Below are 72089 nucleotides of genomic sequence, written 5' to 3'. Positions count from 1 at the left end.
GTTTTCAACTCGAACCCTCATTTGGTTTCAAGACGTTATTCAGGATTTACGTCTTGAACCCCCCTTTGTTATTTTTCTCTACCATGCATTAATTACATTGTTTTTTTGCAAACAAAGATTAATCCTGATGGGCGGGATAAAATCTGAAAATAGCCTCTTCTGTTTAGAAATCCATGTATGATTAGAAGGGACTTTTAAGGCACGTAATGTAGGCCAGGGTTCATGGTTATGAAAGAAAAGGATAAATAGGCTCAAACAAGTGTTTCAGGGTGTTGAACCAATGATCAATTCATTCTGATTCCTTCAATCTTGCTCAAAATGTTTTTCTTTCTTGATGCTCTATGATCTTCGAGTGAAGTGATTTAGTGATTCGGGAATGATTGTGCTTGATCAATCTCAGAGTTTGAAGCTTGATGTGCCATTTGTCTTTAGGGAATCTTTGCATGTGATTTTTGTCCCATTTTCTTTTTGATCTTTGCTCTTTCTTTTTTCTTTTGTTTTTTTCCTTTTTTGTTTTTTTTTCTTTTCTTTTTTCCTTTTTTGCTTCTTATTGAATCTTCGCACTTGGCATTTGGTTCACCTTTCGGTATCTCATCTAAATCAATGTATTCACTCATGCGAGCATGTTTTCTCTACCTTGCCCCCAGTGTGGAGGGTGATCCTTGGTTAGGGTTGAATCAGAAGAAAAATACTATAGGCTCAAAAGGGGACACAAGGGATATATATTTTCTCCTGTTATGAAGGGATAAAGAAAGAAAGCCGTTCATCATTTCATACATGGAAGTCTTCACAGAAGAGGTATCCTCAGGGGGATAGATTTTCAGGATTAATTCTATTCACATGAAAACAGTGCAATTAATGCATGATAGAATTATTTCGAATGAATTGTTTTTTCTGCTCCTTGCTCCCAACATGTCTCAATGTTCAGGCTCCCGGCGAGATGCCCCAAATTGTGTCTTGGAAGAATGCTCATGTTCAAATGAACAACTCAATGCCTTGGGTTTTAATGGTAAAAAAAAGGTTAAAGACAGTTGTGTGATCTTATTGACTCAAAGAAAGGTGTGGTTGTATCAAAAAGATAAAAGTAATGTTCAAGAATTTTAAAGGGAGGTAATGTCAAAAATTTGGTCTTTTTGGTAATGACCATGAGTTATTTTGGGTAAAGAATCAAGGTGTTTTATTCTAGGGTTTGAGACAGGGTAAGAAAGGTCTAATCTTGCCATATGTCAAACATCTATAATTCTTGAAGAATTAAAAGAATCCTTAATTCATTTAATATTAAAAGAACTAAAGATTAAAATTTGTTCAATTGCTCCACTTTAGAAAGTAACATGAATTCAATCCTTTAAAAGATGTGTTCAAACAAAACGGTCCTCTAAGTGCAAATGGTATATGCCATGCCCCCTTCTTCGGCAAGCGCCTTACAGTTTTCCAGAAGAATGTTTGGGAATCCTTATGTGGCAACAGCTTCAACATCGTAGCGCTTAGGAGATGGGTACTCTTTTCTCAGATCATCCTGGCAGGCTTAGTCCTACAATCAGCTGATCCAACTCCCCCTGTACTGATTTCAGTTTTTCTTTAATTGTTAAAATCTTGCTTCCATGTGGTGTAATGTGGTTAAGACCACTTCATCGAATCCTCCGTGATTTAATTTCATGTTTATGAAAATGCTTAAAAATGTAGATGAAGATGCAAAAAATGCAAGAATGCATGAAATGTTCGAGGCATTGATCCAAGAAATATGATTGTTATTATGAATAATCCTTATTGGGGACAAAAATGTTTTTATCTTTTAAGAGACAAAAATATCCTGACAGCTTCTGACATGTTGACTAGTCTTCTGCTTTCGTATTTCATCGATTGAATAACCTGTCGAATCGCTCCGGCCTCTCTGGATGAACAGTGAAAATGTTGAGTTGTTTTTTGTACTGGTCCAAGAAGTCTCGAATGATCGCATCTCGAGCATTTACTTTTGTTGAGCCTGTTCCCAACGAATTCGTCATTGGAGCCCTTATATGATAGGAACTATGTGAAGTTCATTAATCTGTTTCTTGAATTCGCCAGCAATGGTCTCCAATTTCAGCTATCATTTTGACATTGTTGTGTTCAAAGGGACTTCCGAGATACATAACCTTCATCTTTCCCCTGCAACCTCTGTCAGTCAGTTCTTCAAAGATAAGCTTTCATTGTGCTTGATGTAGACCTGGTTCATTCTGAGTTCTTTATAATGCAGCAGAGTGATATACTCTTCAATTGTGGGCACCACGTCTTTTGGATTGAATGTGACACATAGTCGCCTTGTAGACTATCCTCTGTATTTTTATCTCTTGTATTACAACACCTTTGTCCATGGATTCAGACTATTTGAGTTTTAACAAACACGTTTTAGTGGATCAATGACCTCTTTTGAATAATGCAAGTGATGAAAATAAATAAAATAGAAGAAAGATGAAAAGAGTTAGTGATGTAAAAAATAATAAAAAATGATCATAAAAATGAAAGTCTTACCCCACATGATATCTACCTCACATGCTTATTATTCCTACCCGAACATGATCTCTATCCCACAAGTTGATTTTGAACAAGTCCTAACCGCATAAATTTCTAGTTCACATGCTTTGAACAGAAAGTAAAGTAGGAAATAATTCCGGCATCCTAGGGTTTGGAATGAGGTTTTGGGGTGGACTCTAACTCCTTGTAGTCTCCCGGTTTAGGTTCTAAAAAAAAAGGTACCTGAGTTATCCTTTCCGGTGCCCCCTTGGGCTTACCAGACCCTTAGTCCTAAACCCATCACAGGCTTGTGTGGACTAAGTTAAACTCAGGAGGATACATTCCCTTATGCCCATACGGAGAATAAATTCACACGAATGCATAAGGTATATGAATCCCGAAGGTTACTTGCTAGGCCCATACGGAGAATAAATTCACACGAAGGCGTCGCTTTCACCCCCACTTAAATAGGGTTCGGGGCTCGGGTATAGAGCCAGAGATATAAACTTTTCAAAAATCTGAAATCATTGAACAAAATGTCAGTACAACTATTTATTTGAAAAGTGATCAAAGATAAATAATTGGAATCGAATAAATAAATCTAAATTTAAAATTATAATTTTCGCATAAAAATACAACCGAAAATTAATTTTGGCCTGACTCACTTACATGTCCCCAGCAGAGTCGCCAAGCTGTCAGAACCGTCTTTCGGGTGGCCCCGGAATTGGGCTTCGACTTAGAAAAAATGATTTGGAGTCGCCACCGATCATTTAAAAAAAAATTATTTAGGTTGATCGGACCCCATCTTACCTGATCTGCGTTTTACCAGAAATATGTCGGGTTCGGGAGTCGGTTACAGTCAAGGAAGGATTAGCACCCTTGAACTGCCCTTCCGGTACCAATTAATTTATCGATTGTCTTAATTGTGAAAAATTAAAAATTTAAATTTAAATTTAAAAATTCGATTTAAATCATTTACCTTTGATTAGTTGAAATTATTCCTAAAAAAGAAAGAAGAATGTTAGATTAAAAAAAATACTAAATTAACTAAAGAGGAAAAAATATAAATTAAGAGAAAAAATGTTAAAATATGTGTAAATTAAAAACGACAGGCTCCCAGGCAAGGTAAAAACTATTGTGCTTTTTTGCCATTATGACATAAGCTTTGGCAAGTGTCATTTTCAAATCAAGGTTAACCGACAGATGGTTCTTAACTTCCCTATGCTCTTGACACAACGCACACCAATGCATGCAACAATGAACCATGCAAGGATTGCACGGCGAGTTCTTGAGATGATATTTCTTCTGCAGTGATTGTCGGAACAAATTGTTGTAGATGTCGCACAACCACCAAGCGAAAACTAGGGTCTCATCAATGAGAAACTATGTTTTAGGGTTGATGTCGTGGAAGAACAAAGCTGATGCCGCGACCAGCATCCTACCCTCTACGCATATAGCGTGACAGAGGCATGCGTCGTTCTTTGGGATATCATCTCTCAAGGTTTCGATGTTTTTCTTGTGCTCCGGTCGGCCTTCGTTGTTGATTTGTGGCCGAAGCTATAAGTTCTTTGGTTTCACTCATCTTTGTCGTGTATTGGACATCGAAGATGTCGACCTCGGGAAGCAACACCTCGTAATAAGTGGCGTAATACCGGTTTTCTTCAATGAACACCGTGCGGCCATTGTGGTTCAGCAATTTCCAGAGAAGGGTTTTCAGAGTTAGCCCGAAAACAAGGAAGTTACAAGGCGAGGAGCATTTTCGGAGCACGTCGGAGATCGGCTTCATCTCGTAATATGGCATGTGGTAACTATCGTTGGATTTGGGAGCATAATGGAGGATGGTGTTTTAGGATCCAACTTCATTGTTGTCGTGAAGGATTTGAGGTAGTAAGGCACGGTTGAGGATGGTGTTTGGGAGCCACGACTGAGGGCCATTGGTCGGTAGATGGTGTTAAGAGCGGGCTATTGAGCAATGGTTTAGAAGTCTATGGATGTTGTTGGCTCATGGAGATATTAATTTGGGTTTACGGGAGAGTTTTCAGATAGTCAAGGGGCATGTCTACCGTGGTGAACTCCGAGGAGCGATGTTGGAGCTATGGACGAGCGACCATGGCCTCCGATTCCATCTTCATTTCTTTCCCTCAGTTTTAACCCTTTTTTCCCCTTCCTTTTGGCGCATAGAGCTGCATATAAAGTAGTTCAATGGTTCCTTCTGTTTCGGTGGACAACACGTCCATTAACGGCTCGGGAATCACGGAACCACGAAGGCCGGTAAGTGAGCAAAAGAAGGGGAAGTAGGGACAAAGTGCAGCCACCTGCACACGTGAAAAAAAATAGGCCTGCAAAATCATTAATATAATTAATAAAAATAATAATAATAATATAATAATAATAATAATATAATGTTTTCGTAGATCCGGACAAAAACGGGTGTCTACAAACATACATCATCTACTAAGGTTGACACCCCAGTAACATTAGGACTTTAATAGCCATTTTGGAATTTGTTTGGCATGTAATCAAATATAACAAAATATTTTGTATTATGCTTTTAACGAATCTATATTTATAATGTTAATTATGTAGAATTAAGTTTGCAACAAAATTTTTAAGGATTTTCACAATGAGTGTACCATATTTTCAGTAATGGACATTTTTATTCGTATACGTAACCATATATATAATATGGGTGTTACAACCGTTGCTTTCATACACTGACTCGAGAACATACTATTTCAAACACTAACTCAATGGCATAATGTAAATAGAGAGTCAAACCACAAAATACAACTCAAACAGTTTTGAGATCAGATTTTAACATATCTCAATCAACAGGTAACATCTAGCTCAGATGATCACTAATTTTTAACGAAAAATGACGAATTTGAAGCATATATACGAATAGTAAAATGGTCATTTTGTAACTTGTAATAGTCGGTGACTCATCAAAACAACACTCTATAGTTGAGGGATAATTTTATAACTTTTAATAGTTGATATACTAAACAATGTAACGTCCTATAGTCGTAAGACGATTTGTGTGCTTTATAAAAAAATTATCCAGTCATAATATCATTGTTAAGTTGGATTTACAATGTTCAAGTTATAGGGTAAGTCGTATTCGAGTGCACTAATATTTGACTCGACACATTTAATTAAAAATTTGTTTTTATATTTTGTATTGCGACCTTTTTAATTCGAATCTGAAATCAAATATGAATATTAATATTATTAAATAATGAGTCTAATCAAAATTTAAAGATGAATCTTTATTCAACTTAAATCAAAATTCGATTTCTAAATTTTCAGAAAATTTAGAACTTAAACAATTTATCATTGGGATATAGCTAGCTCCAATTACAACACTAACTCTACTCCTCAAAATCAAAATCAAAATCTAAAATGTGTTTCTGTTGTATATATTACGCTGGTCCTTGAATTTTATTTTTGTAGATATGAGAATATCAAAAGAAAATTGGGGTTGAATTCATCTAAAAATGTTTGACCATAGTGAATATATAATGTTATTTAAAACAAAAATTTTGTCAGAGATTCTTTTATACGAAAATTATTATTATTACATGGCTTTTCAAGTATAGGGGTGATAAAAAAGGATTATTTTCTTATATGCAACGTAACGACAGTGCAATTAATTCATCTAGAACAACGTTGTTTCATAATGAATACTTCGTTTAATAATGTCTTATTCAATGACGAATGATTATATATTTATAAAAAATATTTAATAAAAGATTATAGGTAAAATGATAAATACACAAATTCTCTGTCTTTAGTGACACGCTTTTAGCTTCTTGTCTTTGATTTGATTTCACTAGTTTTGGTATTTGCTCGATTCATCAAGAATCAAACCTCGACCCTAAATGATTGAACCGATTGCAAATTCTTATTGTTGGCCCGATTAATATAATTAAAAACAATAAATAAGGTCTTATGAATATCTAGTGTCGTAACGTTTTTTAACGAAATAAAATTTAACATCGAATTTTATGAAATGATGATAAGAGTTTTGAAATTGATTTGAATTTGGAGTCGACATCGATCTTTGAGTTACCTAGGTCGAATACCTGAAAATGTCTTTTAAACAATTATAAGAAAAATCATTTTAAAAACAAAATGGTTTGTGCATTACCATAAATTTATTTCTAAGGGCTCAAGAGTCGGCTACATGTGGGGAATGGTTAGTACCCCACAACGCCCAAAATTGATACATGGTCTCTTATACGTTGTCGTAGGGGAATTTGTAGATTCAAGTCGAAATTTAAAATACAATCCCTTTATTGAAAATTGATCAATTTTATTTCGAGTTGTTTGTCAGAACCTCATATTAAACATGAATCAAATATAAAAGAAATAAATTAAACAACATTATTTAAAAAAAATTATTTTTACCATTCTAATTTTTTATCGAAGCACACTCGATTATTTTTTCAAGTTCATTTTCATTTAAACGTCATATTGAATCGTACTACCTCGATAGGTTGCACTTTTATATCCCATTCTGCAAAACATATTCTTGAAGATTGATGCGAGTATTAAGTAAATCTAAGAATAAATGTTGTCAAATTTTAGGGGTATTTTAACATTTTAAATAAAATACTTAGCATGCGAGTCATATTAATGTCTTAATAAATACAAACGAAACATGTATATTAAATAAATAAAACTAATAAACTAAATTAGGACTAAACAGGAAATACAAGGACCTATAGGCAATAATTTCATTTTATTTTATGATAACAAAACTAGGAAAGTGATCAGAACTTAATAGAACTAGAGGGGTGACTTCGTATTAAAACCACTTTATTTTATATGATAATCAAGGCAGGACAGTGACTAGAATATAAAACCTAATACATTATGGTGGCTTAATAGGAATAAGGCATTTCCTAATATTTTCTTTCACAAAAAGACCAAAATGCAATACATCAATAATTTAAGACAAATCAAGAATTCAACTAAACATGTAGATGTTTGAATAGTGACGAAGATGTAAACGTATTAGAATTTAGAGCTCAAAATAGAAAAGAGTAAAAATATCCATTTGATAACTAGATTGAAAGATTACAAAACCCGAAAGACCCACGCAGGGGTTTACCCACACGTTAAAACGTTCCCCCCTAAACAACATCTTTAGGTCGAGTTATATAACCCTAAACTCATGACAAAAAATGACGCAAAACCCTCATTTGCAAACTTTTAATTTTTTGCTTGAAAGAGAAATTTATTATTTCTCTCTGTCGAAACGGTTTTCCGAAAAGGGAAGGGGTCTTGTTTCCAAATAATTTTAGTGACCGATTAAAGATAAAACGTGGTTCGAGGAGTCGCACCAATAATTGGTTAGGGTGTGATTGGGAACCCAAAAAGTATTTGTCATTTAAAAAAACATTCATTTTAATTAAAACAACAAATTTGCGATCTGCATTACTAAAATTTGAGTTTGGGGCTCGATTACGTGTGGGGAAGGATTAGCACCCCCACAATGCCCTAAATCGGTACCTAGTCGATTAATTAGTTGTCTTTGCAATGAAATTTACGAGTTCAAGTCTAATAAAATTTAAGATCCAGTACAAGTAATACTCTTTGAATTTTAGGACGAAGCACAATGATCTTTAATTATTTCCTATCGAGAAGAATCAAACTTTCATACCTTAAAGCAATCGATTCTTACTCCAATCGAAATAAAGAAATATTAAAAATTCCATTCTAAAGATCATTATTAATTCAAAATAACAACACAAAATAATTATAAGAGCGAAAATGATAATATATAATTATTTCCAATCGAGAATAAATGACCTATCATGCCTTAAAGCATTCATTTATTACTCCAATCGAAATAAAGAGATATCACTATTTCGTCTTTAAATTCAATATCAATTCGAGTGAAAACGATAATATCTAATGATTTCCAATCGATAATAAATGATCTCTCATATCTTAAAGCAGTAATTTATTGCCCCAATCGAAATGAAGAGATATCACTATTCCGTCTTAAAAATCAATATTGATTCGAGAGAAAACGACAATATCTAATTATTTCCAATCGATAATAAATGACCTCTTATGCATTAAAGCAGTTATTTATTACTCCAACTGAAATGAAAATATATTTCTATTCTCAATATCAATTCAAGTGTTATTATTTTGAAAACCCATGCAAAAATAAAGCAAATTTAAAGCATATATCAATCAAGTATAAATAATTATTTATTTTACCAAAATTTAATGAGAATAAGGATGTTCAATTATTTAAATACATTGACACGAGATCTTAGATTCGATCTAACATTCTTTTCTTAGTGAATTTAATTAAAAGAACATGATATTTTTCCAATCCTCGAATTTTAAAAAGGATTCGATTTAATTTGTGTCACTAAATGAGATATACTTTTATTTTAAAATTATCGAAAATAACTTTCTTATACATTAAGACAATCACTTTACGACAATATTAAAATGAACGAATATTACCCTTAGTTAATTTATTTCAATTTGAGTCAAAAGATGCTTATGAGGGTATCATGTAAAATTAATTAAGGAGTAAAATAAAGTAACATGCAAAAATTAAAATAAAATAAAATGAAAATAGGACTAAAATATAAACAATCAAACCATCATGTCAAAATTAAAATAAAATAAAGTACAAAGTAACTAAAATGAATGTTTTTAATATTGAATATTAAAATTACAAAAGATAAAAATAAATAAAACATGAGGACAAAATTAAAATAAACTAAAATTGCATAGCCAAATTAAAATAAATAAAAAATAGATTATGGCTCGAAATTTAAACATGCAGAAACTACAGGGGCTATTTCCTAATTATTCCCTTTTTATCCTAAAATATGTATTCGAATAAAAAAGGGTAAATTACTAAATCTATTTAGAAGTATTAAAAAAATTAGATCATCACTACACATGACTAAACTGTAAAACATGCTAAACATACAGGGATTAAACACAAATAACCCTAAAAATTTATAACATGTATAAAAGTGGGTAACATACAAAAACGATCCCTATAGGTGACTAACATGCAAAAACACACTAAAGTTATGGGGACTAAACATAAATTATACCAAATCTTTATAATATGCATAAGAAATGGGCAAATTACAAATCCGGTCCTACAAGTCACTATTTTGCAAAAACAAACGCAAGTTAGGGGACCTAAGCGCAATTCCCCCCTAACTTCTTATATATACAACTTAAACCTTTTTTCATTTTAAACGATTTTAAAAAAAAATTAAAACTCTCTCTTCTCTCTCTTCCTTTCTTCTACCGTCCCACTACCGGATGCCCTACTTAACCCCCGACCACTATGTGAAACTTACCCAAAATCCCCTAAATGATTGGATCTAGACCCCTAAGCCTAGATATAAGGCTAAAACTCCTTAAAAAAGACCCTAAACAAACCTAAAGATCCCCTCAACTGTTCCACTTTTCCACTTTCGAGCGCTGCGAAGACGAACGGTCCCCGACTTGACTCCCCTCACAGTAAAAGATCTAGCCCTTTACTATTTATTTTCAGTTACATGCAAGGTTTCGAAGGTTTGTTTTTTTTAGGTTTTTTGGACTTCGAAAATAAGAAAAATAATAACAAAATACCTTCAAAGTGTTTATGACTTTTTTTTTTTTACTTTTTATTGTTTTCGTCCAAACTCAAAACCAAGAGTTTTTCTCTTTCAATCCTTCGGGTTTTATAGCCCACATTTTGTTACATATTTTTTTCTTTTCTGATATGCAATGATGATAAAAGAAAATCATTGTGACGTTGCGTGTGTCTGTTGTTGCTTGCTGACTTGGTTGTCTGATAATGATAGGGGACTTGGTTGGTGGTAACAACGGTGGTCGGGGTTGGTGAAAACAACGGTGGATCTGATTGGCTTGATCTAGATAGTTGGATGGGTCTAGATCGGATGACCCTTGATAAGTGGCAGCTACGGTAGGTGGAAACTTAGGGTAAACCTCATCGTTGGGCAATCTATACTGTTGGATCTAACACCAGATCCAACATTCATGGACTGGTTGTGCCTGATGCAAAGAGTGAAGAACCCTAACCGAGTTTGGGCTTCCACACATGGGCTATGGCATTGGGCTTCAGGTTGTTGGGCTAGAACTTGTATTTTGGGCTTGTATTGGGTTTTGTATAAGCCTGAAAAAATAAAAACATATATTAATATTAATATTAATAATAATAATATTATTAATAATAATATTAATAATATTAATAATAAAGAAAATAATAATATTAATATTGTCAGGACGAAATCGAGTGTCGACACTCTCAACTCACTTCTTATCAACTCTATGGAGGACATAAGAAGTGAGTTGAGAGAAATAAACCCTAAAACCCCCTATTTCGAAGCCATTAAAACAAACCTAAACCCACTTCTTCTAACCCTAAAAGAAACTCACATAGAAAACCCTAGACTTATAGAGGCCTCACCTTTTAATGACGAGACTCTTCTTCACTAACAAAACTCACTTCCGGTCTCCAAATATAAGCTTCTCTCTATTTCTTCCTTTTTTTTTAATTTTTTGTTCTCCATCTCTCTTTTCTTTTATTCGAAAATCCTTCAATTTTAAGGCCGAAAAGGTTTACGTTTTGAATTTTTTTGGGTTGCATGTTAAGATTTTTAATTATTGTTTGTTTTTCCTTTTTTGTGTTGATGATCAAATCAAGGAAGGGAAAATGGCGCGAAAAAAGCCTTGAGCAAAACGGCGGTGAATCAGTGAAAGTATGAGGTAAAAAATTTACCTTGAAGCATGTTTTGTTTTTCTTTGCAGCGGTCGACAAAAGTCTCGATAGCAGCGACATCAATAATTGTGCATGGGGAACTGGCGAGGAGCATCAGAGGTTGTTGGATCATATTAGATCCAACGGTGGTGGTATGAGTGACATGGGTGGCTGATTATTAGGGTTTAGAGAACCCTAATCTAGGGTTAATATGGACCATTGGATTATATCTTGATCTAACGATTGAGATGGGGCGGCGACAAAACAAAACGGGTGAAAGCCTAGCCTTTACATGGGACACTATTGGGCTTTGGTTTGTTTGGGCTTTGTTTTCATATTTGGGTTTGTAATTTTTTATTTAATAATATTATTTTTTGGGTCGTTTACTTAATAATAATAATAATAATAATAATAATAATCATCGAAGAATGATGATTACAACTGCCCCTCTTTGCTCATTATGGTAAAAGTATGATAAAGTAAAGATATAAACCCCATTTTCCAACGTCACTGCTGATCTCTTCTCATTACGAACTCTTTCGCTGGAAATGTTGATCCGACTTCTTCTGCGATGGAAGCAAGGAAAGGTTGAACAAGTTTTTCTCATTATGAACTTCTTCTTCGGGAAATGTTGATCCAACTTCTTCTGTGATGGAATCGAGAAACAAATTCTTCTCATTATGAACTTCTTCTTTGAGAAATGCTAATCCAACTTTTTCTGTGATGGAATCAAGCAACAAGTTTTCTCGTTATGAATTTCTTTCGCATATGATAAATTCTTCTCATTTTGAACTCCTTATTAGAAATGTTGATCCACCTCCTTCTGTGATGGGTTTGAACTATCTCGAGTGAGATAATGCTGATCCAACTCCTTATGTGAAAGAATCGAGCAAACTGATGTTGTTGATCCAACTCATTTGTGATAGAATCGAGCGAAGTGGTGATGCTGATCCAACTCCTTATGTGATGGAATCGAGTGATGCTGATCCAACTCATTATGCGATGGAAGATCTAAGGTCGAATAATTTCTTCTTATTAGGAACTTATTCTCTCTTATCAGACGAGTTCTTCTTATTATGAATACTTCTATTAGAAATGCTTGGTCTATTTTAAACTTCTTTCAAAAGTGGAAATGTGGACTGAATCTTTGCTGAAATTATCTTATTTCTCACAACCTTGTGAAATTATCTTGGTTGACCTTTAAAATTCTTGTCAAGCATTCAAAACTTGATGAAAAATGAAAATGTATGCTCCTATTTTTGCAAATGCCTAAATATGCATGCATTATGTCATTTTAGTATTGCGAACTTCACTATCTTGTGAATATTTGCTCATTCTCTTTGCTGAGCCTTTGTCTTTGCCGAGTCTTCATATCGTGACAAGTTTTTCCTCATTCCCCAACAATATTGGCCTTTAACATTCAATTTCCTTGCCTTCATTTCTAGTTCTGAGCTTTTAAGTCTGAGTGACCTTTTCCAGGTTTCTATTAAACCATTCCAGGGAATTCATCTTGTTTGAAAAATATTTTTATTCATTTGAAAAATATGTTGAAGAAAAAAACAATACACCTTCTTATGCTCATAATTGAAACAAATAACAAAACACAACTTCACTGAATATTAAAAGAACAGTCGCTCTTTAAATTTTCAAAGTTATAATCCTTTGACAAGTATCAGGATTGATGGATTGGTTTCAAGTTGGCTTCCTATTTTTCTAAGGTTTTGGTCAACAAGTATTCTCTGCCCATGTGGAAAATGTGACTTGCCCCTCTTTCTCGATTTAGCATTTTAATCAGATACGAATAAAGTGAAATAACTAGTATAATCAATTGCTAGACCTTTTAGAACGCTTCTATTTCAGTTCTCTGAAATCTTTCATTTTTCAAGCTTTATAGACTTATTCGACAGAGGTAGTGTGGAAATATCGATCTAATGACAAAATTCTTGAGTGCTTGTGTTAAATTTACTATAACAAGTTTTCTCAATTCCCTTGTCCATTTTCATCGAAACTCTTTATTTATTAAATTTAATTTGCCTTTGTTCGGCTAGCTAAAAGAATCTATCCATAAAGAGCCTTTTTACCAATTGATTTATAGGGATAGCTCAGATTTATTGTGCATATACATATATATTAGTTGCCTTTAATTGGCTAGCTGAAGGAATCTATCCATAAAGCCAGAGCTTTTAACGAATTACTTTAGAAGAATACCTCAACTTTATTGTATACATAATTATATTAACTTCATGGGTATATAAATTCAATTTCTTAAGCTCATCGAGAACAACTTATTATAGTCTGGGTGTCGTTGAAGGTCATAAAGTCTCATCTTTAGAATTCAATTGCCAAGCAACTGACCTAAGCTATTCCATATTTAAAGATTATAATCATCATTGAACGCCCTAAAAAAGTGTGGTCTAATTGGTCTTGCAATTTCATACACAATAGAAGCCCCACTTTGTCTGCTCATATATGTACCTGAATGCCAAACCCTTTGATTGTCTCTTCGTGAGAGGAGAAGGATATCTTGGTCCATATAAGAGAAAGTATGATGTTGTGGTGTATCTTTTGGAGTAGAATCAAGGGTCATTGTTTTACAAAGGTTCAGTCTTGTCACTTTGTTAAAGATTTATAACTTCAATTATTTAAAGAGCTTTTAATTCTAGAAAATTTCAAGATTGAAATTTACTCGTTGCTTATAACCTCAACAGGTTGCATTTTATTTAATGTATTTGAAAGTAAAGAGACAAGACAATAAACCTGCAAGTGCAATAAAGAGTTATAGTGGACACAATGTTTTCTTTTTGATTCATATTAGAATGCCCCATTACCCACTAAAGCTCATGTCTCGAATTAATCAAATTTTGAACCTTACGCTTCAATTCACCACAATCCTCAATAGTGTGTACTGAGCTCCCTAGGTGGTAGCTACACACTGCATTAACATTAAAGTCTTCAGGAAACGGGGGTTCATTTGGCTTGGATTCTATTGGAGTCACAAAGTTCTTTTCAACTAGTGTTGGGAGCAATTTCTCATATGTCATCAGAATCAGATCAATATGAGTCTTTTCTCGATTCACCTTACGGCTTTTGGTCCCATGATTAGCTGAATAAGATCCCACTATGTTAACCCTAGCTCTTGTCTCAACATCAACGCTTCCAATACCCCCATCTTACCATGCTTGATAGTTTTTTCGATCATTTCTCCACACATGGCGATATTAGAAAACTCATAGTTGCAGCTCTAGTATGTGATCAATATAGGGAAATTTTAATATATTGATGAACATGATGGTGAACTCTCTTTCAATTATTGACGGATGCACTTGGGATGCAACGTCCCTCTATCATTGGGCATACTGTCAAAAGCTCTCATTGAGCTTCATCTCTATATTTTGTAGTGTTTTTCAATCAAAGTCCATATCATTCATATGCTTGTACTGACCTAGGAAGACATGAGCTAAATCTTTCATGAATATATTTGAGTACGACTTAGCTGATTATACCATATGGAAATGGGACTAGTCAGACTATCTTGAAAATAGTGGATTAACAACTTCTTATTCTCTAAGTATGCATAAATTCTCCCACAGAACATACTGATGTAGGAGGAAGGGCAAGTGGTCACATCATACTTCTCGAAGCCAGGAGCTTGGAACTTTGGTGGAAGGACCAAGTTGAGGCCCATACTCAATTCTTTGGCATCAAACCTAAAAAATGACTCAACTATTTTCTTAGATTTTATCTCTCATCTAAATTCTTCACTTGTTGAGTGAGTTTTTCCTTCTTAGCTAATTTATTTAGATAATGACCTCATTTTCACCATGAAACTCCCTTGATTTCATACCAAATGCAAGAAGATAGCTAGTGTAAAGAAAAGTTCCAACCTGATATTGTAGCGGGTTTTCAGTGGCAAAGAACACTTGAGGTCGAGATTCCTGGTGTACAGGGGTATCCACAGTAATGTGAGTGGGTGTAGAAACCGAAAGATGCTTGGGGTATTGGCTAGACACTGTGGGGATTTCAGTAAGAACTTTCTCAACAATTGTGTTCTTCTTGAATATATCCTCTATCTTCTTTAGCGTATTGAGATACGAGTTTGCAATGTCGGCCTCGATCTTAGCCAACCCATTTCTCATGTCCTCTTGCATATCCTTTTTTTCTTAGTCAACTTTCTTTAATATGTCTTCCATTTCTTTAGTCATATTTATTGTATTATGCGTGTGTGAAGTATTCTTGCTACTAGTAAGGATCAGGATCACTGCAATCATAAACTTCTCCTTATTATTCAATGTTTTATTAAATGAATGGATTTTATAATGCTTCAATAAATGTAATTACATATAGATGCAAAAACGAAGATGCAAGGATATGAATACAAATGCAAATGGTGTTAATCCCAGTGATGAATATCATAGAACAAGTTTCGTTGGGATTAAAGTCTTCACTTTATAAAGTAGTCCATTTTTCAGACATGTCTTCACTCTGCACTTGATCTAAAGTAAGTTGATGTTTTGGCTTGGTTTTTCTTCCTTGAAATTTCTATCCTTCAAATGATTTAGGACGTATTGGAATTCCGTAGAGGTTTCATTCAAAACATGGTTTATCTTGGATGATGCCCTTGTGTTACCCTCAAATATCAGTTATCATTCTATCGATTAACTCTGATACATGATTCTTCAAGTAAGCTTCATCCTTGTTCTCTTTGAGCTTCTAGCCATCGGTACATGTCTACGTATGCGAATACTTGATTAAAAACTTCTTTCTCTTTTTGAAACATTTTCACTTAAATATTCAATTGTGGATCAACACCTTTGCATCTTGTGATGATGAGATGATGCAAAAGGGAAAAAATAACATAAAAAAATAAGATAATCATAAAAGATAAAAAAAATTATTCAGAGACGAATATAGTACCTACCCCATGATGGTACCCCACATGCCTTTGTTAGATGACAGTCCTACTCAAACATGCTCTCTACCTGATATGCTTTATTTCAGGAAATCAACCCTAACCACATGGTATCTAGTTTGCATGTATTCATTGGGAAACAAATTTATTCTATGAATTTAAAGCAAAGAACGAAGGTTTAGAGTCATTTCTCCTTTGTGTATATCTATTTTGGTAACTATCGACGGATAGAGGTTCGACATGGCTTTACCTAGGGTGACCAGCCCATGGTTCACTATATGCATGGTTTCAGCTCTACGGGGAAAGGAACTTGAATTGTACTTGATATTGGTTCCCCTATGGCTTCCAAACCCTTGATCCTCACCCATTATAGGCTTCAAACGAAACAAGTTTGATTTGAGGAGATACATTTTCCTATACCCATACAAGGAAATAAATTCCCACTGAGGTATAAGGTGTGTATCCCACAGGTAAATTGCTATAGCTCATACGAGGAATGAATTCACCACGAAAGCATAACATTCACCCCTACTTAATTGGGATGAAGCTTGGGTATAGAACTTATGTCATGTAATGAAAGTGATTTGTGTAAGGAGGAACTTGCAAACCTTTAACACAAACAAAAAGAAGATAAACGCTTTCGAAAATGAAAATTCAATGAATCTGCAAACAAAGAATTCAAACATCGGTATAACTATTTACATAAAAACGCATAATGCATTAACCAATGTGCAAAAAAATGATCATAAGATAAATATAGACTCGAATCCATAATTTCCATCACTATAGCAACATATAAACGACTAATGGCTTGACTCTCTAATTATTCCCCTGCGGAGTTGCTAAGCTGTCGATTTGAATTTGGAATCGCTATTAACCTTTGGGTTAAGTATGTCGAATATTTGGAAATGTCTTTCAAACAATTTTAAGAAAAAAGTAATTTTAAAAACATAACGATCTGCATATTACCAGAAATTCATTTTTAATGGCTCGGGAGTCAGTTAAGTGTGGGGAATGAGTAGCACCCCCACAGCGCCCAAAATTGGTATATGTTCACTTATACGTTATCGTAGTGGAATTTGTAGATTTTAGTCGAAATTTAAAATATAATCCCTTTATTGAAAATTGGTTAATTTATTTTGAGTTATTTGTTAAAACCTCATATTAAACATGAATCGAATATAAAATAAATAAAATCATTATTCAAATAAAATGATTATTTTATTTATAATATTTTTTTATCAAAGCATACTCGATTATTTTTTCAAGTTTGTTTTCGTTCGAACATCGTATTGAATCGTACTACCTCGATAGGTTGCACTTTTCACGCCCATTCTATGAAACATATTCTTGAAGATTTATGCAAATATTAAGTAAATCTAAGAATAAACGTTATCAAATTTGGGTATTCTAACATTTTAAATAAAATACTTAGCATGTGAGCCATATTAATGTGTTAATAAATACAAACGAAACATGTATACTAAATAAATAAAACTAATAAAATAAATTTGGACTAAACATGAATTAAAAGGACCTATAGGCAATAATTTCATTTTATTTTATGACAACTAAACTAGGAAAGTGATCAGAATAAACACTGTTGAACTAACTTTTGCTTTTTATATAATATGATTTTTTAAATGATTTACGTTGTTAAAATTTGAATTTTACAATTTTATAAAGAATTTTTCATAAACGATTTAAAAGTGTTTTTAAATGTGAAAAATAAGCATAAGTGTTCTTGAGTAATTTCACAAATTGCAAGTATTGTTTCAAAACTCAAAAAACTTGTATTTTATTTAAAACCCTTCTCAGTCTCGATACCAAGGTGTTAGTCTCGATACCAAAATCCTAGAAGGCTTCTCAATCTCGAGACCATGGTCATAGTATTGAAACCGGTGCTTGATTATCAATACTCATTTAAATAGTATCGATACCAAGGGTTCAACGACTATAAATTTAACCATTAGGATGCTCGATCTCGATACCAACATCCCGGTATCGATACCAACATCCTGGTATCGATACCAAATGTACAGGTGTGCATTAAATGCTTAAAATTAATTATTCCAACGGCTTAAATAAATCCTAGTGGCTCCAAACAGTTAGATTGATATTAGAACACATAAAAGGAACTAAGATTCAAGTGGATAACAACAAGAAAGACAATTTCAAGATCAAACCAACATCAATAGAGTTTTAGAACAAAAATTGTCAAATTCATTTGAAACACAGTTGTGAGCAACATTGTTAAATTTGCTCAAGTGTGATTTTTGGTGAGTGCTTAATTTGTGCAATCATATTTACCTTTGTGAGGGTTTTCTTTTGTTTACTAAATTTGTAACTACTATTAGGGAGAGTGTGTATTCAAGGTTTTATGGTATAAACCTTGATGTGTTTGTAAGGTTACACCTTGTCCTTAAAGGTTTACAAACCTAGTGGATTTTAGAAATCCTTAGTGTTAATGCTAAGGTATTGGATGTCGACTTTGGTTTAAAAAGTAGAACCACTCTAAATTTCTTATGCAAAAGTTTAATTTTTGATAGCTTTATCCATAAAGTTTTTAAAGTCCAAATCACCCCCTCTTGGCTACTTCGGTCGATTTATAAAGCCAATAATTGGTATTAAAGTGGGTCTCTATCGATAATTTAACAACCTTGAGAAGGTCCTAGGAGAGCTCTATCAACTGAGAAATATAGCTTCAACTTCCGGCTCTTATTATGTTGAAGATTCTCAATCGATCAACAAGCCACCTTATTTCAATAGTGCAAATTTTGCCTATTGGAAGAATAAGATGATTCTCTTCATTCAAGCATATGATTTAGGAGTTTGGGAGTCTATCATGAAGGGTCATTCTACTCTAACTAGAGCATTGATAGAATGGAGTGAAGAAGAAAAGAAAGAGTTCCAACTAAATGCTAAGGCCATGCGCACTTTGTTTTGTGCATTAGATCCAGATGAATATGGAAGAGTCTCCCATTGTTCAAATGCCAAAGAGATTTGGAACAAGATCCAAGTCACTCATGAAGGATCCGAAGAAGTAAAGGAAACGATAATTGGTCTTCTTAACCATACCTATAATAATTTCAAGATGAAACCAGATGAAGACATCAAATCTATGACATATAGATTTTCAGTAATTGTTAATGGCCTCAAGGTATATGGAGATATTATCCCTAATGAAAAGCTTGTGAGGAAGATAATTTACTCTCTTCCAAAATCTTGGCAATCAAAGAAGACGACTATCATCGAAGCAAATAACCTAAAGTCACTCAATCTTGATGAACTTATTGGTTCCTTGCTAACTCATGGTTTGATGATAAAATTGGAGGATGAAGATGAAGAAAAGAAAGAAGAGGAAAGAATGAGAAGAAGAAAAATGATGTTCGCACTACTATCAAATCCTTCAATGAACGTAAAGAAGATTCAAGTGAACTGGTGGATGATAAAGATGAAGAGATGCCAAGATCTTTAAGAAATTTAAGAGATTCATGTCATCCAAAGAAAAAGAAAGGAAGCATGAATCGAAGAAGGATAATGATCTTATCATATGCTATCATTGCCAAAAACAGGGACACTTTAAGTATGATTGTCCCCACTTAAAGAATGAAGGATCAAGCAAGCCAAAGAAGAAGGTTTTTGTGGCTACATGGAGTGATGAAGACTCCACCAATTATAAAGAGGATGAAGTAGCCAATCTTTGCCTCATGCTCATCTAAGAATATTCAAAGGTATTATCTAGCTCATCTAATTCAAATTCATATATATTTGATGAGTTGATAGATGCAGATGATGGATTATTTTTAGAATGTGTAGTCATGATCTCAAAACACAAAAAGATTCATTCAAAGTTGAAAATCGTAAATGACCCACTTTCTAAGACTTATAATGAACTTGAAAGCAAAGTCAATGATTTATAAGAAAAATTAAATGTTTTTGAGAAAAAGAATTTAGCCTTGCAAAACTTGTTTTCCAAATTTCATGAGGATCATCAAAGGAAAATTGATTATCTTAAGAAAGAAAAGGCTAATTTTGACAAAATTATTAAAAGTACATTTTAAAAAGGATATTTCTCTAAATCAATTTTTTTTTTCAAAAATGAGTTTCACAATAGACATACTTATTCCCCTAAATTTTGCAAAGGAAAAATGATTAGAAGTATATGGGTCCCTAAATAACTCATTGTTACCAAAAATTTGGATATCCTACCTTCATGAATACCTAAGGGGACTAGATTATTCAAAACTAACATGAATAGACCCAAAAATATTTGGGTACCAAAGATTTCATAATTGTCTATTTTAGATGTATTAAAGCTATGGTGAGCAAAGTCATTCTATTTTGGAGCTCCAAAAACACACTAAGGAAGAAAACTTTAAGAAAGGAAGACTTAACAAATCAACCTTACTTCAAGTGGTAAAATGTTTCAGTTTCATGTAATTCTATATTTTTATGTCATTATACTTATTTTTGTGCTTTATTGTATGTCTCCTCCTAGTGACTTATTACATTTAGTAAGGGGGAGTTAATATTGTAAGAATTTGATTTTTTTGGCCTTATATGCTTAAATTCATATCTTATGGCCTTAAATTCTTTTTGGTTTGTTTTGGACCATGTTTTATATAACTAATATTTTCTTCAAAAATCCATAACATACACTTTAGTAAAGTACCTAGCAAAACATTGAATTTAGTATCAAATATTTATCTATAGTACACAAATAAGTTTCTAGTGCTTCATATAGTCTTAAAACAATTAGATGTTTATTCCAAAATGCCTTGAGGGTTTAAAATGTCATTTTTGGCATTTCTAGGTTGTTGGTATCGAGACCGTTCCATCGATATCGAGACTATAATTCCAGTAGTACAAATTGGTATCGATACCATCTTTCAATATTGATACCCATAGGAGCGTCTTGAGACCACATGTCTCGATATCGAGATCGGGGTCCCTATACACATTAAAATGAGGTATTTTTCTCCCAAAACTCATATCTTTTTTTAAAAGTTTCAAAACCCTAACCACACCCCCTGTCAAAAAGCCTCCATCTTCACTTCGATTAATTGAAATTTTGTGCCAAATTCCTCATTCATTATTTATCTTGAGTGGATTAACTTCACCATCATCATAATTTTTCATCAAAAAGGGTTGAGGTAATCAATTTCTAAACCCATTTGTTATTTTTCAAAATTTATGTTAAACATTGCTTTTAATCCATGTTGTTAAGTTCTTTTTGAATTTATAAATGTTTTATAAGTTATTTGAACACATATTCATTGATTTAACAACATGTTTCTCTAAAAAAATTAAAAAAATTTCAATTTATGAGTTTCAATTTTTTAAACAAATTTACAAAATTTGTCGTAATTGGTTGCAATTGGGTTACTTATTAGGCAAATGTATACATGTTTTTTCTTGCATGATGTTAACTCATTCGCCATTTTCACCTAGAACCATTGTTTTAGGTTTGTTCTCCAAGTGTTCGATAAAATTCCTAAAAGAGTTCTCTCTTTTTAGCCACTATTTTTGTCTAAGATACCTGCTAGAACTAATTTGAAACCTCTTAGGACTAGTGAAACTATCAAACCTGATCAATCCTCAAATATCACTAGTTTTGAAAATGTATGCTTTCGTAATCCTAATGCCCTTGAACTCTTCAATAGCTTTTTCAAAACAAAACCTCTTCAAACTGAACGTACCATCGATCCAAACTTTCTTATGTCTAAGGATTATTAATTTCCTATTTTTTAAACTTTTGTCACTTGGGATTGGTTTGATTTATTTAGTATTTCTCCTTTAGTCAATCCTAACCTCATTCGAGCTTTCTTCTCGAATGTTATTCTTATTCATGAGGATGATGATGTAAACAACGTTGTGGGGATAGAGTCATACCTCATGGGAAAAACTTTCACTCTTAGTCCCACTCCAATTGCCTCTTTCTTAAAAATCAATAACGATGATGGTCCTTTTTAAGGAAAATGCACATGTTCATATGGAGCGATTTATAAATGATAGCCCTACCTCTCTCGATTTTCCTAATCATCTCCTTTTACTCCTCATTACATGGTATTTTTATCCTTCAGTGGTAAAGCTAACTAGATGCATGCTTACGATTATTGGTGATTTTATCATATCAAGAACGACATCAGTACTAATTTTGTCATGATATTTTTCTTGAGCATGTCGATTTCATGTCTAAAGGGAAAAACTATGCCAAAAAGCTTCCCTATAATTGTATCTTTAATAACGTCTTTAGGGATAAGCTTAAATTGTCCACCATGTATGACACATCCGTTCCTCTCGTTAGTATCATCGATCTCAAATTGGCCCTTAAGCCCAATTGGGATTTTGATATAAGAACCAGTGAGTGGCGTAATTTTAGAGGAAATCTTGAAGACGTCATTGAGAAACAAGAAAATAAAATGGATGAGCCATCTATGCCCCTACCTTAAGTGGAGATTTCGATGAAGACCATGTATGATTATATGGTTCAAAGCTTCGAGAACATAAATATTCGCTTGGACACGTTTGAGTCTACTATGCAACATAGTTCATAAATAGTTAATCAAGAAATCAGGATATCAAACATATAAAACATTCATATTTCAGATCAGATAAAACAGTCATATATATATATATATATATATAATAATATATATATATATATATATATATATATATATATATATATATATATGGAGGCACTAATTAATTAGGAAGAGAAAAAGAAACTTCTACAAGTTGACCAGATTTCAAAAATAAGAACCCTATTTAAAAGGGTTAAACTACGAAAAGATCTAATCGAACAGTTAGGAAATGATACTTTGGAACCCTTTATGATTTAAGGCGCATCAGAAAGGTAATAAGAAACCTTACTTTATAATTATTTCAGATTGAGATATAACCATAATGATTCCATTATTTAGGCCCTCAAAGGAAATTTAGTCATTTCACTATCGGGAGAGAACATGGTAATTTGGTCTAACGAGGGTAAAATGGTAAATTTATAGTATTCCAAATTTCTAATGATTTATCAGGCCTTCAAATTCCATCAAACAATTTAGACTTCAATAATTGGTAAATGTGGTATTTACCAATTGTTCGGACATAAACACTTTATTTTTTGCCACCGATTGCATAGTATAAATGAACAGATCATCTTCATAAACCATCATTGAATCTGACTCGAGGAAATATGTATTCCAATGATATTATTTATTTCAGTATTGTAACGGTATCCAAAATTATCGACGACACTTTAATCGTGTTCCGGGATGTTTAGAGGTAGCAAAACGCTTGGGCTTATTGATGTTTTGCATATTTTATCCAATGACATTAACTTATTTCAAGGTCATGAAGGTATTTAGATCATATGGGGTCTAAGGTCATTTTGGTCATTTCAAAACTCAAGAATAATCTATTCATTTTAAATATTTTATTGATGTGTCGTGTATTCTGTAATCTAGTCTTCGAATGATCTTTAAAAACCAATGGATCAATGTATTTTGAATTTTAATGGTAGAAGCTGAATTTCGGGGTTTTTGAAACAGATCAAGAATTTAAACAGTGATTCAAGGTTCAAATTGATCAAAATATGAGTTTTCAGGTTGTCCCCCTTATCACGATCATCCTTAGTCCCTTATACACTTTAAAGGTATTTTCTTCATTCATCATTTTTATCCAATTATTTTCTTTGTTTAACCCTTAACGAAAATAATCATAACTTATGAATCCTTGGGTTACTTGAATTACCAATTAACAATTGAACTTAAAATTGTTTCTTATTAATCTTTTAGTTCCTTACACAAGTAAATTGGGTCTTATTTAGGTTTACTTCCTTTATACAGTATTCTCCTCGAGTGCATCAATAATTAACCATATGTAATTAAACTAATCATTCCAGTCATGTATTGACCACCTACCAACATGTACCATAAGGCATGCATAGGGTAGTAAATCATTATCTTGATTTTTGAGCCATATTAATCGACCATTTAGACTTCATTCAATCGCTCTCTGACATGAATTCAACGTCCCACAAAGACTCAAATACATAGCAAAACAAATTACGTTAGAGACGGAACTTAATCGGAAAAACTATTCGAATCGAAAGATAAAACACTAAAAAGTGGCTTATCAGGTTCAAATTTGGTAAAAAAAAACTTTGGATTCAGACTTAGGACATCGAAAAACATAAAATGACTTTTAATAAAAATTGACTTTTTGGTCAAAGTCAACGATCAACGCGGTCAAAGTCAAACTCAAATACTAGGACAAAGGTGAACTCGGTTGGACGGCTTGGCTTGGCTCAGTTCATGGCTCGGTCATGCACCAATTATGAATCATTTATAACTCCATTTAACCCATTCGCAATATCCCCATAGTTTACTGATAACACCCACGAGTAGGGATGGTGCGTGGGGCAGGTGCACCTCTGTCGGTTGTGGTTTGGTTCCGACTAGGTCACAATTCTATTGCGGCTCAATTACAGTTCAATTACGACTCGATTGTGACTCAATCATGGCTCGTTTTAGTCGATTCAGCAAATCTGCATAGTTTACAGATGATGCCACACGCAGGATGGTGTGTACCACCATCGGTTGCAAGAATGACATTGAACTTTCTAGAATCGTCACTCAACAGCTTAGGAGTCTCGTGTATATGCTATTTAACGTCGAAGAACAGTAGATATAGGACATTTCAAGCAATCAAAACTTCATTGGCTTCACCCCTCTGCACGTCGACGCTGATGGTAATGATCTAGACACTGATCGTCACACAATAATAATCAGACGGTGACGAATCACTGAAAAATTAATGTGAAGCTATAATTTTTTCGATGAACCTTTTAGGCATCCTCCATAGTGAACGATAGGGCTTCTCGGTGAGGGGATGGTTGGGCTTTGGTCGTGAATGTCACGGCGATCGGACGGTGACGGTGGATCGATGGAAATAATATAGGATTAAAAGAAAATTTAGGGGTTTTAGCTTGATTCAAACTAGGAGGTATTTGGAGTTTTAAAATCCCACTTGAATAAGGTTAAGAGTTATTTTTCTTAAGGAAATGCACAAATAGTTCCCTAGCCTAGTGGCTATAGCATGGCTTTATGCTTATTGCTACATCACGTGGGTTCAAGGCCCCACAATTGCATTCTCACCTAATTTCAATTTTTTTCTTGGTTAACATGTGATGGGCAAATTCAAGCTTAAGCCCCTGCACTTTAAAGAATTTTGAAAATTGCCCTAACTTTTTAGAAGCTTATGAATTGGTCCCCATAAATGAATTAAATAAGTTTAAAATAAAATCCAATTAAAATTAGGGCATTACAACTCCCTTCCTTAAAAGAAATTTTGTCATCAAAATTTACCTGAATCAAACAGATGTAGAAACTAAACTTTCATCAATTCTTCGACATTTCAAGTAACTTTTACATGACTAGGGATCCTCCAATGAACCTTAACCATTAAATTACGTTTACTTGCTAGTACTCTTCCTCATCAAAATTCCAAAATATAACAAAATTCTCATTTTAGAACCAATCATACCCTAATTACCAATCCTTAATTAGAATTACACTTGTTTATGTTCAGTTTGATACGCAAATATAACTAGTTCCTTTTAGATGTAACATAATCACCTCAAGATTTACACTTTTGCCAAGTACACAAACACTTTCCTTCAGTATCTTATTGAACAAACCACTGAGGTATGAGGTTCATCATTTATCGGGTTTCAATCTTATAAAATTGGAATAAGAATGATTCTAGAAATTCTTCAATTCAGTTCGTCAATATAAAACTTTAGGGGAAGCCACCTTGTCAAGATTGGACCAAATATCATGCTCTTCAATCTACTTAGGTAACATTTCTTAATCTCAAAACTTCACTTTTAAGGTTCGTTACGTGCTTATCATCATAAAATGTTTAAGGTAGAAAACTCAAATTCAGGTTGGGTCATAAATTTGAATAAGTAACTCTCACGTTACATGTGAGGCGCTTATAGAATCTGGACGAATGATGATGATATCGTTTTCCTACACAGATTTGGTCATAACATACAAGATACTTAGGCATACTTATTACGGATAGAAGATTCGATATTGGAGTCCCGACTCAGAAGAGTACGGTTCTAGACTAGAGCATGTACTGAATAGATATCCTATGACCAGTCGATCAATCGATCTACCCAGAAGACTCGACTCAACCTAAGCTTTGATACCACTAAATGTAACACCCCGAGACTGATACGGGTGACCCGATTCGATCTGATGTGTCATATTAGGACCACCAAAGCAACCTACAATAAAAATCAAAGAAAAATAAAAGTTTTGTTAAACCATTTGAAAGCTGTAAAACAATTTATAAATAAATACAAGTTAAGAAAATCATTCATATAACAAAAACATAACTCAATCATACAATTTTTCAAACTCAGTATAAAAATAAATATAATTTATATACCCCCTATTCATACAAGTATCATACTTGTAAACATTGCCTGAAGAACTCCCATCATTGATATTGTTAACTGCACATGATCCATTCTTTTCACCTGAAATGATAAGTAACAGAGTGAGCTTTGGGAAGCTTAGTAGTACTAAACCATTGGGAAGCTTAGTAGTACTAAACCACCAGATGATGCTAAATGATAGGCAAACATATAGTGCAACATAAAGATTTCCTTAATTATCCAGTCACATACAAGTCATACAAATGAGTTTAGGTTCCACTCATTAATTCCTCAGGTGATAGACAAGAAACTGACAAATCAGAAGGAATATTTCGGAGAGAGATAATTTTAGAAGATTAAGTTATGAGGTCTAGTATGTTCAAGTAAAACCACAAATAATAAGTGAACATATAATCTAAAAATAGTAGTAGTCCATTTCAATAAAACAAATCTTGAAAATCACATAATACCCTCCACCCATACACCAATATGTAGTTCCTCATAACTACATTCATAAGGACTTACCCTAGGCCCATTGGGCATAGGTGCCAACTAATGGAATAACTTGGGGCCTCAAAGCCTACCCAATGATACCTTGGGGCCTTAGAGCCTACCCAAGGAAGTACCTAGGGCTTAAGAGCCTACTTAAGGGAGCATCTCGGGGCTTAAGAGTCTACCCAAGGGTCTCCTTAGGTCTGTAAGGATTTACTACCTTGATTATAACTGAACCTCCATACTCTAGCCTACCCAGATATATCCAAAATAAAATAATACATGTAATAAAAGTAAGCAATTTCATATAGTAAACAACAGTTCCATGATCCATAAATAGTCATACTTATATTTTCCAGTAAAACAAGTAACTAGATAACACATATCATGCAACATAGTTCATAAACGTCAATCAAGAAATCAAGATATCAATCAGATAAAACAGTCATATATATATATATCATAAAGAACACACTAAAGGATTCAATTATATATTTTTTTTGAGGCACTAAATAATTAGGAAATAAAATATAAACTTCTACAAGTTGATCTGATTTCGAAAATAATAACCCTATTTAAAAGGGTTCGACTACCAACAAATCTAATCGGACATTTACGAATTGATACTTTAGAACTCTTTACGATTTTAGGTTCATTAAAAAGGTAATAAGGAACCTTACATCAGAACTATTTCAGATTCGTATATAACCAGAATGATTCCATTATTTAGGCCCTCAGGGGCAATTTAGTCATTTCGCTATCGGGAAAGAACTTGGTAATTTAATCTAACGAAGGTAAATTTATAGTATTCCAGATTTCTAATTATTTATCAGGCTTTCAAATTCCATCAAACAATTTAGAATTCAATAACGTGGTATTTACCGATTATTAAGACAGAAACATTTTATTTCTTGGCACCGATTATATAGTATACTTGAACAGATCACCTTCACAAACCATCATTAAACATGACTCGAGGCAAACACGTATTTAGATGATATTATTTATTATGGTATTGTAACAGTATCTAGAATGATCGACTCAGCTTGGGTCATGCTCCAAGACCTTTAGAGGTAGCAAAATGCTTGATCTTATTGATGTTTTCCATAGTTTATCCAATGGAATTCACTTATTTCTAGGTCATGAGGATATTTAGATTATTTGGGGTTTAAGGGTATTTTAGTCATTTCAAAACTCAAGAATAATCCAATCATTTTAAATACTTTATTAATGTGTGTGTATTTAGTAATCTAGTCTTTGAATGATCTTTAAAAACCAATTGATCAATGTATTTTGAATTCTATTGGTTGAAATTGATTTTTGGGGTTTTAAAATAGATCGAGAATTTAATCGGCGATTTAAGGTTCAAATTGATCAAAATATGAGTTTTCAGGTTGTTTTCACTATCACGATCATCCTTAGTCCCTTATACACTTTAAAGATATTTTCTTCATTCATCATTTTTTATCCAAGTATTTTCGATATTTAACCCTTAACAAAAATAATCATAACTTACGGATACTTGGTTTACTTGAATTACCAATTAACCACTAAACTTGAAATTGTTTCTTATTAATCTTCTAGTTCCTTACACAAGTAAATCAGATCTTATTCAGTTTACTTCCTTTATACGGTATTCGGTTCGTGTGCATCAATAATTAACCATATGCAGTTGAACTAATCATTTCAGTCATGCATTAACCACTTACCAACATGTGCCATAAATCATACATAGGGTAGTAGAGTATTACCTCGATTTTTGAGACATAATGATAGACCATTTACAATTCATTCGCTCATTCTCGGACTTGAATTTGACGTCCCACAAAGTCTCAGATATATAGCAAAACAAATTACATTAGAGACATAACTTAATCGGGAAAACTATTCAAATTAAAAGATAAAAAGATGAAAAACAACTTACTGGGTTCGAATTTGGTGAAACAGACTTCGGATTCAGACTTCGGATTCAGACTCAGGACGTCCAAAAACATAAAACATGACTTTTTATAAAAAATTGACTTTTTGGTCAAAGTCAACAGTCAACGGCCTGGTCAACAGTCAACGACCTGGTCAACAGTCAACTCAGCTAGATGGATTGTATCACCTTGATTTGTGGCTCAATTACGGATCGATTATGGCTTAATTATTATTCAATTACAGTTTAGTTACAGCTCAGTTGCGGTTCGATCACGGCTCAGTCACAACTTGGTTGTGGCTCGATATCGGCTCAGTTTAATCGGTTCAGTATATCCTCATAGTTTGCAGATGACGCCCACGTGCAGGGGTAACGCCTAGAGCACGTGCACCACCGTCGGTTGTCAGAATGACACCGAACTTTCTAGAATCGACGCTCAATGGCTCAAGAGTCTCGTGCAGATGTTATTTCACATTGCAGAGTGGCAGAGATAGGATATTTCAGGCGATCAAAACTTCATCAGCTTCACCCCTCCACACGCTGACACTGATGGAAATGATCTAGATACCGATCGATGTGCAGCAAGATAAGGAAAAATGTTGGCACTAGCGGTGTCACACAATGACGATCGGACGTCGATGAATTGTTGAAAAATGAAAGTGGAGCTATAATTTTTCCGACGAACCATTTAGGCATCCTTCACGGCGAATGATGGGTCTTGTCGGCGAGGGGATGGCAGGGCTTTGGTCACGAAGTGACAATGAGCATGTAGATGGTGGCAGTTAACATCACGGTGATCAAATGGTGACAGTGGATCGATGGAAAGATAGTGGCTTAAAACAAAAATTTGGGTGTTTTTTGCTTAATTCAAACAGGATAAATTTAGGATTTTAAAATCCCACCGAAATAAGCTTAAGAATTATTTTTTTAAGTAAATTATGTGTCCTAGCCTAGTGGCTAGAGCATGGCTCTCATGCTTCTTGCTGTAGCATGTGGGTTCGAGGCCCCTACACTTTAAACAATTTTGAAAACTTCCCTAATTTTTTAGATGCTTATGAATTGGTTCTCGTAAATTAATTAAAAAAAGTTCAAATAAAATCCAATTAAAATTGGGGTGTTACAGGTTTACCCATGCATTAAAATGAGCAAATGTGCCCTAAACGACGTCGTTTAGGATGGGGTATATAACCCTAAACGTATGACCAAAAATAGCCTAAAACCCTCACTTACACACTTTTGGTTTTTTTACCTGAAAGAGAAATTTATTATTTCTCTCAACTCTCTTCTTATCTCCTCCATGGAGATGAACTACCACCCCACCTGCCACTCTAAATCGGTGGTCACGGCGGGCCTTTATCCCTGGAAACCCCCATTTTGAAGCCTAAACCCTTTAAAACAAACCTAAACTCACTCATTCTAACCCTAAAAGAAACCCTCATAGAAAACCCTAGACTTATAGAGACCTCACCTTTTCACGATGGGACTCCTCTTCACCAACGAAACTCGCTTCCGATCACCGAAGATAAGATTCTCTCGGTTTCTTTCTTTTTTTCAGTTTATTGTTCTTGCTCTCTCTCTTGTTTCTTTTCTTCAAAAAGCATTCCATTTTAAGACTAAAATGGTCCATTTTGATGCTTATTTTGGGTTGCATATTAATATTTTTAATTATTGTTTGTTTTTCCTTTTTCGTGTTGATGATCCAATGCCTTGAGCAAAACGACGGTGACTTAGTAAAAGTACGGGGTAAAAAAAATTTCCCCAAAGCCTGCTTTGTTCTTTTCTGCGGTGGTCGGCGAAAATCTTGGCGGCGATGACTTCACTAGTTGCACTTGGGGAATTGGCGAGGAGCATCAGAGGTCGTTGGATTATATCAGATCCAATGGTGACGGCGTGAGCGGCGTGGGTGACTCATCATTAGGGTTTAGGGAACCCTAATCTAGGGTTAAGTAGACTGTTGGATTAGATCTTAATCCAACCCCTAAGATGGGACGACGATAGAACAAAAGGGTGAAAACACTAATCTTCACGTGGGCCACTATTGGGCTTTGGTTTGTTTGGGTTATGTTTTTTTTGTATTTGGGCTTGTAATTTTTTTATTTAATAATAATAATTTTTTTGGGTCGTTTACTTATTACTTCTGCTACCACTAATAATATAATAATAATACTAATCATCGGGAAATGAAGATTACACCTAGTTCAACTAAGAACTAATGTATTATACTCTGAACACAACTTTATGTTAGAATCTCTCTATGATGAAGTCAGTGGATGCTATCAAATCTAATTGCAAACGAACATAAATATCTGCACGTTGAACTTAACAAGTTTGATGATACACAATTTCTTTATGATAGTTAATGTAATCCATAATATAGAAATACAATAAGTATAAACATGGATGTATGGCAACAACAAGAACGAATCATCTGAGTTTGCATTGGATAATAGCAACATATCATGCAATACCACTATTATGAATATCATACAACACGACATGGAAGTAGAAAGATATGGTCTAGACCGCAAAACACCAACCAAGGATCATATCCAATGTCTAGATGACACAACATCATTTATTAGAACGTAAATGCATTGAAAGAACAGAAAAAATTAAACAAACATCATAATTTTTTGTTCATGTTAGTTTATTAAGGAATGTAACTTGTTATTATTCGTTTGTTAAAATGATAAACGAAAAATAAATGAGCGAACGTAATCGAACATAAAATTAATTGAGCTTATATTTGAGAAGAAATTGTTTATTTCCAAATAATTTTAGGATTTATAATTTCTTTAATTGATTTGAGTATTTTTATTGGGTTTAAAGTTAATTAGATTTTAAAGTATTAATGAGTTTAAGTTAAAATTTATTAAGTCTTAATATTTTAAACAAGTTTAAGAATTGAATTAAATATAAATGAACGAACATGGAGTAGGGAAGGATAGAAGTATACCACATGACACAAAATATATGGAAGGATAGAAGTATACAACATGACACAAAATATCGAATGTCATCCCTTTTCTTCAAATGGAAGCTTTTTTCTCCTTTCCTTGTACTCTAGAAGGCTTCTGTTCCCTAACCTCTTTCACTTCAGCCAAAAATTAAAGTGAGTTACAATCGCTGACTAAATTCAGGAGGGGAAAAATGAATATTGATTCATAAACGAGATTTAAACTCTCTTAACCAATCCTCGGCCAAAACCTCACAAGAATTATCATCATTTCCAACTATGGCTGACAATGATCTTACCTTCTGCAAATTCAAAGGATAAATTATTCTTGAAAATAATAGTTGCTTTGCAAGACTCTTTTCTTTTAAGTTTTCGGTGGAAGAAGAAGAAAGAAAGAAAAAAAAAAGTGAAGAGAGAGGAAGAATAAATAAAAGGGAAATGAGGGCATCCACTACCAAATCTATTAGTTATCTCTATCAAGCCTAGACATAGAAGAAAATCAACGAAATGTCAAATAGTTGTTTTCTTCAATGTGAAATTTATTCTATAATTCCTTAAATCTAATTCTTCTTTCTAATCCCAATTGATTACAAATTAAACCCAGTGACCCTTATCATGCTAATTAAAATAATTTTAAAGTTCAACAACAACAACAACAACAAAACCCTATTCTCATATGTAATGGGGTAAGGGGGAGGTAGGGTAGTAGGTTGCCCCCAACGCCAGGTAGAGAGTAACTTCCATGAAAGACCTCCGGCAGTCAGAAAATTAAAAATAAAGATAAAATACAATGCATGTATAAATAAATAAATAAATAAATACATAGTTGAACAATCTTCATATGCAGACTTCATATGCACATCTATAATGGGAAGTAATCTCTGCAAATAAATCCTGCGTAAAAATCTCTACATATAGACAGAAACGTAAGTCCGGCTAAATTTAAATAAAAAAGAAAACATGAAGAGAATGATATACAATAGTCAGCGATAGCGAGCTACGAGAAGGAATAAAGTCAAATGGGTTAAAACCTAAACTAAGGTAACACTACTCCGCTACCCTAGTTCTAAGCCTTCATAAATTCCAATGACAGAAACTGTATAAAAAGTAGAAGTCATGGAAATTACTACAAAGACATTAAAAAGAAGACAGAGATGCTACACCCTATGGCTGTGATCCAAACTACTTGGCTACCCTGGTCTTAAGTCTCCATACTTTCCTGTCAGAGGTCATGTCCTCGGTAAGGGCTAAATCCTTCAAATCAGATCTCAAGCAGTCTACCCACTTTCTCATTGGTCGTCCTCTCCTTCTGGCCCCGTCGACTGTAATCGACTCTACCCTCCTGACCACATCCGATGGTTGTCACCTAAGGACATGGCCAAACTACCTTAGTCTTCCCTCTCTCAATTTTTCGGATACAGGCACCACCTCCAATGACATTCTAATTGCAGTGTTTGGTGTCATGTCCCACAGAGTCTTACCACATGTCCATCGAAGCATTCTCATTTCTGTGGTCTCCATCCTCCTTACGTGATCCTTCTTGATTGCCCAACATTCTGATCTATACAGCAGCGCTGGTCTTATTGCCATTCTATAAAATTTTCCCTTAAGTTTTAGAGGCACCTTCTTGTCACACAAAACTCTAGTAGCAGCCCTCCACTTTAGACATCCCGCCTTTATACAGTGTGTAGTGTCATCATCTACACCTTTATCTTTATGTATCATAGATCCTAGGTACTTGAAATAATCCTTTGAGGGGAGAACGTGTCCTTCGATGCATACTTTTACATCTTCATCGTTTTGGTTCCCACTAAAGTTTGAACATAAATACTCTGTCTTTTCAATATTGATCTTTAGATCTTTTTCTTCCAAAGTAGTCTTCCAGGTAGTCAGTCTTCTATTCAGCACATTTTTTGTTTCAGCAACTAGGACAATGTCATTAGCGAAAAGCATACACCATGGAACACTGTCTGGTGTCGCACAATAGATGTCATCTATAATCAAGGCGAAGATGTAAGGGCTAAGAGCCGACCCCTGGTGGAGTTTGATTTCCACCGGGAATGCCTCGGTGTCGCCAACTGTAGTCTTGACGTATGTAGTAGATCTACAATACATATCACGAATCACCTGGATATAAGCAGTTTGGATCCGTCTTGTTTCCAAGGTCTTCCAGATCGTATCGCGGGGTACACTATCATATGCCTTCTCAGGGTCAATGAAAGCCATGTGAAGATCTCTATTCTTTCCCTATATTTTCCATAAGCCGTCGAAGTAGATGAATCGCCTCCGTAGTAGACCTGCCTGGCATAAAGCCAAATTGGTTTTCCGAAACCCTAGTAACCTATCTCAACCTAGCCTTTATCACCATTTCCCATAGCTTCATGGTATGACTGAGTAGTTTAATACCTTTGTAGTTACCACAACGTTGGGGATCTCCTTTATTCTTATAAATTGGTATCACCGTAGACTCTATCTACTCCTCTGGCATCTTGACAGTCTCTAAAATAATATTAAAGATATTGGTCAACCACTTAACTCCCTCTTCTCCTAGGATCAACCACACAATGATATGAATTTGATCTGGACCGACAGCTTTGTCCCTCCCCGTCTTTCTAAGGGTCATTTTGACTTCCTCAATCCTAATCCTACTTGTAGGGCAGTCATTGGCCGTAGTATGATGGTCGGCTGACCCATCAACATTACTATCTCTATAGGGAAAGGCACCATTATTAAATAAGCCAAAGAAGTAACTACCCCAAGCCCTCTTAATATCGTGATCTTTCACTAAAAGAACACCATTGTTGTCCTTAATAAACATAATGCTACCTAGATCATTTTTACTATTCTCACTGGATTTTGCAAGCCTGAAGATGCCGTTTTGTCCTTCCTTGGTGTCTAATCTCTTGTACATTTCCTCTTATGCCTTATCCTTTGCTTTTTCCACTGTTATCTTGGCTTCCCACTTTGCCTCCTTGTATCTTTGTTTAGCTCTCGTTCTTTCTTCGTCGTCATTGCATTGTAGCAACTCCTTGAAGCAAGTTTGCTTTGTTTTCACCTTAGTCTGGACTTCGTCGTTCCACCACCATGATTCTTTATGTTCCTTGACCTTCCCTGTCGACAACCCAAGTGTGTTTTTGCCCGCCTCTCTGATGAAATTTGCCATAGTCTTCCATAACATATCTGCATTATTTGAGTTTGTAGTTCAAAACCTTTATGAGACAAAACCTTACTCCTAAAGTCATCAGATGTCACTATGTAAGTTCTTCCAAAGGACCTAGGCTTACCTAGTTTAGCCCTCCTGTGAGTGCTCCGCCCGTGGCGTACGCGGAACACCAAAACCAACACTTTGTGTTGTGATGCACATGCCTCTTCTGGGAAAACCTTACAATCAATGCAAGCCCATCGATCCCGATTTCGAACCAAGATATAGTCGATTTGGGTACAATGTCCCCCGCTATGGAATGTAATCAAGTTCACATCTCTCTTGTTAAAGAAGAAGTTAGTGACACCATATCGTGTGCAGTAGCAAATTCAAGCAACATACGCCCCTCCTCGTTCCTACCACTAAAACCGAAACCCCCATGAACACCGTCATACCCGTCGATTTCACTATCTATATGGCCATTGAAGTCTCTCCCTATGAAAACTCTTTGGTCCTCCGGAATGCCCCTAAGTAAATCATCTAACGAATCCCAGAAGCAACGTTTTTCCCCTTCCCCTAGGCCAACGTGTGGTGCGTACACTGAAAGGACATTCACCACTTCCACTTCTATAATAACCTTAATCATCATGATTCTATCACGGTATCTACAAACTTTAACTACATTTTCCTTGAGCCTAGAGGATACCAAGATAACCACCCCATTTCTAGCGTTATTTACTCCTGAATACCACAACTTGTACCCGTTACACTCTCTGGCGCGAGCCCCTTTCCACCTAGTCTCTTGAATACATGCAAAATCTATTTTCCTATTACTTAGTACGTCGGTTAGCTCCAGCAGCCTAGCATAAAATGTGCCTACATTCAACGTACAAACTCTAAGTCTAGTCTCCTTGACACCACTCTGTCAAGCCCGCCCCCTATACGCCCCATGAGATCTAAAAGAAGGACATGGCCTCAAGTAATCATCTATAGCTGAAGCTATGAGGAACTATGAAAAATGAATCCAAAGAAGACAGAAGATGCACCAATAAAACGCTAGAGAATTGAGGGGTACTAAGAACTCTAGTTGGTTACTTAATAAGATTTTAATTTATATAATACTATTGTTATTATTATTGCTAAAAATCTAGTGTTAAAAGGGGGAGAAATAGAATAATATTGATTTTTATTATTATATGGGGTAAATATTTATGAATATATTTAATTGCTAAAAGCCTAGTGTTAAAATGGGAGAAAAAAGAATAAAATTGATTGTTAATATATATAATACAATCTAATGTTGCTGTCACTTTCAAACCTTTTTTTTTTGACAAATTTGAATTGAATACTAAGTTTATTGCTAGTAATTAGGTTAATAATGATAATAAGTATGTTTATTAACAATTATAAGGTAAATTGCGTAAAACACTAATATAGCACGTTTAAATACCTAGCCGACCACGATTTGTACCTGGCCAGCAAGTAGGAAGCAATTACTATTTTCCGACAGGATTATTTTTCGGCAAAGGTTCTGCTCGTCGATGGAATGTGGTTGCTGGTAACGTTCACCTGCAAGATACAAAAAGCAAAAAACATAAGTAACTCCAACGAATATTGGGAGAGAATTCGGATAAAGGAAAATTTTCTGATTTCTGCACTAAACCAAACACACTAAAATCTTGGATTTAACCCGAAATCCGATATAGATCAAGTAAACATGATGAAGATTGAACCTATATAGCAACTCATAAGACAATGAAATTCAGATTAGAGCATAAATATGAATCAAAATTAAAAACCAAAAATAGATCGGAACCCTAATTTCTTCACAAAGGTATGGAATCAGCTTGGTGAATTCAACGAAGAGAGATCTCTTCAACAATGGGCGCTTCCGGCAGCAAGAAAAGGCAAAAGCCTTGCCACGAGGGGAGGAGCGTGAGGTATCTAACGGACAAGATGAGGCCTCTCAACAACTAGAGAGAAGCGGTGATGGTGGTGGCGTACAAAGAGGCGGAGTGGGTGGAAGAGAAGAGGAAGCTGAAATTTAGATACTTAAATCAAACCAGCGATTAAATCTTCCAGAAGAAGATGTTATCCACGGATTTGACTTGATACTGAAAATGGAATTTGGAAATTTCAAACGAAACTCAACAAAAACCATATCAAAAGAAACGAAAAACAAATATTGGAAAGAATTAGTCATGAAAAAGAAAGATGAACAGAAGGAGAAAATGCAGAGAAACAAAATATTTTTTGGATATTGAAAAAAGAAGCAACTTAACCAAAGAAGATCTGAGGCGAAAAACGAGAGACAAAACGCCCAAAACAATGACGAACCTCCTCGTAAAAGAAATTCAAAGCAATAAATTAAGGAAACAAGTGGGGAAACAAATACTATAATAATTTATATATATTATTAATAGCTAAACACCAAACGTTGCTTAAATTAGGGAAAGTGGAGAAATAAATATTATAATAATTCCATATATTAAAAAACTAAACCACTATAGCTTAAATTAAGGAAACATGTGGGGAAACAAATAATATAATGACTCCATATATTTAAAAAACTAAACCATTATAGCTTAAATTAAGGAAACAAGTCGGAAAACAAATATTATAATGATTTCATATATTATATATTTTTTAAAAATGATATAAAATAAAATAATATAATACATATAATCATGAAAAATAAAGGATCAAAACACAAATAGTAAGCAATAAGATTACTGGAATCGGAAATAACACTAAAAATATTTAAAAACTAAAATAAATGTAATAAATTATTATAGCAAAGTTAAAATAAAATAAGGGTATCAAATTAAAATAAATAAAAATCACAGGACTGAAATAAAATAAATATAATTTTTGAAATATAAATATATAGGTGATGTAAATAAAATAAACCCAAAAAATAATAATCAGGCTTAAAAGGGAAAAATTAAAAAATAGTCCTTTTAGGGACTAATATGCAAAACGCGCTTAATCTTAAGAGGGTTGAATCATGATTTTACCAAAATAAATTAAGCTACACGTGAAAATGGTTAAATTTCAATTTAGGTCCTTATTGGTGACCATTTTGTAAAACACGCGTAAAGTTTGAGGAATTTATGTTGTAGTTTTACCTTTAATTTTATCTATATATACCACTAATTTTAGTTTCATTTTGCTCATTTGAGTGGCTTTGAGGAAAAATAGAGAGAGAGAGGATAGATATCCTCTCCCCTTAGGTTCGGCCGGTCAACTGCTAGCCACTGTGAACCACCGTCAGATTTCGTCCGGCCACCGCTCCGGCAGTCGCACATGGTGGCCGGAATTCTCAAAATCAACCAAATCACTCCTTTTTTTTATAGATCTAATCCCCTAGGTGTTTATCTTAGGCTAAAACACCTTAAGAAACCACAAAATAAGCCCCAAACCGAGCTCTGACCCTTCGGTTCTTATGCACTCCGACTACCGTCCGATGAAGATTTGATGACTCAAGTAAATTTCTTCCTTTAAACTTCCGGTTTTCTCTATTTTTACATGTAAAGTTCTGGTCTTTTTGTTTTATTTATACAAATTTTTATTTTTCATTCAAACATATGTATGAAAAATACAAAAATAAAATAAAGATGATACCTTTCGAATACTATTGAAAACTTTCTGATTTATTGCTTTGTATTCTGTTTCTGGAAAACTTCGAATGGGTCGAACTCTTTATATTCTTTCTCATTAAGAGTAAGCTGAATAGTTATATTATGCAAGTTGTGTGTAGACACCTTACTGCTAATCATCATTTTACTTCAATTCATCAAATATTTTCTACTTTTAAAATAAAAATTTGAAGAAAAGCAATTGTGAAAAATCAAACATCTAAATCTAAACACGTGTAATTAAGGATTTATATTTACAAGGTTAATATTTAGTAAGACTAAATTTCAATTCAATTGATATTATTTTTCTTATAATATAAAAAAAATTATATCATTTAAATATTATAAAATTAGAAAAAAATAAATATTTATCTAATAATACATAAATATATGGTATGCATCAAATATTATGTCAATCCATGACAATATCGAATATCCAAAAATAAGTATTCATTATCCCAACTTCATTCGAACAGATGAGATGGCTTAGCTGTCATGTCCAGTCCACTTGTCACTCACCATGCAATTTGCAAGCCTTTGTTTTTCTTTAACCTTTCCATAATTTAAGTTTCTCGTCTTCCTTTATATTATTTCTTAAAATATACGCTGCACACCCTCCAACTTGTCTGCTTTTATTACTTAACTAGATCTAGACTAGACAACACCGCCCGCCACCACAGCCCGACCCTCCTTCCACCGCCATGGATCCGCCACCCTCCTCCGCCCCAAAGCTAAGACTAATGTGTAGCTTCGGCGGCCTTATCATCCCACGTCTCCAATCCAAATCATTTTACTATTTCGGTGGCGAAAACCGTTTACTCAACATCCCCACCACCGACAACACCTTCACCACGCTTACACTTTCTTGCCTCACCTCTCCACCTTTCTCCGCCTGGCCACCCCGTTTATTCTCAAATACCAAATCCCGAATCACGACCTTGACTCGCTCATTTCCATCTCAACCGATGATGATCTCCAAATCATGTTGGAAGAGCACAAGAGACTCTCTTTTAGCTCCACCGCTGTGTCTTCACGTATCAGGTTGTATCTTTTTCCTGTTGGAAATATCGATAAAGCCGAGTTGACTCATCCGAAACGAGAGAGTTGGTTTGGCGATGCTTTGAGGAGTGAAAGAGTGGGGTTTGGAGGTGAAAGTGGAGAACAGGCTGAATCTATTTCTTTGGAAACTTTTTCTTCTTTTGCTTCTACTCCTTCTTCGATTTCTTTGTCCGGTTTGCCTCCAATTAAACACTCGCCTGATTCAATATCAAGGTAATCAAAACATATTGGGTCCTTTATATATAAAAGAAAGGAGTTTTTTAGTGTATTAAAAAAACTGTTTTTGCTCAATGGTTCTGTTTCCTTTTTCTCTTAGAGGCAGCTAGCAGTCCAATCGTTTGGTTTTTTTCGTGGAAAAAAGGGATTCCATGTAAATGAAAATTGGGAGATATTTTGCTGATTTCTATTGTTTTTGATTCGTTTTGGCTGATTATGGAATGAGCTCATTAGTACTTAATCATTGGATAAACAGTTGTTTCAGAGGTTTAATGGGATAGGAAAGGCTTGAATGTCATGATTAGTGTTCAAATTGAAGGATTTAACCTTGAGAATCGAAGTTCTAACTCATTTCTGGTTAAAGTTGTGGGGATTGGAAGCAACTTCGATCAATTATGGTGTAGACATCATTTTTTTCATTTAAATTTATTATTATTATTATTAAAATTATTATTATTATTATTATTATTATTATTATTATTATCATTATTTATTATTATTATCAATATTATATATTATTATTATTTAATAAATAATTACAACTGGACCGGCCCAGTTACAAACCAACCAGAACCGGTCCAGACAACCAGAAACCCTAACGATTAGTAAGGTTTCAGCTAGGGTTTCTAAACCCTAGCCACCCCCAGCCGCCTCTGATGCTTCCAGAATCCCAGCCGCCTCTGATGCTTCCAGAATCCCAGCCGCCTCTGATGCTTCAAGAATCCCAGCCGCCGCCTCACTGCCAGGTGGTCCAATGCCCCACTGCCGACGCCTCCACCGCCATTGCCGACACTCCATAACGTCGAGAAGCTACCCACGTTGAGCCCTATGGTGAGTCACCACCATAGCTATGGTGACTCACCGGGCCTTTCATCTCTGGAACCGGTCCAACGAGAGCCTCGGTGGTGGCTATAAAAGCCACCCCACCTGCAAGAAAGAAAAAGGACAGCCACAGACGGCAGAGAACGACAAAAAAAAAAAAAGAAAGAAAAAAAACAGAGAAAGAGAACACAGCAACCAACAAAGCAAGAACTACACCAACGATCCCAGGAAATACAAACCAAAAGAAGAGAAAAAGAGACTTACCGAGAAAAATCGCCGTCGTGAGAGCCTCCACAAATCATCAGAGAACCAAAACGTCGAAGAGAAATATCCTAGATCTACGACGATTGGTAAGGTTTTAAGCTAAAATAACCTTAGATCTAGATATAGAAAAACAGAGGCTTTGATTTGGGGTGGGTTTTGTAATTTCCGGCCACCGCTGACGGTGGCCGGCGACAGCAATCGGAGCCCGACAGCGGTGGCTGACCGGGCCGGCTTCTCTCTAATTTTAGAGAGAAGCCAGAGAGAAATCTTCTTCTCTCTGTTAGAGAGAAGAAGAGAAATGAAGAAATGAATGGTTGGCCGAAGGGCCAACCGGTTTGGGGTTTATAAACCCTCTTCCATACGACGTCGTTTAAGGGGGAGGGGTATCTGTGTAATTAACTAAAGGTTAAACCCTTTCAGTAGCCATCTAAACTTGTAACTCTTACATTCTAGTCACTAAATCAAATTTATAATCCTTTAATTCGGTCCTTAATTTTAGATTATTTATTTTAGTCCTTTCTATTAAATAATATATTAGGATAAATACGTATTTAGTCCTTAGTTTTAATAAATAATATTTTAATCCCGAGTATATATTTTTAATTTATTTTAAATCTGATATTGAATTTTTTTTTATTTTTATTTTAGTCATCAAATTAATAAATAAGGAAAATAGCATTTTTAATCCCTATAATTTTAAATAATTAATTATAAATTAGGTATTTAATTTTATTATATTATAATTTAGTCCCTAAGTTAAATATTTTCATTTATTTTACGAGCTTTATTATTTTTTAATTGTATTTTAAATATTATTTAATCATATGTTACCTTTTTTTTTTATGTTCATACATATTTAATTATCATTACTATTATTATTATTATTCTTTATTAATTATGTCAATATATATAGTCTTATAAATATATATAATATTTATTTATTCTATTTTCCTATTTTAAATTTAATTTTATAAATTACTTTTAAGAAAAATAATTATATTTTGATATTTATTTATTTTTAATATCAAAGAAAAAAGTTGTCTTAAGGTACCTAGAAGCTCTTTTCTGATATTTTTTTTTGAATAAATAAATATCTTACTATATTAAAATAAAATGTTTTTTTTATTTATTTTTAAATATTAAATAAAAGAGCTGTCTTAAAGCACCTAGAAGCACTTTTCTGATATTTCTAAATAAGTAAATATATTATTTATGTATATTATATTTTCTTTAAAATTTGAAATAGTAGAATTATAAATTAAATATATTTTGAATTTTTAAAATTTTAATAATAGAGACAATTTATAGTTAATAAAGTACCAATTTTGGGCGTTGTAGGGGTGCTAATCCTTCCCTAAACGTAACCGACCACGAATCCCTTTTTATTATTAAAAAGAACGAATTTTTGGTTAAAACGCAGATCAGTTTATCTTTTAATTGATGTTTTCTTAAAAACTCTTTTAAAAGATATTTTTTAGGTATTCGACCTACCTGATCCAAAAGGCCGATGGCGACTCCCAAATTATTTTCAAAACCATTTATTCATATCACTTTTCCCGTCAAGTTAAATATTTCGTGCCCGGACGAAAACCGGTTACAACAGCTTGGCGACTCCGCTGGGGACTTGTCAAACTTTTAAAAATTAATTATAAATCGTCTCTATTAGTTAAAAATTAAAAATTTATATATTTAATTTTTATTTCTTTCTTTTCAAACTTTTTATTTATTTATTATTTTTATAATATTTATATGTTTTATTTTATTTGCAAGTATTTTATTTCAGTATTTATTTTTATGTCAAAAGTTTAACATTTCTCCTCACACACAACACTTGCATTACATTACATAAAGCTCTATAATTGAGTTATCCCTTTTAAGTGGGAGTGAAAGCAACGTCTTCGTGAGAATTTATTCTCCGTGTCAGACCTAGCAAGTAACTTCCGGGGTTCATATGCTCTATGTCTTCGTGAGAATTTATTCTCCGTGTCAGGCATAGAGAAATGTATCCCCTCAAATTGAACTCGATCCATTTAAGTCTGTAATGGACTAGGATTGAGGGTTGACAGTCCAAGGGGGCATCAACAAGAACAATTCGAGTACCTTTACTCCTAGAACTGAAACTCTGCATATAATGAACCCTAGAAATTCTTCTGATCTAAGACAATACTGAACCTCTGTTCATAGGTATACACAAAGGAGAAATAAGCTCTAGCTTTTAATTTATTTTATTTCCTTTTCATTTTCCTGAATAAATGCATGTGAACTAGAAATCGTGCGGTTAAGTTAAATTTTCCAAACAAAGCATGGAACTAGAAAGCACGAGGTTAAGATTTATACATTGATATACAGTTTTTTTTAGTTGGTACTAACTATTCTATTTTTTTTCATGTATATTACATTGCTCTAACTTGTTTATATTTGATTTCTTTTGTTTGCATTACATGATCATGGCATAACCAAAAGGTGTTTACTGGAAAGACTGTTCATCATATTGGAAAGAAATCGTAAATGGACAAAAAGTTTTATGATCAAACAAAATATGATGCGGCCAAAGAAAGACATCCTGAGGAAACTCCAAGGATGGAAGCAAGCAAAGCACACAGAGATCCTGTTATATTAATACCAAAAGTATTACACAAAGATCCTACCAGATTGATACCAAAAGCAGTCTATGGTAAGAGCATCAGTCAGGACATTCAGAGTAGTGGAGATTTTTATGAAGCTCAAGCATATTATTTGAAGGACTTGAATGACCAAAACAAGAAATTAAGCACAGAAATGAAAACCATGCATGAAGATTTTCAAAAGATCAGTCAAGCCTTTCAAAATACTGGCCTAGGAGGCACCCCAGAAGAATGGATAACGGGGGTCACCAAGCTGAAAAAGAGCTGCAACATATGAAGATCTTGTTCAAGAACTTCTTAGACAGAAAAGATCTCTTATAGGGGAAAATGAGCAACTTCGAGAAGTGACACAGAAAATGAAAGAGAATGTCATGGAAGAGGTTACAGTCCAGACAAGCAATATGTCCCTTAAGTTGATAGACTAATTTGGCTTTGGAGAAGTTAGGAATGAAATATATCCCTATATGTAAAGTTTTGTTTGATGTACCGAAACTTTTGCGTTCAATGAAATCTGTTCTAAGATGATCACTCTTGAGTAACACCTTTTCATACATGCATTTGTATTTTGCATTTGTACATTTTTACGTTTGTATTTACATTTACATTTTTACATTTGCATATTTACATTTGGCATCTTTGCATGTCATAATACATTAAAACATTCATTCATTAAAATAAGGATTTCAAACGAAGTGATCTTGGTTTTTCCTTGAAGCAAGAACGCTCAGCACGACACAAGAAAAATGTTTAAAGAAACCGAAGATAGGCTAGCCAAATTTGAGATAAAGCAGAAAGAAATACAAGAGGAATTGAGAAGCAAGTTGGCACAAATCGAAGCTAATTCTCAGATCAATCTACTGAACAATATGAAAGAAATGATTAATAAGCATTTGACTGCTGGAAAGAGTTTTGTTAAAAACCCCACAAATTCTTTGGGTGTTACACCTGTTCATATTCCTGAGTTCACCTCTGTACCCCAGGAAATCCAATCACTGATTTACTTCGCTGGTAAGAACTCACAATATCAAGCTGAAGCTTCGTTCCCGCTGATTGTCCTATTGCTTCTGAGTTAAAGTCAGATAAATTTTGTAATGAGGTCCTTGACTCAAATGAATTAGTTGAAAAGAAAAAACTCATCCAAAGATTGAAAAATATAGAAGAGGAAATAGAATCTAAAGAGAGGGCTGAGTCATTTTATGGGTTTGAAGCCAAAGAGTTAAGTTTGGTCCCTGACCTAATTATCCCACCAAAGTTCAAGGTTCCAGATTTCGAGAAGTATAATGGGACCACATGCCCTTCATCTCATATCACCATGTACTGTCGTCGCATGACTGGCTATGTGAAGAATGAAAAGTTATTGATCCACTGTTTTCAGGATAGTTTATCTGGACCTGCTTCCAACTGGTATAATCAGCTAAAACGTACTCAAATACGTTATTGGAAAGACTTAGCTCAAGCATTTTTGAGTCAATACAAGCACATGACTGATATGGCCCATGATCGAACAACATTACAAAATATGAATATGAAGTGCAATGAGAACTTTCGACAATATGCACAACGATGGAGGAACGTTGCTTCTCAAGTGCATCCACCATTGACGGAAAGGGAATTCACTACTTTGTTCATCAGTACATTGAAATCTCCCTATATTAATCACATGATAGGGGCTGCCACTAATAATTTCTCTGATATCATCATGTGTGGAGAAATGATTGAAATAGCTATCAAGAATGGCAAGATAAGAGGCTTCGATAATACTGACATTGAGAGAAAATCTGAGATCAATACAGTGAGATCTTATTCAACTGATCATGGGACCAAATCTTATCGAATGACCCGAGAGAAAGCTCATATTGATGAAATTCCAATGACATATGAAGAATTGCTCCCATTACTAGTTCAGCGGAATCTTGTGACTCCAGTTCAGTCTAAACAAAAAAAAAAAAAAAAAAAAAAAAAAAAAAAACCATTCCTGAAGGGTATGAAGTTAATGCAATATATACTTACCACAAGGAAAGTACGGGGCATACTACTGAGAATTGTGGGGCATTAAAACGCAAGGTTCAGAATTTAATTGAATCAGGAGCATGGACCTTTAAGGAGTAATGAGGCATAATAAAATAAAAAAAGTGGAAATGTTATCTACCACTGTAGTACTTTTCTATTTTCAGCATCTTGTTTGAACTTGTTTTTGTTCCTTTCTCCGCTTTTTGTGCAATAAATAAATTGTGTTGCTTTTATGGTTATGAGCAAAGAATCAAGTTTTAATCTTGAGATTATTGAGTATCAAGTAGATTAAATATTCTTTTAAATTTGCAAGAGTTATAGATCTATTGGCAAGTGGTAAAATTATATCTTCAATATCCCATCCAATGTCAATTACTCGACCCTTACCAAAACCAAATCCTGACACTACATTTATCTGAGATTCTAAAGAAATGTCTCTACTTGTTTTTGAGACATCAACTCTAGATGTTTACCTTCTCGGATAGAGTTGGTTGGTTTATGAGATTACCCCTTCCACCATATACATGACTTTAAGAGTCACACATTATCCTTCCAAACACAAAACCATCATAAACCAAAAGACCTCAAAAGAACCAAACTTTCAATTATCCGTGAATTTTACTGCAAGAAGAGACAAGATGAGGCATCATGGACCAACTCATTGATGAGAATTTTGAGTGATTAGGGCATACTCAAAGAAGAAGGGGAAAGTGATTGATTGAAATAAATATATCATGCATTAATTACATTTTTTCATGTAAATAAAGTTAATCTTGAATATTCATCCCTCTGTGGATACCTCTTTTACAAAGGTTTCTGTGTATGAGATGATGAACGGCATTGTTTCATTTATCCTTTAATATATATATATATATATATCCTTTGTTGTCCCCATTTGAGCCTGAATAATTTTTCTTCTAATTCAACCCTAACCAAGGATCACCCTCTACATTGGGGGGCAAGGTAAAGGATATTGGCTCACAAGAATAAAGATTGTCAATACAGTTTTATTACGAAGACAAGTTTCCATGAAGTCATGAAAGTTTTGAACTACAAAGTATGTCAAATACAGAGTGCTTGAAGATCAATCCAATCAAGAATAATGGAAAACCTCCAAAATGCAAAAGGAAAAGGAGGTGCTCAAAGCAGTTGAAGTATTATACTCATCCAGCAAATAAGAAAAAAATAGAAAAAAAAACAACAACAAAAAGAAAAAAAAGAAAAAGGAAAATTGAATCAAGATGGGTGATTTATTGAGCCTCAAGTTACAAAGTTGATCAAGTACAAACAAGAAGAGCAAGAAATGCTGAAGATATGAGAAATTGGAAATGAATTCAAAATTTGGCAGTCTTGAGGGATCCAATTAATGGAAAAATCCCCAACAAAGCAGATCCAAGTTAAGCAAGGCAAGGTGATTGCATCAGAATTAATGGATCCTTGGTTTGATGATCCTTAAACACTTATTTGGGCCTTTTTATCCATTTTTTTCATAACCATAAGCCATGGCCTACGTTACGTACCTGAAAAGTCCATTTTAATCGTACATGGATTCTAAGTAAAGAGAATATCTTCAGAATTCATTCCGCCTCTCAAGATTGATTTTTATTTGTAAAAATTGGTTTTTAAAATCTTTAATGCATGATATGAAAAATGATAAAAGGGGGGGTTCAAGATGTAAATTTGTAAATAACATCTTAGAAACCAAAGGAGGATTCGAGTTGAAAACCTGAAAAGGCGGCTCGAATATTGAATGGTGCAACAACGACATAAGAGACGATCTTAAGCTCTTAATGAAGCACCACACATCTCAAAAACGTTCCTGAAATTCTGGAAACGAGAAGCATCTCTACAAGATGAGCATAACAACCATTTCTTCAAGTTAGTGGAAGCCCGAAACGACATACTGAACCAACTTGAAAGAACCTACTTTACCAAAATCAACCTACATCTCAAATCAGTCAATAATTTGACACTTGCCATAGAACTATGATTTTTGAATGATTTAAAAGTGTAGTTGATTTATTTGATTTTCATTAAACTCATTGTTTATGATTCGATTATATTGTGAACCTGAAAGGGGTAATACTTTGCAAAATTCTTTCATTCTTCAATAAAGAAAGGAGAAAAAATATTTTCAAACAATACAGTCTCAAATGAGGAAGGTCCTAAAAGAAATTGTTGCCTATTCTACCTCAATTGAAGAAAAAGAATAAACAAGGCCAGAATGATGAAGCATTTCTTGAAAGCAAGTAGTCCAAGAAGCCAGAAAGTCTGGAGAATTGAACTTGTGATATTCTCCTATGACATTATTAGCAGCTCATCAAGAAAGATTATCGTTTATCTTATGCTGAAGGCGATAAGCATCACCAGACAGATTATTTTCCCCAACCATTAATTCATGTTCTCTAGAAGATTACATCATAGAGATATGAACAAGTCACTACCTGCACTCTGGTTATACCGTGATGCTGACTCAAGTCTTGATACATCATTGCTACTTCTTCTATGTCGATCATTTTCTTTGTCAAGATGATATCCATTATGTCCTTCAGAAGATTGTTGAATTTGAATTTGAGGACTTATGGCACAAAATAAGACATTGGAACAGAATCTACCCTTATAGGCCTTTTATATAGGGTAACATTGGTTACAGGATTCCAAAAGTTGAAGATGACCAGTTTTACTGTTAACTAAACTGTTCCATGATTCAAAAAGAGTGGGATATATTGAAACAGCAGAAGAGACAGTCATTGTAGCAATCAATGCAAGGAAATGCACTAACAAAAATCGTCTAGCTCATCCTGATGATGTTTATTTCTTCCAGTAAGGTTGTTACGCTGGATGCCACCGATAACAAGGTCGAATTCGACAAATCTACTCATCAATTGCTCCAACTGATCACCATTCAGTTCTTGCTCATCTGTTTTCAAAGGTATGCCAAGACAGTAGAAGGCAACCTGCATCACTGATCTCAGAGAAAGAGACAGGACATTGATACCACCAAGGAACATGTCTCTAGCAGATTCTCCTCCTTGTGTATGGTTTTTAGGGAAACCTAGAAACATTTCCACTTCATCATATTTAAGCGGAACAACTTTATGCCTTCCAACTCATATTGGATTCCATTTTCGGCACTCATCAAGAACATACTTTTGGACACTCGAAGATGACTCATCGTCATAAACTTCAAAAGTCTTACGGATTCTTTCTGTCAATTTGGATTCATGTACATGTTTGTAAACAGTTCAACTTTATCCCAGGAAGGTCACCAGTTTGTTGTCAATGGAAAAGCATCATGTACAGCACATGGAGGAAGCAGAATAGAGAAAATCTGTTCTTAATTGGCAGAATTATGAATATAGCCCTTTTCAGTGTAGTAGCATGGAAATGCTTCGAATCTACAAATTCTGGCTCTACATCGAATAAGCACTGGGATATCCTAGTCCAAACATTAACTGGAACAAATATAATGTGCTCAATAGCATCTTCTGGAAGTGTTCTTTGAGTTATCTGATCTGGTTGAACAAGACTAATCATTGAATTTGGAAGAATAATGTGCTCAATAGCATCTTCTGGAAGTGTTCTTTGAGTTATCTGATCTGGTTGGACAAGACCAATCATTGAATTTGGAAGAATAATGTGATCAATAGCATCTTCTGGAAGTGTTCTTTGAGTTATCTGATCTGGTTGGACAGAACCAATCATTGAATTGGATATAATGTGCTCAATAGCATCTTCTGGAAGTGTTCTTTGAGTTATCTGATCTGGTTGGACAGAACCAATCATTGAATTTGGAAGAATAATGTGCTCAATAGCATCTTCTGGAAGTGTTCTTTGAGTTATCTGATCTGGTTGGACAAGACCAATCATTGAATTTGGAAGAATAATGTGCTCAATAGCATCTTTTGGAAGTGTTCTTTGAGTTATCTGATCTGGTTGAACAAGACTAATCATTGAATTTAGAAGAATAATGTGTTCAATAGCATCTTTTGGAAATGTTCTTTGAGTTATCTAATCTGGTTTGGTATGAACCCCAAAAACCAATCATTGGATTTTAAAGATGAATTTGCTCATAGTAGAAATAAGGAGGCTCAATAGCATCTTCTGGAAGTGTTCTTTGAGTTATCTGATTTGGTTGGACAGAACAATCATTGAATTTGGAAGATGAATTTGCTCATAGTAAAAATAAGGATACTCAATAGCATTTTCTGGAAGTATTCTTTGAGTTATCTGATCTGGTTCGGTAGGAATCCCATAACCAATCATTGAAATTGAAAGATGAACTGCATTATCATCTTCATTAAGAAGCTTCTTTTCAAGCTTCCTCTGCTTCTTCCTTTTCCACAAATCATAGCCCAAGTTTCGCCTTTGCTTGTAATTGGGATCATTGCATAATGGCTTCCTATCTTCTACCATAAGAAGTGCATCAGTAACCTTAGCCATTTGATCAGCACATATAAAATCTGTCAATTCTGCAATTGATGAATCTGAACCACATCATCATCTGTCAAGATCATTGACTTGAACAGATATTTCCAATGAGACAGAAAGGTATGAAGAATGAAAATTGTGAAACAATGACAATGAAGCTGACTATACATAATTGCTTCGTTCATCAGGCAGTTACATTATGATCATGTTGTTGAAAAAATATCTACTCAGCAAATATGTTTTCAAATACCCAATCTTCTTAACCATGTGTCACATGATAGCGTGTTCCTTATTAAGCTACATCACAATCGCATGAATAAAGATGGTCCCTTTGTAGACCATTCGATCCAAGGATCAGTTCCTCGATGCCTCGAAATCTGAATTTGGCCTTTTGTGTGTCGGTGATGATTGGAATATTTCTTTGAGATTCCTAGCAGTTAGTTTCAACCATAATGTTGAGATTATGAAGCTGTTTTTCACATCAGTTTTTGCTTACTTGATGACATTGAAAAGGGAGACTCGACTCTCCCTTATATTACTGTTATTCCCGTTGTTATTGGGATCATCATTGCTAGCCAGGATGAACTGAGTTTTCATCTATTTTGGTTTTATCATGGGTGTTTCATCCCCAGCGGCAAGAATTCCATGAACCTCTTCTTGTACATGGCCTCTATAGCTGATATGTTTCTAATTCTTACAACGCTCATTATAGAAGAAAACGTGATCAGTATTATATTTGCCTTTGCCCGATATGAAAACGTGATCAGTTGATATCTCCTATTCAATTCGACACTAGTACATTTTGTGAATTTGACCAACTTTTGGTCATACTAATATCACACTTGAATCTCCACTGAGTTTTGCTCTCAAATGGTCTTATGACATCATTCAAAAGCTTTGAACACTAGGCAAAGAGCTTCAATGATTAAGAAATCTTGGCAGAAGCCACAGAAAAGGATGAATGTGTTGTCAAACGCTTTATGAACGTCTGAGCAAAAACCACAAGAAAGGATGAATGTGTTGTCAAATGTTTTACAAACATCTGAGCAGAAGCCACAGAAAAGGATGAATGTGTTGTCAAGTGTTTTACATCTCGACAGAAACCACAGGAAAAGATGAATGTATTGTCAAATGTTTTATGAACCAGTGATTATGGTGCTGAACCAATGTTGTGATCATATGGTTTCCATTTTTGATCCAAGATGAAGTCTGTCTTCTTCAACCCCAAGATTAGAAGTTGAGATATGATGAAGATTTCTTTCCACAGAAGAGAGCTGAAATTTTAACAACAAGAAACTATTGGAGCCAACTAAGATCAAATAATAGGTTGTTGTTAAACATCTTTACATGATATGGTTTGAGTTGCTTTGTTCGAGATCCAATTAGATGTGGAGACATGAAAGGAATTGTAATAAATCCTCCTTGTGATGTTTCAAGAGTCAAATCAGAACAAACTCTACTCTCTTAATTAATCCCTGCTGAGTCAGGCATATCTACATCTACACTCTTCAAAGATGATAGATTCTCTTTTTAAAGATGACAGATTCTCTTTTCAAAGATGAAAACTTTATGGGATTTCTACACAAGTCCAAACAAATAAAGTTGGTTTTATCCAAGACAAAATGGGGCATTAAGGTCATAATTCTGACTACGACAAGAGTTCCACAAATAAAACAATTCTTCTGAGACTTTCATGAAGCAAAGAATACATAAAGATACAAGTTGATCAGATAGTTCTTCAGAAATGCAAGCTTGATAGCATAAGTTGCTACACTGATATCCAGAGGTAACCCTGGCAATAAATGATGAAGTGGAGGAAAACCGAGTTCACCATTTTGAAGTCAAATGAAGATTGCATTAACATTCATGCATCATATTTAGACATTTGCAAAATAGGAGCATTTTCATTCATTTATCCATGTTGAATATTTGACAGGAATTTCAAAATTTTAGCAAAGATTCAAATCCATCATATGATGGATCAACTTTTCGCTTGAATTCATCATTCGATGATTCAGTATTTCCAGTTCGAGTTCATAATGAGAAGAACTCATCTGAAGAAGGAAGAAGAAGTTCATAATGAGAAGAACTTGTTCAACTTTTCGCTTGAATTCATCATTCGATGATTCAGTATTTCCAGTTCGAGTTCATAATGAGAAGAACTCATCTGAAGAAGGAAGAAGAAGTTCATAATGAGAAGAATTTGTTCAACCTTTTACTTGAATCCATCATTTGCTGGATCAGCCTTTCCAGGTAGAGTTCATAATGAGAAGAACTCATCTGAAGAAGGAAGAAGAAATTCATAATGAGAAGAATTTGTTCAACCTTTTTGTTTGAATTCATCACTTGATGGATTATTGTTGCCAGAGAAGTTCATAATGAGAAGAACTCGTCATCTGAAGAAGGAAGAAGAAGTTCATAATGAGAAGAATTTGTTCAACCTTTTGTCTGAATTCATCACTTGATGGATTATTTTTGCCAGAAAAGGTTCATAATAAGAAGAACTCATCTGAAGAAGGAAGAAGAGTTCATAATAAGAAGAATTTGTTCAACCTTTTGCTCAAATCCATCACTTGATGGAGCAGCTTTTCCAGAGAAGTTCATAATGAGAAGAACTCATCTGAAGAAGGAAGAAGAAGTTCATAATAAGAAGAATTTGTTCAACTTTTTGCATAATTCTATCACAGAAGGAGATAGATTAGCATCAGCCTTTCTAGAGAAAGTTCATAATGAGAAGAACTCATCAAGAGCTTATTCAACTTTTTGAATGACTCTATCACAGGAAATAGGTCAACATCATCCCCAGCGGAAAGTTCATAATGAGAAGAACTCTTCTGAAGAAAGAGAAGAATTTATTCAACACTCCATATTAATCAAGTGAAGAAGAGATTGATACAATCCACAAGAATGAAAATTATCTTGAGATTAGGCCATGTTACCCAATCAACATGTTATTTCAAAAACATAATGAGAAAACGATTTCCATAGTTTCTCATTCAATCTTTTCTGAAAATGAAATCGTTGAATAGTAAGAAACAATTTCCATATTTTCTTACTTAGTAAACTATTTCCCACATCTGTAAGTCCTTCAGTGCATGATGTTTCCAAAAAGCCTTCAGGAGCTTTTTAATGTTTTTCAAAACCTTCGGTCATCTGTAAGTCCTTCAGTGCATGATGTTTTCAAACATTTCTATCCTGCTCGAAAGAAGCCAAATGAAAAAATTATTGTCTTTTTCGTCTTTGCTCTATTCTTGTTAACACAAGGATGAGCAAAGAGGGGCAGCTGTAGACATCATTTTTTTCATTTAAATTTATTATTATTATTATTAAAATTATATTATTATTAGTATTATTATTTATTATAATTATTATTATTATTATCATTATTTATTATTATTATCAATATTATATATTATTATTATTTAATAAATAATTACAACTGGACCGGCCCAGTTATAAACCAACCAGAACCGGTCCAGATAACCAGAAACCCTAAACGATTAGTAAGGTTTCAGCTAGGGTTTCTAAACCCTAGCCACCCCCAGCCGCCTCTGATGCTTCCAGAATCCCAGCCGCCTCTGATGCTTCCAGAATCCCAGCCGCCTCTGATGCTTCAAGAATCCCAGCCGCCGCCTCACTGCCAGGTGGTCCAATGCCCCACTGCCGACGCCTCCACCGCCATTGCCGACACTTCATAACGTCGAGAAGCTACCCACGTTGAGCCCTATGGTGAGTCACCACCATAGCTATGGTGACTCACCGGGCCTTTCATCTCTGAAACCGGTCCAACGAGAGCCTCGGTGGTGGCTATAAAAGCCACCCCACCTGCAAGAAAGAAAAAGGACAGCCACAGACGGCAGAGAACGACAAAAAAAAAAAACAGAAAAGAAAAAAAAACAGAGAAAGAGAACACAGCAACCAACAAAGCAAGAACTACACCAACGATCCTAGGAAATACAAACCAAAAGAAGAGAAAAGAGACTACCGAGAAAATCGCCGTCGTGAGAGCCTCCACAAATCATCAGAGAACCAAAACGTCGAAGAGAAATATCCTAGATCTACGACGATTGGTAAGGTTTTAAGCTAAAATAACCTTAGATCTAGATATAGAAAAACAGAGGCTTTGATTTGGGTGGGTTTTGTAATTTCCGGCCACCGCTGACGGTGGCCGGCGACAGCAATCGGAGCCGACAGCGGTGGCTGACCGGGCCGGCTTCTCTCTAATTTTAGAGAGAAGCCAGAGAGAAATCTTCTTCTCTCTGTTAGAGAGAAGAAGAGAAATGAAGAAAGAATGGTTGGCCCGAAGGGCCAACCGGTTGGGGTTTATAAACCCTCTTCCATACGACGTCGTTTAAGGGGGAGGGGTATCTGTGTAATTAACTAAAGGTTAAACCCTTTCAGTAGCCATCTAAACTTGTAACTCTTACATTCTAGTCACTAAATCAAATTTATATCCTTTTAATTCGGTCCTTAATTTTAGATTTATTTATTTTAGTCCTTTCTATTAAATAATATATTTAGGATAAATACGTATTTAGTCCTTTAGTTTTAATAAATAATATTTTAATCCCGAGTATATATTTTTAATTTATTTTAAATCTGATATTGAATTTTTTTTTATTTTTATTTTAGTCATCAAATTAATAAATAAGGAAAATAGCATTTTTAATCCTATAATTTTAATAATTAATTATAAATAGGTATTTAATTTTATTATATTATAATTTAGTCCCTAAGTTAAATATTTTCATTTATTTTACGAGCTTTATTATTTTTTAATTGTATTTTTAAATATTATTTAATCATATGTTACCTTTTTTTTTATGTTCATACATATTTAATTATCATTACTATTATTATTATTATTCTTTATTAATATGTCAATATATATAGTCTTATAAATATATAATATTTATTTATTCTATTTTCCTATTATAAATTTAATTTTATAAATTACTTTTAAGAAAAATAATTATATTTTGATATTTATTTATTTTTAATATCAAGAAAAAAGTTGTCTTAAGGTACCTAGAAGCTCTTTTCTGATATTTTTTTTTTGAATAAATAAATATCTTACTATATTAAATAAAATGTTTTTTTTTATTTTTAAATATTAAATAAAAGAGCTGTCTTAAAGCACCTAGAAGCACTTTTCTGATATTTCTAAATAAGTAATATATTATTTATGTATATTAATATATTTTCTTTAAAATTTTGAAATAGTAGAATTATAAATTAAATATTTTTGAATTTTTAAAATTTTAATAATAGAGACAATTTATAGTTAATAAAGTACCAATTTTGGGCGTTGTAGGGTGCTAATCCTTCCCTAAACGTAACCGACCACGATCCCTTTTTATTATTAAAAAGAACGAATTTTGGTTAAAACGCAGATCATTTTATCTTTTAATTGATGTTTTCTTAAAACTCTTTAAAAGATATTTTTTAGGTATTCGACCTACTGATCCAAAAGTCCGATGGCGACTCCCAAATTATTTTCAAAACCATTTATTCATATCACTTTTCCCGTCAAGTTAAATATTTCGTGCCCGGACGAAAACCGGTTACAACATATGGGTTTAATCCAATAGAGCTGAAAAGACAGTGCTGGTTGCTTTAGTTTGATCTTTTAGATTTTACTCCATATATGCTGAAGATGAATGAATGGTTTCATAGTTTATGCTTCCTCTGACTCTGAAATTTGCTCATTCCAACAGCGATGAATTTGTTGGGAATGCTGTTTCTAACGTACAGACTGGAGCTTTTCAAGACCAAGTTGGCCACATTGCTTCAATGGAGAACATGCTCTGTTCTAACCCTTTGAATCAGACAAGAATTTACTGATCCTTCTTCTGGAATTGAGGTGCACAAACAATTCATGCTTCTGGGTTTCCGGTAAATCTGATGCATTTACCTCAACGACAACACAAGTAATTGATGAGGACACTCGTTACGTGCTGCCGAGCATGCCTGAAACACAGCATGTTATGTCATGTTACCCAGTCTATTTTCCGGTGCCACGGCAGCAGCTACAACAACTCCATTATCAATCAAATCAGCCTTATCAATGTATATGTCCCTGTTGCACCGACTCAGCCCAACAATATACCTGTGAAAAACGGTATGGTTCAAGCAACGGCTATCTGTTCTGGTCATCCTCAAGCTCTTCCAAATGCTTCTTTGATTCCAACTCAAGTGGTTCTGAAGGAGGTTGCAGCATCACCTCAATCAGTAGTTGACTTATCCTCCCAACAATACCAAAAAATTCCAGCAGCACACCAACATATTCATTTACCTCGTATCGAGCCTGAAACAAGGTTTGCAGGGGCTCAAATTCAGCACCAACCACAATCATTTGGTGTCGCCGCTGGAGAAACTGTGAATAACACTAACAGACTTGATGATGACCCTGCTCCAGTCCAAATATACAAATCTCAACCAACCCCACCAATGTTGACTTCACAGTATCAAACAATGACGAAAGCCACAGCATTGCTGTTGTCTGATGCTCTGGCAAAGTTGCATGCAGACAATGCTGAACAACAGATTACAGCACCGGAACCATAATGACTTGATTTTCCATCTGGGAAAACAATTTTGGTAGGTTTCTTGGTAACTTTGTAGTGGTATGTGTAGCTTGCCCGCCCTATAAGTAGACAATTTGATCTTCCTCTTTGACTTGATTTTATTTTTTACTTTTTTGTTTGTTTTTCTTGGATGTTCTTGAATTTGTAGTGTTCCAAACAAAGTGTTTTATGGTTTGAATTGTCTCTCCATCTTCTTGTTGTTACTCAATGAGGGTACAAACAGAAAAATCATATCAATTTTCATGTCATTAAAGGTGGAAGGAAACATTGGCAATAAGAGAAAAAGGTGAAATAATGGACTCACCTAGAGAATTAAATATATATTTATTCTGCTAACAGTCATAGTAAATGATGAATACATTCTTCTGAGAAACTGAATGAATATTTTCATATATATAGAAATTTGCCTGACTATACTCTCTCTCCTCAGATCTAATTGATGCTAAACGTATTATGATTTCCCCTAAGCTTATGAAGTCACTCTCGAAACTAACTCACAAACCTCATTGAAGATCTCCTATCAGGACTCTTATGGGTGCAGGCTAATGCAAGCTTGAGTATGGCGCTTCCATTAAGATCACTTCAAATGAGTAAACATCCATTTCTGTGATGGTTTCGTGTCATTCAAGGCTTCGGTGCTCGTAACATGATCCGTTTGAGGATTGATTTATCGCAGTTAACTCGTTATGGAGAACTTTGTTGTGATGTCCAGATTGCCATCTGTTGCTCCACCTGGAATTCTGGTGATTCATCGGTTATGTTGGTGAGGTGACCGAGTCCAAAGTCTGTAATACGAGGCTCCATATCTTCACCAAGAATGTTGCTTGGCTTCAAGTTTTCATGGGCGTACCTTTTCGGACTTAATTCGTGTAAGAATCCTAGTCCCTTGGCTATTCCTTTCATGATTTTTACTCGAACCGGCTACGAAAGTGGTTTAAAGGGGATTCCTGGTTCCTGATTATATTAGAACAATTATCAGGGTAATTCCTAGAACACAATATGGAAAACATATAGCAGAATTTAGTAAGTTACCATAAATTGCTGCAGTAAGATTTTCATTGGTTATGTAATCATATATGAGCAGCTTCTCGTCATCTGAAGCAACAAGCTCGAAGGTTAACAAAAGCAGAAGCTTTAAGAAGTTGTTCAAGATCGAAGTCGACCTCGGTGTCTAACGGAACAGGTTGCACTGCTCCATGTTTTCTGATAGAGTGTCCTGTCTTTATTCGCAAAGCAGAAGATGTCCCTCCCTATCATCATTTCGCTTCGAGACGATAGCCGGTGACTTTCCTAACTCCGTTGCAGACGGAGGCCTTCTTGTACAATAAGAGAACAAGAATCCAATGAAGCAGACCTCCCGCCATCACAAATGCACGTTTTTAACCACCCGACTTGAGCTCGAATGACCTCCTTTACCACCTATTATCGAGTTTCCGCCGGAACTCTGAACTGAATTATGAAATAATGTATGAGAATCTGCATTGGAATGTCTGGATACATGAATTCTTCAATGGCAATCCAAAAAGCAGAGGGTTCCCTATGAAAGCTATTGGTCCCGCATTTTCTAAAGCACCATTTTGTGGTATCGGACCGGTAAGATTATTGTAACTGAGATCAATATACACTTCCTAGGATAGACTTCCTAGGCTAGCTGGAATCTCACCAGTGAAGAAATTGTGAGATAGATCGAGAGTACCGAGAAATTCGACAAGTTTCTGATGTCACCGGGATCGAGCCGCTGAAGCTGTTTGTAAGAAAGATTGAGCTTCTGAAGGCCAACTAAACTGTTTCCAAGTTCCTCAGGGAGGGAGCCAATGAAACAGTTTTGACTGAGAAAAATGCAGTTAACCTTTTGCATTGAACTATAGATGAAGGTACCGTGCCATTGAAGGAATTCCGTGAAAGATCCAAGGTTTGTAGGCTCTTGAGGTTCCCGACTTTCGGTTGGCAGAGGTCCATACAATGAATTACCTGAAAGTTCTAAGCTTCAGCCTAGTTGCAGCAAAGACATCGGTAGGTAATATTCCCGAAACAAGTTGTTCTTGAGGTTAACATGACGAATCGAGGAGAGATTTACGAGTGCAGGAGACAGATAACTGGATAGTCCGATGTTCGGAACGACAAGAGCATGAACTTTCTGGTTTCTACATGAAACACCATGCCATGAACATGGATTGGATCAGATGAGTTCCAGTTGATGAGATAGCTTCCGGTGTCACCTTGGAGCGATTGTCTGAAGAATAAAGAGCAAAACCTTCATCATTAAGAGCAGACAAGAGAGCTCTGTGATTACATACAAGGAGATCAACAAAAAACAATGGATTCATTAGGTCAAAGTAATGGTTCAGGAAAGATGTTCAGAAGAAAAACGCAAGTTTTATGGCCGCTTTTATGTATGAAAAAGAGTTGTGATTTGTTTAAGTTGGGCGGGGGGAAAACCCATATACTTTAGCTTTGCTGAAATGACTTATGGAAGTTAGTTTAACATAATGATGATTTAGAAGGGATTGTTTGACAAAAAGAGAGGGCAAATCGTGATTGAAGGCGATGATCGTTCCATGAATGTGGGTTCTGTAAGCCATTTTTACCCGAGCAGCCCTACACGTTGCAATTCCAGCAACGATGGCAGCCCTCTACGTCCTCGTTCCAACAGTTTCCAGCAAGCATATCAACCACACACATTGCGTTTATGGTGAGTCATCACCATAGTTTGGTGACTCATCGAAAGCCATCCTTAGGACCGGTCTAAGGGCAACATCATTAAGGCTTATAAAAGCCATTATCTGTGAAAAGAAAAAAAAACGAATAGAGGAGGGGGCAAAAAGCACAACCAACAACAACATAAATAAGGAAAAGAAGGAGAAAGAAGGAGCAACCAACATCGACAGCAAGCAAAAACGGACGACAGCAACCCGAGAGCAAGCCAAAACATACAACAAAGCAAAACAGAGAGCAAGACAGAGACACCACGACAACAAACAAACGAAAAAAATTTGAAAAGAGTGCTTACTATCGTCGTTGTAGCTTCAACACCATCGAGAAGTATAAAAGCCGAAGGTATTAACGTAGATCTATAGAGTTTGGTAGATTATTAAGCAAAACTAAGCTTAGATTTGGGTTTAAGATAAACAATGCTTCGATTTGGTGGGTTAGGAATTTTCGGCCACCGTGGATGATGGCCGGCGACGGCGGCGATCGGCGGCGGAAGACTGCCGGCCGATGCCAGTCTTCCTCTGTGTAGACACCTATTTTCTTAAAAGATAGAACTAGCAAGATTTTCTCTCCTAGGAGGACTTTTCCACCACCATATCTTTTAAAGCAACAACCACACCAACAAACGTGCAACAACCGAGCAAGGAGTCTAGTTGCATTAGGATTCTATTGTTAATAGGATTCTAAAAATAGTTAGTTTTTTCACTATAAACATGCAATCATCCCATTTGTAAGACACGATTTACATACAAGATAAAGAGGAAGCACGAAAAATACAAAGGCAAAGCTATTGTAAACGATTCGAAAAAGGAAATAAAAGGTACCATTTTTTTACATTGATTCGTTCATTTCTCGCATGTGCATGTTATTTTTCTTGAGATTTGGTTTGAATAACCCAAAGTGTAGGTTGCGCCGATGACCAAAAAAGGGTGGGGTTTCGAAGTTTCGAACCTAGATCTACTCCCGAGGCATGTTCATTTTTTAAAGTATTTAATATTCTACCTAAGTCAATCTTAATCTTTAATTTACCTTGAAATTTACCCTTTAATTTTACTTTTATATTAATTTCGTCCCCTATATATATATATATTTAATTATATTTTTTATTTATTTACTATATTCCTTTTTTTATTTATATTATATTATTTTTATTATATATATATATATCTTATCATTATATATATATATATATAGATGTATTAATTTTTCTCCATTTACTATGTATATTGTTTTTCTTAATATTATATTTTATACGTTTTTATATATTTTCTTAATATTCTATTTTTGTTTTTATTTATTTATATATTATATTTTTACTTTATTTTATTTTTTCTATTATTTTTTTTCTTAATATCATGTATATCTTTATTTTTTATTTGTTTTACTTAGTATTATATATTTATTATTTTTATTTATTTTAGTAAATACTACTTTATATGTACACCTTATTTTTATTCCTTTTTAATTTCTTTTACCTTTTTTATTTTTTTACTCCATTAATTTTTTCCTTTTATTTTATATCTCGTTTTTTAACATTTTATTCATTTTGTTTATTTTTATAATTTTTACGTGTTTTGTTATTTTCATTTTTTCTTGTTTTATTTATTATTCTCACATTTGCACACTTACTATCCTAATTCGATTTTATACTCCGCTATGAATCTAACGTTTTTTATCTTTTAAGGTATTCAAATCAATCAATTGTAAGTAATTTGAATCGGGTCTGTTAAATTTTAATTTTAATTTCGAATTTTTGCAACTAAGACAACCGGCAAATTAATTGGTACCGAAAGGGCAGTTCAAGGGTGTTAATCCTTCCTTGACCGTAACCGACTCCCGAACCTGACACAGTTCTGGTAAAAACGCAGATCATGTAAGATGGTGTCCGACCCACCTAAATTCGTTTTAAAATAGTCGGTGGCGACTCCAATCCACATTTTTCAAGTCGAAGCCCAATTCCAGGGTCCAACCGAAAGACATTTACGACAGCTTGGCGATTTCGCTGGGGACAGGTAAGTGAGTCAGACCGAAATTAATTTTTGGTTATCTTTTTTAGCAAAATTACAAGTTTAAATTTTAATTTATTTATTCGATTCCAATTATTTATCTTTGATTTTTTTTTTTTTCAAGTAAATAGTTGTACTGACGTTTTTTCAATGATTTCAAATTTTGAAAAAGTTTTCATCTCTGACTCTATACCCGGCTCCGAACCCTTTAAGTGGGGTGAAAGCGACGGCTTCGTGTAAATTTATTCACTGTATGCGCCTAGCAAGTAACCTTCGGGATTCATATACCTTATGTCTTCGTGTGAATTTATTCTTCGTATGGGCATAAGGGAATGTTTCCTCTCGAGTTTAACTTAGTCCACATAAGCTTGTAATGGGCTTAGGACTAAGGGTCTAAGCCCAAGGGGCACCGACAAGGAGAAATCGGGTACCATTTTTTAGAACATAAACCGGGAGGCTATGGAGAATTAGAGTCTACCCCAAATTCTCATTCCAAACCCTAGACTGTTTTGTTTCATGCTTTACTTTCTGTTCAAAGCATATGAACTAGACAATATGCGGTTAGGATTTGTGTGGAATTAAAGCATGTGGGGTAGGATTTTTCGTTTTTATTATTGTTTTGATTTACCTCACTAACTCTATTTTTACTTTTGTTCTCTTTTATTTTGTTTTAATCATTTGCATCATTTAAAAGAGGTGTTGATCCACCAAAAACGTGTTTGTTAAAACATGAATGATCTGCATTAATGGACAAAGGGGTTGTAATACAAGAGGTGAAAAACGCAGGGGTCTGGCTTTGGTCAGAAAAGACTCAGAAAGAAAATGACATAATCTGGAAGACAACTATGTGTCACATTCGATCAAGAAGACATGGTGCCCACAATCAAATAGATCAAAAGTTAACTTTTCAAAAATGGGTTGACAAAGGTAGCAGGGGCAAGACGAGAAAAAGGTTACTGACCTCGAGAGTCCCTTCAAAGACAACAAGAACAAGATAACAAAACGATAGCTGAATTGGAAGCCATTGTCGACAAATTCAATGAACTTCAGATAATCCCTTTGATGGAGGATGTTTTCCGTTATAGAACAGGTTCAGCAAAGGATGAAAGCCAGAGATGCAGTCATTCGATACTTATGGGAACAAGTACAAAAAAACAGCTCGTCACTTGCACGATTTAGCCAGAGAAGCCGGAGCGGTTCGGTAGGGTATTTGACCGGTGACAGACGAAGGCAGAAGACTAGTCAACTTGTTTCAGGGTGTAGAGGATTTAGTCTGGATGTACCTTTAAATATGTTTATTGTCTCTTAAAAGATAAAACACTTTTGTCCCAATAATGATTATTTATAATAACAGACATGTTTTTAATCAATGCCTCGAAAATTTCATGCATTTTTGCATTTTGCATATACATTTCATTTTTTAAGCATTTTTATAAATATGAAATTTCCTCATGAAGAATTCGATGAAGTGGTTTTAGCCACATGACACCACATGGAAGCAAGATTGTAACATCAAAAGAAAAAAAACTGAAATCACAACGAATGAGCCTGATCAGCTGGTTGTACGACTAAGCCTGCCAGGATGATCTGAGAAAAAAGTCCACATATCCTAAGGGCTACGATGTTGAAGCTGTTTGCAGTTGCCACATAGGATGCTCCATACATTCCTCTGAGAACTATAAGGCGCTGAAGCGCGAGATCCAAAACCTGATGGATTCAGGGGCATGGACAGCCGAAGAAAGGGACATTGCATATATCATTTGCACTTAGAGGATTGTTTTGTTTGAACACGTCTTTGATCTTTCATGTTTGCTTAATCTTTTAAACGATTGAATTTATGCTACTTTCTAAGGTGGAGCAATTGAACAAATTTTAATCTTTAGTTCTTCGAATATTAAATGAATTAAGGATTCTTTTAATTCTTCAAGAATTATAGACATATGGCAAGATTAGACCTTTCTTATCCTGTTTCAAACCCCAAAATAAAATACATTGATTCTTTACCCAAAACTCATGGCCATTACCAAAAGACCAAATTTTGACATTACCTACCTCCTTTTAAAATTTTGAACATTGCCTTTATCTTTTGATACACCCATACCTTTCTTTGAGTCAAATAAAGTTACACCATTGTCTTTTTAGACTCAAAATTGACATTTTTATGCCATTAAAACCCAAGGCATTGAGTTGTTCATTTGAACATGAGCCTTCTTCTAAGATACAACTTGGGGCATCTCGCAGGGAGCATGAACATTGAGACATGTTAGGGGCAAGATGCAGAAAGAAGAATTCACTCGGAATAATTCTACCATGCATTAATTGCACTGTTTTCATGTGAATAAAATAATCCTGAAAATCTATCCTCTTGGGGATACCTCTTCTGTGAGGACTTCCATGTATGAAATGATGAACGGCTTTCTTTCTTCATCCCTTCACAACAGGAGAAAATATATATCCCTTATGTCCCCTTTTGAGCCTATAGTATTTTTCTTCTGATTCAACCCTAACCAAGGATCACCCTCCACACTAGGGGCAAGGTGGAGAAAATATACTCGCATGAGTGAAGACATTGATTCAGATGATACTGAAAGGTGAACGAAATGCCAAGTGCGAAGATTCAATCAAAGCAAAAGAGAAAAAAGAAAAAAAAAAAGAAAATAAAAAAGAAAAAACAAAGGAAAATTGAAGAAAAAAAAGACAAGATGCATATGCAAAGATTCTCTCGATTCAAATGACGCATCGAGATTCAAACTATGAGATTGATCAAGCACAATCTTTCCGAATCACTGAACCACTTCACTCGAAGATCATAGAGCATCAAATGAGATTGATCAAGCACAATCATTTCTGAATTACTGAATCACTCCACTCGAAGATCATGGAGCATCAAGAGAGAGACGCATACGAGTAGATTCAAATTGAGCAAGATATGATCGAAGACATCAGAATGAATTGATCATTGGTTCAATCACCCTTAAACACTTGTTTGGGCCTTTTATCCCTTTCTTTCATAACCATGAACCATGACCTACGTTACGTGCCTTAAAAGTTCATTCTAATCATACATGGATTTTTAAACAGAAGAGACTATCTTCAGATTTCATCCCGCCCATCATGATTAATCTTTATTTGCAAAAAATAGTGTAACTAATGCATGATAGAGAAAAATAACAAAAGGGGGTTCAAGACGTAAATTACAAATGACGTCTTGAAACCAAAGGAGGATTCGAGTTGAAAACCTGAAAAGGCGGCTCGAATACAAAAATTGGGCAGCTAAGGCGATCGCATGAATTCTTTGATAAGGCATCGCACAATCCGAGCTTGACCATGAAAGCTGGGAATCGAAGAACACTTCCAATAGAGGAGCATGCAAGATACCCCATCAAACCTTTGAGCATCAAATAAACAAAATGCCAAACCTTTGACCAAGCATAATAACCTGAGACATTTTTATCCTTTCCTTACTTAACCATTTCCCAAAAATAGTTTTGATCTTGGCATGTGTCAAACGACTATAATTTATTAAAGGATTAACAATGTAATTAATTCTTTGATATCCAATAAACTCTAGTTTTATGATTTGTCTCAATTGTAAAACCGTGAAAGGAGCAATATTTTCAAAACTTTTGGTTAAACATTTTTCGAAACTCTTTTTTGATATTTTCAGAACTTTGAAAATAAAAAAGAAAGAAAAACATATTTTTTCAAAACAAGACAATCTCTCTAGAGTGGATCTTGGTAAATGACATGTGGCTCTCAAACACAAAACTCATGCTTAGAATCAATACTGAAGCAAGAAATCAGGAATAATGAGGTCATCTTTGAAGATTCGACATCAAATGTTGGGGTATTTTTTGAGATTCAACATCGAATATTGGGACATCTTTGGGAATTCAACATCCTGATGCAAATTATCAGACCTTTTGAAGGCATTTCCTCCATATGCAGGAATAAGCACACAAAACACGAGACTCCATCCAAGGGATAAAACATAACTAATTCATGTTACATGCATCTTAGACATACTTAAGAGCATCGCATTATCATTTTTTGTATACATAAGTTTTTGCAGCTTTTAGAGTCAAGTTTCAACTTCAAGATGAAGGATGCTCGATTCAAAAGCACATTGTGGTTGCTCTACCTCACAACGAAGGGGCGACTGCCTGACAACAAAACAACTTTCCAGTTTTAGTCAGAGTCAATTTCAAGTTCACGACGAAGGATATTGAACTCAAAGCGACACAATTCGCTCGAGAGTAGATTTCAACTTCACGACGAAAGATATCTAGCTCGAAGCCAAACTTCACAATAAAGGGGTCATCCACGGTTTCGACTTAACGGCGAAGGGAATCGTGTATACCTGCAACATACAATACTTGGATTTCAAATTCACAATGAATGATATCCAAGTCAAGGATCAACTTCACGACGAAAGGGCCACCTACGATTTCAACTCAACGACGGAGGATATCGTGCCACTCGAGACAACCCAAGTTCAACTCCACAACGAAGGGATACCTGGTTGTCAACAAACAATTTCCCGATTTCAGAGCCAATTTCAACTTCACAACGAAGGATATTGGACTCGAGACAACACAAGTCAACTTCACAACGAAGGGACGGCTAGTTGTCAACAAACAATATCCCAATTTTGGAGCCAATTTCAACTTCATCGAAGGATATTGGACTCGAGACAGTAAAAGCTCAACTTCACAGCAAAGGGGCGGCTGGCTGTCAACAAACAATTTCTTAGTTCCAGAGCCAATTTTAACTTCACGACGGAGGATATTGGACTCGGAACAATACAACTTAATTGGATTTCAACTTCACGATGAAGGATATCCAATTCCAAGGCTCAACTTCACAACGAAGGGGTCATCCACCATTTCAACTTCACGACGAAGGGAATCGTGCTCACCATTGTCTCTCTTGAGACATTTTCCAAGTTTCCCTTGAAACAAAATATTTAAATTTGTTTTCATTGAAACTAATTTCGTCTCCCTTGAGACATTTTCTTTTGGAACTAAATTTTGTCTCCCTTGAGATAGTTTCTCTTGAAACATAAACATTGAAAACATTTCCCTTGAAATGAATTTTGTCTCTCTTGAGATAGTTTCTCTTGAAACAAAATCTTTGAATCTATTTCCCTTGAAACAAATTTCGTCTCCCTTGAGACATTTTCTTTTGAAACTAAGTTTTGTCTCTCTTGAGATAGTTTCTCTTGAAACATAAACATTGAAACATTTACCTTGAAATGAATTTTGTCTCTCTTGAGATAGTTTCTCTTGAAACAAAATCTTTGAATTTGTTTCCCTTGAAACAAATTTCGTCTCCCTTGAGACATTTTCTTTTGGAACTAAGTTTTGTCTCTCTAGAGATAGTTTCTCTTGAAAAATAAACATTGAAAACATTACCCTTTAGATGAATTTTGTCTCTCTTGAGATAGGTTCCCTTGAAACAAAATTTTGTCTCCCTTGAGACAGTTTCTCTTGAAACATAAACATTGAAAACATTTCCCTTGAAATGTATTTTGTCACTCATGAGATAGTTTCCCTTGAAACCAATTTTGTCTCCCTTGAGACAGTTTCTCTTGAAGCATAAACTTTGAACTAAGTTTTGTCTCTCTAGAGATAGTTTCTCTGAAAAAAACATTGAAAACATTACCCTTAGATGAATTTTGTCTCTCTTGAGATAGGTTCCCTTGAAACAAAATTTTGTCTCCCTTGAGACAGTTTCTCTTGAAACATAAACATTGAAAACATTTCCCTTGAAATGTTTTGTCACTCATGAGATAGTTTCCCTTGAAACCAATTTTGTCTCCCTTGAGACAGTTTCTCTTGAAGCATAACTTTGAAAACAGTTTCATTTGAAACAAAATCTTTGAATATGTTTTACGTTAAACAAATCTCGTCTCCCTTGAGACAGTTTCTTTTGGAAGTTTTTATATCTCTTGAGACAGTTTCTCTTGAAACAAATTTTGTCTCTCTTGAGACAGTTTCCCTTGAAACTTCAATCTTTGAATACAGTTTCTCTTGAAACATAAAAAACCTTTGAAATTTCTCTTGAAACACAAAAAAAAAACCTTTGAAATGTTTCTCTTAAAACACCAAACCCTCGAGTTCGATTACACTCAGCTTCGAGGGCACATCATTTACAGCATAACTCAAGGCTAGAAGGGTTATCTATCACCAAAAGACCTTCGAGTTGACTATGCTCAGCTCTATGGCACATCATTTACAGTATAGCTCAAGGCAAGAAGGGATACATGTCAATAAATTGTCGAGTTCGATTCCATTCAGCTCGATGACATCTCAATCACACTATTGTCCGGCTGTAATCGATGTTTTTCAAGACGAGAAGAAGGTCTGGGTTAGCCGTGCATTAGTAACAAGAAGCTTTTTTCCGTCAGCATAGCTTAAGTCGAGAAAAGCTATCTATCAGCGAAGACTTTTCGAGTTCGGTTTCATTCAGGTCGAAGGTATATCAACCACATTGTGGAGTCAAGAGATTACTTTCCAGTCGAATTTTTAGCCAAGGTCAAAGTGGACTACAACGAGAAGCCACATTCTGATTCAACTCATTTCAAGATGGACTCGACTTCGCAACGGAGGAGCCATCAATTCGAGAGACCTCACTGAACGAAAATTGTGTCTTTTTTCTATTTTTTTTGTTCCACGAAAAAGGACAAAGAGGGGCAGCTGTAGACACCCATTTTCTTAAAAGATAGAACTAGCAAGAGTTTCTCTCCTAGGAGGACTCTTCCACCACCATATCTTTAAAGTAACAACCACCAACAAACGTGCAACAACCGAGCAAGTTCTAGTTGCATTAAGATTCTATTGTTAATAGGACTCTAAAAATAGTTAGTTTTTTCACTATAAATACACGTAATCCTCCCTATTTGTAAGACACGATTTATATACAAGATACAGAGGAAATCACGAAGAAATACAAAGGCAAAGCTATTTTAAACGATTTGAAAAGGAAATAAAAGGTATCATCTTTTTTTTACATTGATTCGTTCATTTCTCGCATGTGCATGTTATTTTTCTTGAGATTTGGTTTAAATAACCCAAAGCGTAGGTTGCGCCGATGACCAAAAAGGGGTGGAGTTTCGAAGTTTTGAACCTAGATCTACTCCCGAGGCATGTTCATTTTTTAAAGTATTTAATATTCCCCCTAAGTCAATCTTAATCTTTAATTTACCTTAAAATTTACCCTTTAATTTTACTTTTATATTAATTTCGTCCCCTATATATATATTTTTTTATTTATTTACTGTATTCCTCTTTTTTTATTTATATTATATTATTTTATTATATATATATCTTATCATTATATATATATATATATGTAAAGATATATTAATTTTTCTCCATTTACTATGTATATTTTTTCTTAATATTATATTTTAGATGTTTTTTATATATATTCTTAATATTCTATTTTTGTTTTTATTTATTTATTTTATATATATATATTATTTTACTTTATTTATTTTTTTCTTTTTTTTCTTAATATCATGTATATCTTTATTTTTTATTGTTTTACTTAGTATTATATATTTATTTTTTTTATTTTTTTTAGTAAATACTACTTTATATGTACACATTTTTTTATTCCTTTTTAATTCCTTTTATCTTTTTTATTTTTTTACTACATTAATTTTTTCCTTTTATCTGTGTCTTTGTTTTTTTAACATTTATCATTTTGTTTATTTTTATTATTTTTATTATTTTTACGTGTTTTGTTATTTCATTTTTTCTTGTTTTATTTATTATTCTCACGTTTACACACTTGCTATCCTAATTCGATTTTATACTCCGCTATGAATCTAACGTTTTTATCTTTTAAGGGTATTCAAATCAATCTATTGTAAGTAATTTGAATCGGGGGTTGTTAAATTTTAATTTAAATTTTGAATTTTCGCAACTAAGACAACCGGAAATTTAATTGTACCGAAAGGGCGGTTCAAGGGTGCTAATCCTTCCTTGACCATAACCGACTCCTGAACCCGATACATTTCTGGTAAAAATGCAGATCAGGTAAGATGGTGTCGACCCACCTAAATTCGTTTTAAAATGGTCGATGGAGACTCGAATCCACATCTTTTAAGTCGAAGCCCAATTCTGGGGCCCAACCGAAAGACGGCTACGACACTCTGGTGGATGATTTTTTTAGAGAGAAGGAGGAGAGAAATTTCATTCTCTCTTAGAGAGATAAATGAAATGAGAAAATGAGAGCATTTAGCTCTTTAGGGCCGGTTGGGAGGTATTTATACCCTCCCCAAAATATGTCGTTTTGGGGAGGGGCTTTTGGGTAAATTCGCGCAGGATCAAACCACGCACGTAGTATTCTGGTTTTAAATTTCCATTACAGTCACTGAAATTAAATTTAGATCCTTATAATCGGTCTTTTAATTGTATTTATTTAATTTAGTCATTGATAAATATATAGATTTTAAGCAAATAATCGATTTAGCCATCATAATTTTGTTAATTAATATTTTAATCCCTAATAGCATGTTTAATTTAATTTAATTTGATGTCTGAATTTTATATATTTATTTTAGTCCCTAAATTAATAATAGAAAAATAGCATGTTTTAATCCCTGTAATTTTAAATAATTAATTACGAATTAGGTATTTAATTTTAATATGTTATAATTTAGTCATTAATTTTAATATTTTCATTTATTGTTAATTACAAGTTTTATTATTTTAATATATAGTTTTAATATTATTTATTCATTATTCAGTTATATTTTAATTTTATATGTTTATTGTATATTTAATTATTACTATTATTATTAATCATAAATATATATATATATATATATATATATTTATATATAATAATATTTATTTATTTTATTTCTATTAAAATCCTATTTATAAATTTAATATATTACTTTTAAATCCTTTTAATCATATTTTAATATATTTTTTTCAATAAGAAAAGGACAGTCTTAAAGCAACTGGATGTCCATTTTCTGATTTTTTAAATAAAAAATATTTTAAATTATTATTTTTAGATAAATGTTTTTTAATATTTATTTATTTTTAATATTAAGAAAAGAACTGTCTTAAGGCACCTAGAAGCCCTTTTCTGATATTTCTAAATAAATAATATATATCTTATATATATATATATATATTAGATTTTATTTAAATTATAGTAATAAATTTGAAATAACAGGATTATAAATTAAATATATCTTCGAATTTTTAAATTTCTAATAATAGAGACAATTTAGAATTAATGAGTACCAATTTTGGGCGTTATAGGGGTGCTAATCCTTCCCTAAACGTAATCGACCATGAATCTCTTCTTTATAATTTTTTTTTGGTTATACGCAGATCAATTTATCTTTTAAATTATGTTTTCTTAAAAACTATTTTAAAAGATTGTTTTTAGGTATTTGACCTACCTAACCCAAAAAGGTCAATGACGACTCCCAAAATATTTTTTTATTGAAATCATTTATTTATTAATTTTAATTTTCCCGCCAAGTAAATAAAACTTTGTGCCCGGCGGAAAACGGTTACGACAGCTTGGCGACTCTGCTGGAGATTTGGTTAAGCTTTGAAATCAATTATAAATTGTCTCTATTAATTAGAAATTAAAAATTCATATTTAATTTATAATTCTTTCTTTTCAAAAATTTTATATATACTTATTATTTTCAATAATTTTATATATTCTTCTTTATTACTGTTTTTATTTTATTTTCAGTTATTAAATTTCATTTTTATTCATTTTTATTTGTTTGTCAAAGGTTTGAACATTTCTCCTCACACACATCACTTGCATTGCATAACATAAGCTTTATAATCAAGCTTGTCCCTTTTAAGTGGGAGTGAAAGCGACGTCTTCGTGAGAATTTATCTCCGTTAGACCTAACAAGTAGCTTTCGGGGTTCATATGTTCTATATCTTCGTGAGAATTTATTCTCCGTGTCAGGCATAGAGAAGTGTGTCCCCTCGAATTGAACTCGACCCGCTTAAGTCTGTAGTGGACAAGGATTGAGGGTTTGACAGCCCAAGGGGGCACCAACAAGGACAGTTCGAGTACTTTTACTTCTAGAACTAAAACCCTGCATATAATAAACCCTAGAAATTCTCCTAATCTAAGACAATACTTAAACCCTGTCTGTAGGTATACACAAAGGAGAAATAAGCTCTAGCTTTTAATTTATTTGATTTCATATTAAAAGCATGGAACTAGAAAGCATGAAGTTAGGATTTATACCTTGATATATAAAATTTTTCTTTCCATTAGTTGGTACTAACCAATTTATTTTTTTCTTTCTCATTTTTCATACATATTATTTTGCTCTAACTTGTTTATATTAATTTATTTTGTTTGCAACCAAAAGGTGTTGACTTGAAAGACTGTTCATCGAATTGGAAAAAAATCATAAATGAACAAAAAGTTTTATGATCAAACAAAATATGACGCAGCCAAGGAAAGACATCCTTAGGAAACTCTGAGGATAGAAGCGAGCTATGCACGCAAAGATCCTGTTATATTAATACCAAAATTATTACACAAAGATCCTGCCAGATTGATACTAAAAGCAGTCTATGGTAAGAGCAT

The 72089-nt window shown here is 34.1% G+C and overlaps 1 protein-coding gene and 1 pseudogene across 2 annotated transcripts; one reads left to right on the top strand and one right to left on the bottom strand.

The window, feature by feature from the left end:
• Positions 1 to 39374: 39374 nt before the first annotated feature.
• LOC120177074 lies at positions 39375 to 56982 on the top strand. 2 transcript variants are annotated; one of them, XM_039183316.1, is made up of 2 exons: positions 39375 to 40031; positions 55903 to 56982. In XM_039183316.1, the coding sequence occupies exon 2, from the start codon at positions 56123 to 56125 to the stop codon at positions 56750 to 56752; it is 630 nt and encodes a 209-aa protein (XP_039039247.1). In that variant the 5' UTR covers positions 39375 to 40031; positions 55903 to 56122; the 3' UTR covers positions 56753 to 56982. Both variants share the same exon structure in this region, with proteins under 2 accessions (XP_039039247.1, XP_039039248.1).
• Positions 56983 to 57261: 279 nt separating this feature from the next.
• On the bottom strand, positions 57262 to 59099 carry LOC120177073 (annotated as a pseudogene).
• Between the last annotated feature and the right edge of the window lie 12990 nt (positions 59100 to 72089).

This window comes from Hibiscus syriacus, unplaced genomic scaffold (assembly GCF_006381635.1).
Source record: "Hibiscus syriacus cultivar Baekdansim isolate YM2019G1 unplaced genomic scaffold, ASM638163v2 tig00112281_pilon, whole genome shotgun sequence".
Taxonomy (NCBI): Eukaryota; Viridiplantae; Streptophyta; class Magnoliopsida; order Malvales; family Malvaceae; genus Hibiscus; species Hibiscus syriacus.
The sequence above is the reverse complement of the archived record's forward strand: the minus strand, read 5'-3'. Positions and strand labels throughout refer to the sequence as shown.

Coding starts and splice junctions, on each gene's coding strand:
- LOC120177074 (XM_039183316.1), top strand. CDS start 56,123: ATGAGGACACTCGTTACGTGCTGCCGAGCATGCCTGAAACACAGCATG.